Below are 68,950 nucleotides of genomic sequence, written 5' to 3' on the forward strand. Positions count from 1 at the left end.
ATGATACGCTCTGTACTATTTCATAAGTGTTTTCTTGGTATCTTGCAAAAAAAAAAATTAAAAGCCCAATTCTCATCTCCACCAATACTGTACGATCCCTTTAAGCAATTTTTACAATAGGCAGCTGAAAGGATGATGACCTCAAATGAAAAATAAAAATGAACAAAAGTATAGGCTTGAACCAGAAGGTTGCTTCATACGACGAGTGCGGTTGGAAAGAATAGTTGGTTTCGTAGCTCATAGGTTTTCAAGTAACATCTCTTATCCAATTCATCATTCCGTGCAAGATTTAAAGCAACAAATGAATTATCACGAAGTGTGAACGATGCGCGGAGCACAATCTATTGAAATGCAGAGCAAATTTGTCTCTTCATAAATTCAAAAATACAAACTGATGATCGTATACATGATAAGGGATCGCAATGTGGTATTGATAGCGGATTTACGACCCTGGGAGATCCCTAGTACGAATCTTGCAAAGTATTGACTTACGCATTTGGACGATCGCACCCATGCACGTGTTAAAGGGTGTGTTCAGTACTGGTGGAGGTGAGGATTGAGCTTTTATTATTTAACGTTTTGCGAGATATTCAGAAACCACTCTACAGTGGCGGATCCAGAGGGGGGCGCAACCGGCGCACGCCCCCCCCCCCTTTATTTTTCCTTAAAAACAAAAGAAATAAAAAGAAAAAAATTAAATGAAACCCGGAAGTGGCATCAGAAATATTAGCACACCCCCCCCCCCCCCCCCTTTACAGAATTCCTGGATCCGTCCCTGCTCTATGAGATGTCAAAGAGCATGCAATTCTAATGGGTATCAAAAGTTGATTTGGTGAAAATTGGTCTTGAAATGGCTGAGATATCCAAAACAATGTGAAACAAAGAGATCCTAATAAAAGGCGTGGCCTGTCGCCTTTATTATTATCATTTTTTTTTTGGATATCTCAGCCATTTAAAAATCAATTTTGATCAAATAAACGTTGAATTCTTCTTAAAATTCCATGCTCTTTCATATTTCATAAACAGTTTCTCATTATCTCACTTAGGAATGTTCAAAACATGAATCCCCACCTCAACCAGTACTGTACAGTCCCTTTAAAGGGAAGGCAAACCCAAAAGGCAATGTGGATTGAGTGAAAGCAGCAACATTAGTAGAACACATCAGCGAAAGTTTGAAGAAAATCTGACAATCGATGCAAAAGTTACGAATTTTTAAAGTTTTTGTGTTGGAACCGCTGGATGAGGAGACTACTAGAGGTTATGACGTATAAGTGGACAACAATAAGAAAATACAGTAGAGAAAATTCCACAAAAATAATCATTTTACACGAAAATTACAAATTCCATCAACTTATACTGACATATGTTGAGGGTAGCAATTATTCAACCTGCTTTCTGAAAGCGGTTAGTCAAGTGCTCTTTCATAATGCTAGAAAAGTGAATTTTTGTTGAATTTTCTTTATATTTTCTTTGTATTGTTGTCCACTTATACGTCATAACCTCTAGTAGTCTCCTCATCCAGCGGTTCCAACACCAAAACTTTAAAAATTCATAACTTTTGCATCGATTGTCCGATTTTCCTCAAACTTCCACTGATGTGTTCTACTAAAGTTGCTGCTTTCGCTCAATCCACATAGCTCTTTGGGTTTGTGTTCCCTTTAATGTGAGAGTATGGTGAATCTCGATTAATTACGGGCAAGGTCCTGTTGGCCTGGAAAGCGGTGCTAAACGTGTAAGTCCTCCGCTATACAACATTCGAGCTTCCTTTCACTTTGACCATTAAATCTGATGACGTCTCAGTACCGGTGATTGCCCCTCCCCCCCCCCCCCCCCCATGCAATTTTTCACAGTCCGTTTGTTATCTCTACAGAGTAATCATTCTTCTCTTAACTTACACGACCTTTACATACGAATGTCGTTGGGATAATACGGTCAGTTTTTCTCCACACTGTGTTCCCGTCTAAGGTTTGTTTCCTTCCTTTACGTTCTTCTCTGTTTCCCTGGCATCCTTTGTAGGAAATTTCCGAGGGATCAAGCAGTTATGTTGTTATATTCAAAGGAAAATGAAACCCGAATGAATATAATGTGGAATGTGTGAATGCAGCAATATTGACAGAACTCATCGGACAATTCTTTCAATAATGTTTATTAAAGGACAAGTCCATCTTCATAATTATACATGTGGATTGAGTGAGTGCAGCAATATCAGTAGAACACATCAGTGAAAGTTTGGGGGGAAATCGGACAATCCGTTCAAAAGTTATGCATTTTTAGAGTATCTGAGCAGTCACTCCTGGATGAGAAGCCTACGGTGTATGATGTCACATGCACAGAACGATATAAGGAAAATATAAAGAGAATTTTACAAAATTTTATTTGTTGCAAAAATTGAAAGGCTCATTTCTTCGACTTGTCACTGGCATATGTTAAAGGTAATATCCCCCGCCCTTCTGACAGAAGCAAGTCATGAGTTATCTTATATGCGAGAAAAGGGAAAATATATTGAATTTTCTTCATATTTTCCTTATAACGTTCTACACATGTGACATCACAAGCTGTAGTAGTCTTGTCATCCAGCAGTGACTGAGTAGAAACTTTAAAAATTTATAACTCTTGAAAAGATTGTCTGATTTTCCTCAAAATCTCACTGACGTGTTCTACTAATATTGCTGCATTCACTCAATCCACATGTCTATGAAGGTGAACAGTTACTTGTCCTTTAAGGTTATGAAGTTTTAAAGTTTCGGTGTCGCCATCGCTTGATTTTGTGACGTCATGTATGAAAACAATATAAAGTGATACAGAAAATTCCACATACTTTCACTTTTGTCACGGTTGTAGCATGAGGAAAGAGCACTTGACTGACCTCTTTCAGCATGTTCAGAAAACAGGAACAATAATATCATCTTCACCAGTATGTCAGAAGCAAGTCAAGGGAATGTGGGGTAGGAATGTGTGACTTTCATCTTAAGAAAAATCATAATAATTTTGTGGATTTTTTCTCGTATTTCCATCACCGTTGCTAATGTGTGACGTCACATATTGTAGTTTTCTTCTTATCCAGCGATGGCGGCACCAAAACTTTAAGAACAACTTTTCAACAGATTGTGCGATCTTCCTCAAACTTCGTTGATCATGTGTTTTACCAATATCCCTGCATTCACTCAATCCACATGTCTATATAAATATTTGTTCATTCCCCCTTGTAGCCTCTTGTAATACCTTTCGTTTTCAACCTTACAGTACAGTCGCATCCACTTACCAGTACTCGGGAGTAATTTCTTTGTATGATACCGATTAGAAGAGTCAGAACAATCATGTATATATAGTGTCATTCATCTACTTAGCAAAGTTCAATGTATGGACATTCGCAGCACGTCAAAAGTTGTTGGCACACACTGGCTTACACTTAAAGGGGATGTCTAGTAACTGATCAGCGGGAATCAGTGGGAATGCTGGGGGATGATTGTTCCAATCATTGTAGGATCCATAAGAGTACAATTTATATTATATCTATTGTTGTGTGAAAATTATTTGCTTCAGAAAGGTCTCATATTCAATTAATGTGCAGTTTAATGCCCCGTCACTGTACAGGCATGCTCACCTGGAAACAATAAACTGCACATTACTTGAATATGAGACCATTCTGAAGCAAATAATTTTCACGCAACAATAGGTATATAATGTACTCTTAAATGAATCCCACGAGAATTGGAGCAATCATCCCCCAGCATTCCCACAGATCCCCACTGATCAGTTACTAGCCATCCCCTGTAAATCATTATGATTCTCTATTTGAAGTAGAATAATTGTTATCATGTCCTCTGTCTACATTACGTGTTATAATGATCCCCGGGTTTTTTTTCTTCCCCAAATCGTAGTATTAGCAAGATTTGTAAAATTCATTTCTATCTGATCTCTCCTTCGCGTATATTCTGAATATTGACACGTTTGTAACACACCTTGCGTGTTTGTAAAAATGTTGTGCAAAATCATACTATGGTCGACGTGGAAATTTGTCAAATTAATGACTTGGGTTTAAATCGAAAGTCTCCCATTCTTTATAAGAACTGTGACGCCTTGTATCGTCTTATGATTACACTGCAAAACCTTCAGCACGACGTGATAGGTACACAGTTTTTGTTGGTCAATTTTTGTGTTTTTCATGAAATCTGCTAGTAGTGAAAAAGTGGTCTGTACATTATCTATTGACGTCAGTATTTTGTTTGATTGCCGGGTATGTGCCTTTCACCTCAACATGAAATTCTTCCACACATATAACCACTTCGTACTCTTCTAGGGTGCTGTTCGTTATTCCGAAGGTTCGTTATTCCGAAGGTTCGTTATTCCGAAGGTTCGTTAATCCGAAAAGGAAAAAGGGTTCGTTAATCCGAATATTTGTGGCGTTATTCCGAATATTCGTTATTCCGAAGATTCATTAATCCGAAAATGAAATTCGGAATAACGAACCTTTGGAATAACGAATCTTCGGTCTAAAGAGCCTTCGGAACAACGAACCTTCGGAATAACGAGCTGTAACCCTATTCTATATACTATACGTGTAATACTGTATGAATTTGGAGCTGCTTTTCTGGTACAACGGGAGACCTTTTGCTTCATTCAACCTTATTCTAAATTTGGCAAAAATCAGAAAGAAAGCACAGAATCAGATATTCCTCGATCATTAATTCGTGTCGTAAATTTAGTACCATTAGACTGAGTTAAGAAATATACCGTATGTCCAAAAAAAAAATACAACGGGGCCCTATGCAATGATATCTTTAAAGATATTTCATCAATCTAAATACAAATTCAGGGTATGAAACTATAACTCATTGCCCACATCTTCCAGAAAACCCCATTCGATTTGCTTCAGTGGTCAAAGAGAAATGAGGAATTTTGTAGAGGATGTCAGGAATCTCTTTTGTCCAAGTTCTGTCTCTTGTTCACACACAAAATCATCGAAGTGCTAAACTTGGAAGAATCAGACTCACGACATGCTTTACTACAATCCATATTTCTCTGTGACCGCTTAACCAAATCGAATGGGGATTTCTGCAAAATAGAGCTAAGATGTTATATTTTAAGAAACTGAAGTAGCATTGAAAAAAATAATCATATTGGATGTTACTAATGCGAAAATCTGATTGTAATTTGTGTGTGACATATATACTGCAGTATGTCCCCCCAAAATTCAACAATCAATTATCTTTCGAATTGATAACATTCAAAATGATCCACCTGTCTAAGTGCTACTTCAGGGTCTTAAAGTTTAACATCTTAGCTCTATTTTGCAGAAAATCCCATTCAATTTGGTTAAGCGGTCACAGAGAAATGTAGATTGTTGTAAAGCATGTCATGAGTCTGATTTTTCCAAGTTTAACACTTCGATGATTTTGTGTGTGAACAATAGACAGAACTTGGACAAAAGAGATTCCCGACATCCTCTACAAAATTCCTCATTTCTCTTTGACCACTGAAGCAAATCGAATGGGGTTTTCTGTAAGATGTGGGCAATGAGTTATAGTTTCATACGCTGAATTTGTATTTAGATTGATGCAACATTTTTAAAAGATATCATTGCATAGGGCCCCGTTGTAATTTTTTTTTTTTGGGGGGGGGGGACATACTGTATTTGGCACCTTAGACGCGAGGAGACACTATAATTCTCATATACCTAGAAAACAGTAAAAAATGTACTCAATTTTGCATATAATGTATACAATACTATGCTATAAAACACATACTTAAAATGAATACCAGCATCTTTACAAGACGTTGACAGAATGTGACATTTCATCTCTTCACTAATGATAATGAGACATTATTTTCTTAGTGATTCTTAATACGCAGGTGAGGTGCATGGGGGTATGTGGTATTGTAGTTCTGATAAAGCGTGTTTATGTATTTACACGTTAAACTTTAACTTGTCCTTCGTTTCTTTTGTGCAAGTGTACAAACATTGAAATTGCATAAACAATCAAAAACATGCATGGCTTAGTATACGTTGACATGCGCACAGGGCATGAAGAAAGACACTGTCTTGTCGAACCGTGCATGCCTGCTTTTCACCCAAAAATAACTAGACCTCTTACTTGCCTTTTCACTGCGATACATGTTGATGTGATGATATGTGCTGCCGTTTTTTCTTTTTAAAAAAAAAATTCTTTATATCAGTCCAACTTCGGAGCTTCATATTCGCTCCAGCTCTTTCACGTATAGACTTACGATGGATAAATTCTAAAAGCGCTAAATTGAATGTTTATCATTATTGAAATATCTATAGTAATGGCGTAGGCCATCGTGATGGAGATGAAATAGCAAACGATTGCTAAAACAATGATGTCGGTTGCATTGCTGAAGAGGACTTGAAATCTAACGATTTTGTTGTTCTTATGATGTTAGAATTTATCTACGTGGCCAATTTGACAACTGTTTCTTCCCACGCACTGTCGAGGCTATCATTTTGTGGTGATGTCACCAAACTCTGTGATTTTTGACATAATAGTGAAAGGGGGTGCTTTGCTACTCTTATCGGGTTATGGAAATGTATGGTGGCCAGTGAGTATTTCGTGATTTGGAAACAGCAACGTGGCTACTAGATGGCATCCCACCCAAGCAATGCCTAATATCTTGAGGATGCGGTAGCATGTTTATCGTTACATAACTGTGTTGCGATTTACATGTACTGCGACGTGGCCAATTTGCAGATTTTGTTTATTTATCCCTCGCATTCAGGTCTGAATCACTGGCGTACACTCATAATCCATCTTGTCTTTTTCGTCACGGTAAACGAGACTCTGCTGCGAATATAACCGACCAGCATCAAAAGTGTATAGAAAAAAAAAATCCTGTGAAAACTCATTTAAATATCTTGCGGTTTTTGTCAACAATGTATTCATTGCACAGAGCGATCTAGCCAGGAGCGCTTTTCTCGCGTTTATACTCTTTTGTTGATATTCCACATTTAGAAGGAACTAACATTCTGGAATGTATCTATGACTATTGTGAAACATTATTACTGCAGTAGATCTTAATAATAATGTTCTTTTATTGTTGCAGTAAATCATCACCTCAATTCACACCCCGTCGCCAAAGGCAGTATCCAAGAAAAGTTGTACAAAATGTCGACAAAGTGGAATAGAATTATTTTCTTTCCCACATGTTTTCATCAATAACACTTATTGTTACTTACCCCAAACTGTTATGCTCCATTATTTGTATCTGTAAACTATTTTGTATTTGCTTGAGAATTATTTTGTTAATATTTTTGTTTCGGAGTTTGTTTTGCGCTGCTCTGTCTTCGCAATATCCTGCGGGTTAAATATTTTCTTATAAAAGTAGTTAATTTGTTGCGTTCTTTTAAAGGCCATGAATGACAGCACATTCTATAATTGCTCATTAGACTGTACTCGCTAATTACAAGTTTGCTATTAGAATGCCATTTATTTTCCACCCCTACCACACCGTGTGATGGTCTAGTCTCTTAGTTCCTCTTATATTGTTTTTGTTTGTTTGTTTTTGTTTTAAGATTAATCGTGCCAAGGAAATTAAGAGGATTAGACAAGAGTCCGGTCGCGTACTGATTCACAGTACGCGACCTCGTCATCATTTCGTCTCCATTCCTCCATACTATCAACTGAACTTGTGTCACGTGTTTGTTGAAAAAAAAAAACACCTTCAAAAGGAAGTAACTTCCCTTTAATGTGCGTATAATAGCTTCCTGAAGGGGAGTCTCCCACAGAATAATTGCATCGTCAGTTATTAATTTAACCCGTTCAGAACCACCGTTTTTAGTCAATGTTGTGGAGGACAAGCTATTGCAGCTGAACATTATCATGGGCTATCCAGCCATCTTCTCAGATGGGAATGAAACAAACAAACAAACTGTATTGTACAGTGATATACATATGGAGCCTTGATAGTGATAAGTAAACAACACAGGGTCACGCGCACATGAACTCGTTCGATCCATAATGGGATTGTGATGTGAGCACATGACTATATATACATACACACGATCATTAGTTTTACGTATACTGCATACGATGTACTTAGCGTATATCACGTGGAGGAAATGGCTTGAAATATGTCTAAAAACAGCATGGTATCAGGCCTACGTATTACAGAGTTCCATCTCTAAAGGAGGGTGGAGAAATAACGTACCTTCGGAACAGGGGAGCATTTAGCGATTTTTTTTAATCGCTTCATTTTTTTAAAACAAAACATAAATGGTTGCATTGAGCTGAACTAGCTGATATTACCAGATTTGATTTTTTTTTTAATATAATGAAATAATCACGAAAGATGGTCAAGAACACAGCAAACAATGGTGACGTCATCAAAAGAAATAGTGTATGGATTTTTAAATGCAGAACAGGACAGAGCTGAAATAGATTCGTTACCCTAACACAAAAATTGGGTTTTAATAAACTTATACCTGTGTGTTGTGTTTAACTCTCTAACTTCACCTCTATATTGCAATATCACAATATTTTCAGATTGACATTTCTTTAATTCAGTAAATTTTTTTTAATGGTATAGATGCATGCTTCGTCGGAAATGGACTGTTGTAATATAAATATGGAACTTTAGTATTAACATGTTGTAATACGCATACGTTTGAAACATATAGATATATATTTTACTCACTTAACAAAGATGATCATTGTATACCAATAGAGTTTACTCTCAGTTGTGTGTGTGTGTGTGTGATAGAGTGTGTGTGTGTCGTTGTTGTGGTTTTTTTTTCTCTCACAGCATCACGCACGGCCTACTCCACGAGTTTCCTCACCGGATGTATGTGAAGATACTAGTATCCGCAAGGGTCTAAGTGAAGTCAGATTTAGGTCAATAGCTGATTGGGCAGAAAACTATCTATTGATAGAGCCTGCTATTGAGATCGTTAGCATTACCACTACTTTTATCTCATTCGGCAAAAATGTGTAGGGCCTAAGCATGATTCATAATATATAGCAACAACAACAAAATCGTCAAAAACAACTTCAGAATCCTTATACGTTCCAACGCATCTTGCCTGCTGGAAAAGGAAAAAGTTTTACAGAAACCCTCTTGGTCAAAGGTCTTCAGGTTCCTTATATCGTATAATACCATGAAACATCCAGTTGGAGCATATTTTAGGGTATATTTCTTAAGCAAGCAACTTGAAGAGAAAGGAAAGCAAGAAAGCTGTTAAAGGGTATGTAAAGAAATATATATGTGGGGCTGGGAATAATGCACTTTGAACCTATTTACATCAGTATACTATAGAATTATACCATGGACCAGATCATTATGGCATTAACCCACCGGATGTTCTATTCGTCCTTAATCGTGTCAAGAAATCAATACAGGTGGATTCATGATACAGTGTGTATGGTATATGTTTACCATGATAATGGCTACCGTAGGTCTACCAGTTGAATAAAGAATGGTCGATATGTAAATATCTTGCGGAGGGGGGGGGTGGGGGGGGGGGACAAAAATAAAAAATTAACGCAAAAAACCCCCAACCAACCCAATACTTTCTATGGTCCCACCAGTGATTCTTCGGGGAAGGGGGGGAAGGGAGGGGGAGGGGAAGGGGGCATTGACCTTTGACCTGTCAACTACGAGTACTACATCCCCCCCCCCACACACACACACACACTAAAAAGCAAACAAAAACAAAAGCAAAAAACGTTCCACCTCCCCATATAGCATGTCTTGGAACGACTTAGTAAATTGATAAAAGTGTATAAATTATATAATAAAGTAAGTTGTCATTTTCTTTTTTCTCTTTATTTCAATTAAACAAAAATATACATTTCAATTCCACAAGACAATCTGATAAAATTTTTATGTTTATGTAAATGTATGACACGAACAATAAATGTACAATGATAATACAGGAACCAATGAATTAACTCAAAATCAAATCAAAATCAAATTATCCCAAGATAGTGGCAAGCAAACGAGAAAATGCGGCTTATATCTTCTTTGGGGAAAAAAAAGAATTTTACCGTGACAAACCGGAAGGTCATTGTGCAAACGTAATAAAAGGAAGTTCAAGTTCAAGCGCTGTTTATATGAAGTTTTATAAAAAATCTTTGTATGGGAACACGCATCCTCCGTCATTCCTCTTGTTCAACTACTTGTACGCCGGTTTCCCGGGGTTCAACGCTGTGTGAGAACATTGTATACTCTGTCGATGATGGTATAACCATGCCCCTTTTGTTTAAGCCCCATTTACACTTTCACGGATTGCTTCGCATGACCACGGATCGTCATCCGTGGCGTTCCGGCATGCAAAATATCGATTTGCCTCTCAATGCCAATGTGAATACGATCCCAACTGGGTTCTGGGGTGTCTACTCGGACAAGTACGGAGGCTACAAGGACAAGTACGGTGCCCACACGGACTTGTGCAGACAAGGAATAACGCGGGCCACAGCGGAAATGATGCGCATTACGGGGCTACGTGACGGATATCAAGGAAGAGCACGGATGCAACTGGGTCTACACGGATATCCCAAAAATGTTGACAGATGATATTTGCGTAAAATACTTTTGATACTTTATCAGCATTCCTGCAGGCTGCAGAGCTATATAACAAGCACACCAGAAAATCTGCAGCAGCCTAGATATACGCCTCGTGCTTGTCGACATCATGAAGGCAAATCTTTGTTGCAAACTCTTATTTTTGCGGGAACATCATGACATAAACAAACCAAACCAAAACAAAACAAAACAAATCAAGACACACACACAAAAAAAAAAACAGTGAGGAGAAGGCAGTGAAGTCAGCTAGTGGACCACTTGAAACTTCTCAGGCAACCACTAGAATCTATACGGACAGTATGATCAAGGAGGTTTAAGAGAATGGAGTCATAACTGTCTTATTTCCTTTGCTAGATAGATGTTCGATGCCGCCGCTCAAAAATATTTGAAGCATGTGCCAAACAGGATCTGCCACGCAGATAGGAAGACAATATGACTCGTGTCTCATTGCATAATCACCAGCCACTTTCTAAGGAAGATTATGTCTTTGTGATGGTAATCACTTTCCGCTATCCCTTCTTATAAAAGGTAGGTGGTATAGACACGAGGATGTGCGAATAGAAATTGCGCAAAAAATGCTGAAATAAAGATGAAAGTTACTCGACTGGGCATACCCGGGCACTAATCTGATATATCTATTAATAAAGAATTGTATTTGAAGATTATTCCATGTTAGTTTTATTTGTCTGAATAAAGCGGAAAAGTGATAAAACCGGCCTACCAGGATGGTACAGTTTTAAACATTTTCACATGATACAGCTCTGATTTACACTTTTGCACAAATTTCTGCACGGGATTGACTTTTGTTTTACATGCTTTATCATTTAGTGAAATTTCATTTCATTTCATAAATAAATAAGCAAAATATGGCCAATATTATGTTAACGTTCAAAATGAATTTTCAGATTGCTCAGCAAGACGGCGGCTTCGAACATCGATCATCAAAGGCACAAACGCATCAATTGAAATCTGACAACTGTTTATATAATTACAGCCAGTTGGAACTTTAACTCTTAAACCTCCTTGGTATGAGGGATTGATGGCTGCCGTGTATGAAGACTGGGAATGTGTGAGCGCATTTCATTGACATTATGACCTCATCTATTGGCAAAATACAAGAATTTTTCATCTCGGTTGGAGCCGATCCAATGCTCATATAACGGACGTCCGGATGTCTTCACGATTGCCAGGGTAGACGGTGCCAACACTATCAGGAAGAGTTCGTATTGATTTTCATCCGTGATGGCCGAGATGAAAAATGAAGCAAGCTTATATTTTTTTTTCCGCGGACATGACGGGTGATCAAGGATAATGCCGAATGACTCCACGGAGTCAATACGGTCGTGCCGGAAACAGTGGTTTAACAGTTAAGCCTACTGATGATCCCGGATCGACGATCCGAGGTCATCCGTGATGAAATCATTGAAAGCAGGGAGGTGGCCTGCTGAAAGTGCGTAAAAAGGGCTTTACTGTAGGTTTATAGGCCTACGCCGTATATTCGGATTCTTAACTTCTAGGTTCCTACACTTTGAATCAATTTCTGATCGACAACTCTTCACAGTGGATTCAGCCATATGATTATTCTTTCAAGTACATACTCTCTAAAAAAATCGAGTGAAAATATTCACTCTTAAAAAAGTGAATACAAAAAAGAGTGAATTCAGAGTGAAATTGGAGTGAATTTTGAGTGAAAATGTTCATTTTCACTCATTTTGGAGTGACCTCAGGGATCACTCGAAGATTTTGGAGTGATCCTAGGCCTAAGTACAACATTGGCTGGATCTAGTTTCATACTGAATGTAGTTCTACAATAGATCCAGAGTCAGAGCAGAAAAATCAGTTTTATGCACCTTTTTCCTTTTGCTGATAATGATTGATATATCACAATTTACACATGTATATCTTTTTTTTTTATTCATAAGCGCCCATTGCTTACACATATTGAGCTCGATGCCTAACGTTACTGCATTAAATTAGAAACCTGCACACTTTTGACGATAAAACTCTCTGATAGTATTCAATCTTACATAGGAGGGGAATAATACAGCCTACACAAAAGTGAAGAAAATGTATTTTCCGTGGATCCTTTTTAGCCCCCTATAGCATATTTCTAGGCCTAGACCTGGTCTATATGAGACTCATGAACGCTTGTCAATATACCTCAAGAGTGAACGCAAAAGAAAAGAAAAGAAAAAAGAGAGAGAAAACATGGGCGGATCCAGGAATTCTGTAAAGGGAGGGGGTGCGTAACTATTATTTTTTGTGTCACTTCCGGGTTTCATTTCTTTTTATTTCTTTTGTTTTTAGCGATAAATAAAAGGGGGCGTGCGCCTCTTGCGCCCCCCTCTGGATCCGCCACTGGAAAAGAATGAGGGGTGATTGGATAGCTCCCTCCCTCATACCAGATATCCAGGGAGGTTGGAAAAGAGGTCTCTTCCACCTCCCTGATAAAACGAATTAACTTCCAAGGCCAAGGCGTTAAATACGTGCAGAACTACAGTAGCTGCTGAAACGTCTAACCGTTAGGTGCGCTCATAATTCTGATAATTCTTAGCAAATTATGGAACAAGAAAGCATTTCATACCTTTTCCCAGTGCCTCCTCAGTCCAGCTGTTCTCCAATCAAGGAGCTTCTTGCTCCAAGCATCGGCAATCCCCAGGCAAGATCTTAAAAGTCCGTTTTAAATGTCCGTTTAAATGGCCAAGTTCGCTTGCGGAAATAATATGCAGGCACATCGAAGTGTTTATTTGTGATCGAAGAGCGCACATATCAAAATAATGTGGAAATATATCACGAACTTCCCCGGGCAGCGGGGTACATGTCGTAACTTGTCGGGTGATGCTCAACACAGCGGATCATACCGAACATTGCCTAGGGTTCATATATGCGTCTACTGATAGCGCTCCTGCGATGACGCATTCATTTAAAGACCTCGTTACTGTATACTGAGTATTGTTGTTGTTGATGTGTTTGAGAGCGAGACGCAAGGTTAGGCCATTGACGAGTGGGCGGGTTCGGTTCTTTGTTACTGTGTCGTGACTAAACTGAAGATACTTCCACGTTTCTAAAAACAGGTAGGAAAGCATCACAGAATGACAGCTTTCAAGTTGGACCTCTCTTTTAAGCACAAATTGCTATTTGAGGCATTTTAGTATAAGCGCAGCTTAAATACACGCTCTTGATTACTGGTACTGTTTTCTAATTATTTCTCCTTACGGCGAAATTTCGCAATATCGCGACGCTTGACTGCGCGCTGCGAAACAAGTCAGGACGGAGTCAGCTGAGTGGGCTGCCTTCCGAGCCCACAGCGCATGCTCACAATTACGACATCAACAACAATGGCGGCGAACAGAGATGAAATCCTGGCAAATTTTCAGGTAACATGCTCACGTCTAGACAAGCCCAGGCGATGATATTCACTTTGTTTCACATGTACTCGTGTCCATGGTGGCTTTCGTAATGTTTGTATCGACGCTGATTATCGTAAAGTGTATTTTGTTCCATTTTTGCGTAGGTTGTGATGCGCTCTGCCTATGTCGCTGGCAAAAGCGTGTTTCCCTATAGGTTCACACGGTAAACGTACTGTACTACGCATAGGGCCATAGGGCCTACACTAATGCCGGTCGGTTTACATTCCATGATCAGTTATGCTTGATGACTGGCGATTCCGACAGCGAATTACTGGGGCCCTAGGGGTCTACTATGCTATGCCAGAGTTCCTTTTGAGACAGCCACCCAAAAGTGAGTGCGTGCATCCGTGCGTATCGCAAGCAAAGGTTGTTGAAGGCTAGGTAGAGTTGTATCACATAGATCTGCACTGATTAATTATAACTAAAGTTTAAGATTACTTAGTAACAGTTAGGCCTATTAGTATTATAGATACGTGTGATTGGGGTGGCTGTCCCAAAAGGAAGTCTTTCTGTCTAACGTTACTATTATTACTGATAACTTTGCAACACAAACAAAAAGGCTGCTGTTGATATTAAAGCCATAAAGGGTGTGTAAATTTAACTACAGTTCTGGTTGAGGTGACGGATTTAGACCTAACATTAGCTTTTAACATTTTGCGAGATAAGTTTATTCAGAACCACTCTGAGAATACAGTGAGATGTCAGAGAGCATGCAATTCTAAGGCTAAGGGGTATCAAAAGTTTATTTGATGAAAATCGGTTTTGAAATGGCTGAGAATCCATCCAAACTCCCAAATTTCACCGTCAAAAGTGCAGAATCGGCGCAACTTTCCCGAAACGAGCGCAGAGTAAGCCCAGTTTTAAAGGACAAGTTCACCTTCATAAACATAAGGATTGAGAGAATGTAGCAATATTAGTAGAACACATCATTGAAAGTTTGAGGAAAATCAGACAATCCGTTCAAAAGTTATGAATTTTTGAATTTTTTTTTGCAGTACCCGCTGGATGAGAAGACTACTGCAGTGTATGAATATTACTTAGATGTCACATGCGTACAACAATATAAGGAAAATATAAAGAGAATTTCACAAAATTCCATCTTTTGAAAAAAGTACACATTCCCCTGACTCGTTACCGATAAATGTTATGGGTAATATTATTCCCCCTGCCTTTAGAAAGAGGCAAGTCAATTGCTCTTTTATTATGCGAAAAAAGTGAAAATATGTTGAATTTTCTTTTATATTTTCTTTATACTGTTGTACGCATATGACTCACAAGCTGCTGTAGTCTCCTCATCCAGCGGTTCCAACACAAAAATTTAAAAAATTCATAACTTCTGCACCAACTGTCCAATTTTCCTCAAACTTTCACTGATGTGTTCTACTAATATTGTTGCATTTTCTCAATCCTTATGTTTATGAAGGTGAACTTGTCCTTTAAGTGTATGGGTCGCCAAAAGAGCACTAAAAATGTAGAAATATGCCATTCTCTTGCGGGATTTTTTGCTTATGGCAAGCTCGGAGTGTGATGGTATCCTCAAAAATGCAAAAGAAAAACAAAATTTCCGTATGTGCCGATGCAGTGACTCGATGTACATGGGTTGAATGCAAGTGCTGATTCCCCAGTATTCAGTCAGCAACGGGCGCTGCACTGTCACCAACAAAGTAGTGCGCAGCATATTTTTCAGCTGCTTGAACACGCATTGACTTTGAACGTGCTTATCGCGTGACCGAATACTGGTCGCGGTGACCGTCTTCTGGGGGATTTTCAAGGTGATATATTTTGGGATTTATTCTGTGAGATATTGAACAAAATGAGAATTGAGATTAAAGAAATTTGATATATTTCTCATACATTCCTGTATGTATGTATTATTTTAGTTTCTTTAAAAATATAGCAGTGAAGCTTGAATGACCGAATACTGGGGGTTTTACCCTATTAACTATTATCGCATAACTTGCGGAGTTTGATTTATCTGTTGCATGCTGAGCTGTGCCAGACAACCAAGGAGGTTCAAGATATGGAGTAACAACAGTGTTAATCCCTTTGATCCCATGTTTGATGCCGCCGCTAAGAAATTTTTGAAGTAAGTGCTGAACCGGAGCAGCCTCACAGATAGGAAGACAATTGATTCATGTGGCATTGCGTCATAGATTCGTCACTCTTAATGGAAGATATGTCTTAATGATGGTAATTACTTATCGCTGTCCCATCTTACAAAACACGAGTGGTACATAAAGGTACAGACACAGGGATGTGCGAATAAAAATTCCACAAAAATTGATGAAATAAGAATTCATTCAAATTACCCGACTTTACATGTTTTTACATTAATCTAACGTAGGGTAAGGGTACCGGTATTCGGTCAGCTACTGGTATTCGGTCACTTATACTTGTCACCAGCCAGTAAGTTCAACTGTCACAACACATGCAAATCACATCAATTGACATACTTGCACACTCATTCACAACAGGAAACTCCCTTAGCCCCCTTCAAAAATCCATCCAAAATCCCAAATTTTACCGTCAAAAGTGCAGAATCGGCGCTACTTTCCAAAAGCGTGCGGGATTGAGCCCAGTTTTAAGAGTACGGGTCGCTGAAAAAGCACTAAAAATCGAGAAATATGCCATTCTCTCGCGGGAATTTTTTGCTTATTGCAAGCTTGGAGTGTGATGGTAACCTCAAAAACGCAAAAGAAAAACAAAATTTCCGTACATGCCGATACAGTGTCTCAATGTACAAGGGTTGAATGCAAGTGCTGATTCCCCAGTATTCGGTCACCTGCGGGCGCCGCAACGTCGCCGATGAAATTTTGCACCAACAAGGTAGCGCACGGCGCATTTTTCAGCTGCCTTGAACACGCATTGACTTTGAATGCGCATATCGCGTGACCGAATACTGGTCGCCTGTGACCGTATTCTGGGGAATTTTCAAGGTGATATACAAATTTGGGATTTTTTGAAATTCTGTGTGATATTTGACAAATTGAAAATTGAGATTAAAGAAATTTGATATATTCCACATAGACTGCTGTAGGTATGATGTATGTATATATTATTTTAGTTTGAAAAATATTGCAAAAAAGCTTAAGTGACTAAATTCTGGGGGTGTTACCCTACAACTTAATAAAGAACTACACTTGAAGATTGTACCATATCAGTTTCATTTGTTGGAAGTGATCGGAAAGATGATAAAATTGACTATCCAGTAAGGGTATAGTTCAAAATGTTTTCACAACGTACGGCTCAGATTTACACTTTTTGACATAATCCTGGACAGGAGTTACTTTCTTTTTCATAGTATGCCCTATCATTAGCTGAAATTTAATTTCCCTTAATACAAAAACAAGCAAAGTATAGCCGACATTATGTTAGCGTTTCAAATGAATCATCTCTTTGCTCGGAAAGACGGTGGCATTGAACCCCGATCATCAAAGTCACAAATGCACCGGTCTGTGGAATTCCTTTGTTAAAACTGACAGCTGTTTGAATGTTTACAGCCCATTGGAACTTCATTTCTCAAACCTCCTTGAGACAACCAAGCATACCGGTACGGTGTAGCCTTAATGGTCCATGGCCATGGAGTATGGATAGCCTGTGGAGCTATTCTTCTCCACTACCCAGTCCAAAGAGAATATTAAATCGAACTTAAAATGCATGATTTACTAAAAATTATGGTATGATGTGTGTGTTTTCAATGTTGCTCAACTTTATAATGAAAATGAAGACTTTGGGACTTTTTTTTTCATAATGTAGCACTCATCATATAGCCATTGATAATTGCGAGAAGCTAAAATGAATAACAAAGGAATTATTCTGTGGACATTAATGATAAATTGAAGTGGGTGGTGATTAGGGTGATAAAATTGAACAGGGAAACCGGTGGCATCCGAGCTGATGCATGGGAGTGGGCGTATCCATCAAGTCAGTGATTCATTGAGATTCTCAAACCTTCACTTCCTTAATATTCCTGGTTTGTTTTTGGTTGAGGTGTTGACTAGCATATTACTTGAGAGAATTAGTTTCTCTGTGCCGCTGCTGTTGATTTGTCTGGACATGTTATGCATCATCTGTGGTCAAAAGTCTTATCTCTGGGGAGAGGGCCCCACCTCCGTGGTATCTCCATGTAAAATTCAAGAAAGGAAAGTGAAAGCATACGGGTGAAAGCGTGCAGTGGTATAAGAGTAGTGTTTAATGAATGTCTCAACGAGTTGTCAGGGCACTAGGGTAAAAAGACTGCATGTTAGGTGCAATGTAATAGACGAATGATCCAAATAAGTCGTAATGTACTTGATACCGTTTAGCCCTTTCAGTGTAATGGGCAACTTTTGCTACATGCATTGTCAATGGCTGATTGACAAATTGCCCTTCATCGTTGTAAATGAACCTTGGCTATTTTGTGTATTCAGTACCCTGTTCAATGGTAAATCAAATCATGTACTTACATTACTGAGATGGGACTCAAACCCACACCCACCTGATTACTCGACAGGTGTCATATCGACTAGACTATCCAGCTACCATGTGATTCCCAGTGATGGTTTTGATCTTGTATAGCAGCCGGTAATGTGTAAATTTATTCAAATTAATGACCCTTGCATCGTACAATTGGATGCAAGAGTCGTTGATTTAAATGGCATTGGCTTTTTTTTTTGAGGTTGAGGGCTGAAAGGTTTCGTGCAGGCACCAGTATATTTAAAGGAGCGGATCATCAAAATGTAATCCACTTTGTGTTCACATTGATGATAGAAGGTATTAGGCACTTGCTCTAAAGGAATACCAAGGAATCTGGGATGATACAGCACCTTATAATTTCCATGGGGCTTTTGGTTTTTTGTGCTATTTTGGGGGGTCCTTTTACTGAATTGTGAAAGATATAAAAGGAGGAGTTTTGAGGGTTTTTATGGAGTTCATTTGTTAAGAATTATGGCTCTGAAAATTAATGCCAGAGAACAGGTTAAAGAGATGACTGTGGTAATTGGCAGTGGATTAGACCTGGTTTGATGTGCTTGACAGTGCAGGGGTTCGTAGCACTCCGCCCTTTGGTTGTGCATCTGTAAGCACTTTTGCATACATGTATTACTACATTTAGGCTATGTATGTTGCTCTTAAAGGGGCTGTACAGTACTGGTTGAGGTGGGGATTCATGTTTTTTACATTCCTTAGTGAGATCTTATGAAGTATGAAAGAGCATGTAATTTTAAGAAGGATTCAACGTTAATTGGATGAAAATAGGTTTTCAAATGGCCGGGATATCCAAAAAAAGTGATAATAATAAAAGACTACAGGCTAGACCACAACTTTATTAGGATCTCTTTGTTTCACCTTGTTTTTGGATATCTTTTTGGATATCTCGGCCACTTCAAAACCGGTTTTCATCAAATTAACTTTTGATACCCCTTAGAATTGCTTGCTCTTTGACATCTCATAGAGTGATTTCTGAATATCTCACAGAACGTTAAAAGCTAAATCCTCACCTTGACCAGAACTGTACACACCCTTTAATGTAAAGGCAGCAGAAGCCAGTTTTTTTTTTGTTGTTTTTTTTTTGTCCTTTTACTGAACTGTGAAAGAGGATTTTGATGGAGTTCATTTGTGAAAATTGTGGCTCTTAAACTGCATGCCTCAGCCTGAGAGCAAGTTAACAAGATAGCTGTGGTAATTGACAGTGGATTAAACTTGGTTTGAGGTGCTTGACAGTGCAGGGTTTCATAGCACTCCGCCCTTCGGTTTTGCATCTGTAAGCACTTTTGCATCTTACTACATTTAGGCTATGTAGCACTTAATGTGAAGGCAGCAGAAAAAATCACAACTTGACTTGCACGTGCACTAGTAATGAGAGAAGAAAAAAAAAAGAGACAAAACAGGCAACCAGCCAACATTCAGTTTCTATGTAATTGGTTGCCTTAGAGTAGCAAGTTTCTTGTGACATACATACATGTAGTGATTTGTAATTTATTTTTACTTTACCACATTTCTAAGCCTACATATATGATGTATGCTGTATGTACATTGTTTAGATGAATGAGGAGTGCTTAGCCAACCCCCAAGCACATGTCTCTTGTAACGTGATAGTTTTGTGACTTGTTGCATTATGGTTACAACTCTTTTCCTCCCCCCCCCCCCCCCAACGTGCCTTGTTTCCAGGCCTGCACTGGTATCGAGAACTTTGAGGAGTGCCTAGCCCACCTTGAGCAGAGCAACTGGAACTTAACAGAAGCCATCAACTCAGTGTTTGGGGCCCGGGAAAATGCGCAGGACCAAAGCCACGCCCAGAGTCATGTGACTTTCGAAGGACCCACCGCAGTGCCCCCAGAACACCTATCTGGGTGAGAGTGCAAGAGAACTTCTGTAGCATTTATTGTTTGCCAAACCTGTGAAAACAAGGACCTCTCTGCCCCCTTTAACATTCTTTATATTCTTTTCCCATCCAGTGAAATGAATTTTATCTGTGTTCAGCAGATGACCAATACTTGTAAAAATTGACACCCACAAATGCAAAAGCGACAAAATATTTGCAAGCTTCTATTTTCACCTTCATATAAACATGATGTTCCCAAAACTGTGCAGATTTTCTTCGATGTATTCTATGTTGATGGTGTTATCCAATGAGGAAGGAAAACAGGCATTCTCAATAAAACAGGAGGAGTGTTCTCATGTCATTCTACGGGCTTGGAAACGATGACATTGCACCTGCTCTGGTGCTGGTAGTCAAGCGAATCAATTGACCCTGAACTGCCAAGCAAGTCCCTCTTGAATCTGCAGGATCCTTCCTGAAAAACCAATAGGGTGCTGTCACATTCTGAGGTTTTCTTTTTGTTTGTTTTTTGTTTTTTTCAACATAAATTTAAAAGAAACAATCAAATTCATGAAGTGAGGTTACTTCATCAAACATTGGTTGATTTATAAGTATTGTTCCAAATATTGGGTAAAATGATGCCCTTGTGGTTTTCATTTTTAAAACTTTACTGGAAAAAAAAACTGACACCATAATATAGAGGACATCAACCTTTACAAAGTGACACCAGTAACTTAGAACCCCCCCCCCCCCAAATAAAGGGGGAAAAAAGAAAAATAGAATAAAGAAGTAATAATGCCTTCTGGTTCTCAGCTGACAATAAGTTTTCATGTTGTTACAACAGAATACCAAATTCTCTCTGACTGGATATTACTTTGGCCTCCTCAGATGTACTGTATGTGATGTCAAAATATCTCCGTGCTTGTTATTTCGGAAATCCCCAATTATGTATGACTGTTGGCAGCATTGAATGATCCACATGGTTTTGTGAGCACATTTGTTATTTGTGGGTTTTTTGCTTTGTTTGTTATTTGGTATCTTTCAGACCCAAAAAGGATGAAGACGACTCATCTGCACCCTCTGTCCCCATGGACCAGGCAGGTCCTTCTGTATCCCTCCCCCAGCCCACGATCCTGCGTCTTCTCCAGTTTAGCATCCATCACCGCGGCAGTGTCATACCACTGTCACTGACGGATGACCAGAAAGTTGGTGAGTTACCTCCTTCTAGGGGGCATTTCATGAAGCATTTTGGTCGGATATTTTTCTGACAAACTGTTACAAGCTACTGAAATCCTTGCATCTGATTGGCTGAGAGCAAATTTGTCTGACAACTTTGTCGGACAAAATGCTTCATGAAATGCCCCCCTGGCTTGAGTCCTATAATGGATTTGGGGCTCTCCCTTTCTTTCTACTATATATATATATTTCTCTGTTCCTGCCAGACAGCTTTGGTTAATTTTTCGTATAGTACTGTAAAAGTGGATATTTTCGCGCTCTGCGGGGTAAGAAGAGTTTCGCGTGTTTTTAATTCAGCGGAATCAAGTCATCAACTGCTGGAACATATGGCAAACAAAAATATTCGCGTGCTTTTATTTTCGCGCTAGTTCAGGTTGCATGAAATACGCGACAATTTCAACACCGCGAAAAATTTCCACTTTTACCGTATTCTGTTTACCTGTCCATCAGTGTACTGTAAAACCAGAAATCTTTGCAAGCCATTTTCATTTCACGAAATTTCGCAAGAAGCCAAGATTTGCAAAAGTTCTTTTCTACACTATGTGCATGGAATACGAGTTGCAATTTGCAAAAATTTCATGCATCAAATATGTCTTGCCTTTTACCGTATGTTAATTCCTTGTTGCCAGGATAACTGAGAGCAACTTCAAGTATCTGTATATCTTCTGCTGTATGCATGTCGATCAAGTAGGTAGATATGAATATCATATCATGCCATGATGAAGTTGAATAGAGTATTTGCCGTGTGGTAATACTTGATACTTCACAAGGACAAGATTAGATTTTGGTATTGTTACGACCAAAATCACTCTGAGAATGATCGCACAAAAGAAACAATCAACTGATGTTCAGGCGGTTTATTAACAGTGATATTGTGGGTACAGACTGGTAATCGGCGTCACATCAATACAACAATGATCAATAGAAACAGTTATAAATCGGTAGTGGAATCACTTACACGTATTAAATAATCCTTTGAAAGTGTCCAAATACGATGTTCGATGCACAGACGAATGATCCTTGACGCAACGATGAATGATTCCTCCGACGTAACTCCAGAGGCGCAGGTTACGATAGTCCACGGTATAGATCCGGGGTAAAATCCACAATATATGTCCACGGCGAAACGTGCAGAGTCCAAACGTGACGACCACGTCCAGTTGATGCGTTGAATGATGATTCACTTAATATTGTCCAGCTAGGAATCCAGCCCGTCACAGCTTTTCCGTAGCAATGTCCATTGACACAAAAATGGTGTCTATCCCCAATGAAGACAAATTAATTATCTGCAGGCAAAATGTCTCCCAGGCCAAGTATCTCCACAAACATAACAGGTCAGCAGGTAACACAGGACTGACTATAACAAGTCGCTTCAGAGCCAGAAGTGACGTAACTCTCAGAGCAGAGGTGTTGGGTACTCTGCCTACTGCAGAATTTCTCTGGCTTATATACTATCCATTCACCCCCTTCTAGCACATTCTATAACTCTCTCCAACCTACTAGCCAGTCCAAGTTCCAGGAAACCTGGATGACTCACTGCCTAACTATGTACAAAACATCATTACCAAAATTAACTACCAATCACATTGGGCTACAGGGACAGTGCCTCACTCAGCCAAATATGTTAGCACTTCCCAGAACATTCTGGAAATGGGTGAAATCATTCTAGATTGAGTGAGCTATAATGTTTTTCCTATTCCATGCATGTATTGTATAGCTACATTGTATACCACCTAGAAAATTCTCCACTGATCTGGTCAGCCTGTATGTACTATATCTATACCACATAGAATGTTCTCCATTAATCTGGTCAACCTGTGTACATACACATTAAAACAGCCAGGCATACAGTACATCATACATGTATGTGTACATAACTACTAGTGTGTACATTTGTGACACCATCCCCCATGGGAAAAAGAAAGCCTTGCTGTAGCAAGGGTTTCTTTTACCTTCACAATTTCTCATTGTTATTTACAACGAATGTGAGGTAAAGTCCAAGTCAAGCAACAATAATCACATACTATCACATGCCTTTTGGATAGCTGTATTAATTCCATGTTCTCTTTCCATGGATACCATTTATAATGATATTGCTTGGATTCACGGAGCTTATACAATCACGTCAAACTCAAATTGCATACATCAGTAATGGATAAACTGAACATTATGTGTGATTTGAGGTGAAAACTTTTCACCCTTAACTTCTACTGTGCTATCCACTACCTATGTCACACCAACTGACTTTCTGTCATAGCACATACAAGGTGAACCACTGAAAGCCAAGTTCAGTGGCCCGTACTATGTCAAAAAGAAACTCAATGATGTGAACTATGTGATCAGTACACCAGACAGAGGCGAAGAACAGAAAATGTGTCATGTCAACATGCTGAAAGAGTACCCAACACCTCTGCTCTGAGAGTTACGTCACTTCTGGCTCTGAAGCGACTTGTTATAGTCAGTCCTGTGTTACCTGCTGACCTGTTATGTTTGTGGAGATAAGGCCTGGGAGACATTTTGCCTGCAGATAATTAATTTGCCTTCATTGGAGATAGACTCCATGTTTTTTATGTCAACGGACATTGCTACGGCAAAGCTGTGACGGGCTGGATTCCTAGCTGGACAATATAAAGTGAATCATCATTCGACGCATCAACTGGACGTGGTCGTCACATCGTTTGGAATCTGCACGACCAAAATCACTCCGAGAATGATCGCACAAAAGAAACAATCAACTGATGTTCAGGCGGTTTATTAACAGTGATATTGTAGGTACAGACTGGTAATCGGTTTCACATCAGTACAATAATGATCAATAGAAACAAATATAAGTCAGTAATGGAATCACTTACGTACGCATTACACGCAATATCCCTGGAAAAGCAATGATATTGCTTGGATTCTCGGAACTTATACAATCATATCAAACTGTTTTGCACACATTTATGAATATGCTAAACACATAGACTGGAAACTATATGCGGTGAAAACTTTTCACCTTTGATACTCTCTTCATGTTACACTCTTGACAGAGCGTCGGCAATTACATTGTTTTTGCCTGCCACATGTTTGATTTTGAGTGCATATGGCTGCGTCATCATGCTCCATCTGAACAACCTGTTGTTCTTCATTTTGAACCGGTCTAAAAAAACCAAGGGGTTGTGGTCAGTATAGACCGTGATCTCCCCTTTGCTATTTGTCAAGTACACTTCGTATTGCTGGAGGGCAAGGATGAGACTCAGAGCCTCCTTCTCAATTGTGGAGTACTTCTTCTGGTATGTATTCAGTTTTTTGGAGAAGTAGCTAACTGGTCGTTCAGTGCCTTCTTCATCTTCTTGGAGCAAAACCGCTCCCACTCCTACATCGCTAGCATCTATTGCCACCTTGAATGGCTTTGCGAAGTCAGGAGCTGCCAAAACAGGCTCATTAGCAAGGACTGCCTTTAGTTTCTCGAAGGCTCTTTGACACTCATCAGTCCAGGTGTACTTTGCCTTGCCCTTCAGCAGGTTTGTTAGGGGGGTGACTACAGTGCTGAAATTCGGTACAAATTTCCTGTAGAAACCAGCCATGCCCAGAAATCTGAGCAACTCCTTCTTGGATTGGGGGATGGGAAAGCCTAGTATAGCCTCTACCTTGGCTTCTCTTGGCAATACTTGTCCCTGACCGACTACATGCCCGAGATACACCACTTTGGCCTTCGCAAATTCACTCTTTGCCAGATTAATCACCAATCCGGCCTCCTTGAGTCGATCGAAAAGTTGCCGCAAGTGTGTAATGTGCTCCTCCCACGTGTCACTGTACACTAGGATGTCATCAATGTATACTACACAGTGGTCAAGTCCGGCAATGATTTGGTTTGTCAGCCGTTGGAAGGTGGCCGGAGCATTTTTCATGCCAAATGGCATTACTTTGCATTGGAACAAGCCATCTGGTGTAGCAAAGGCAGAAATCTCTCTGGCTTTGTCGGTCAAGGGCACTTGCCAGTATCCCTTTAGAAGGTCTATTTTACTGACATATGCAGAATTTCCGACCCTGTCAATGCAGTCTTCTAGTCTGGGAATGGGGAAAGAGTCTGTTTTCGTCACGGCATTCACCTTTCTGTAATCAATACAGAATCTTTGAGACCCATCCGGTTTGGGCACCATGACGATTGGGGAGCTCCAACTGCTTTTACTCGGTTCTATTATGTCATTGTCTAGCATGTATTGAACCTCTTCCCTTACTTTTTGCAATTTGCTCGGGTTTAGTCTGTAAGGGTTCTGCTTGATAGGGTCAACATCTCCTACATCAACATCATGTACAGCCAGAGGGGTGCAGCCTGGTTTGTCTTTACACAGTTCTTTGTTCTCATGTAACAGACTAGTCACATCTTTCCTCTGATTTTCAGGTAGGTAGTTCAGTGCCTCATCTACTTTCCCTAACATCTCTGAGTTAGACAACCTGGCACTAGAGGGCTCACTTCCATGCTCGTCTTGAGCTTCTCCCTCTTCCTCTACTTCCTCTTCTACCACCTGAGCTACGCCTACCGGCTGACTAGCCTTTCTCTCATAGTACTCTTTCAGCATGTTTACATGACACACCCTCTGATCTTTGCGTCTGTCTGGCGTACTGATCACATAGTTCACATCATTGAGTTTCTTTTTGACATAGTACGGGCCACTGAACTTGGCTTTCAGTGGTTCACCTTGTATGGGCAGCAGTACAAGAACTTTGTCACCTGGGTTGAAAGTTCGGGCTTTGGCATTTTTGTCTGCCTTTCTCTTCATAGAGTCTTGTGACACTTTCAAGTGTTCCCTAGCTACCTCACAAGCCTTTGAAAGCCTTTCACGAAACTTTGACACGTAGTCAAGTAGGTGGACCTCATCATCCTCCGTCATGAATTTCTCTTTGATGAGCTTCAGTGGGCCCCTGACTTCATGACCGTACACCAACTCAAATGGGCTGAAACCCGTCGACTCATTTGGGGAGTCCCTTGTTGCGAAGAGCAGGAAAGGGATGCCCTTATCCCAATCCTCTGGATACTCCTCACAAAACGCCCTAATCATTGTCTTTAGGGTCTGGTGGTAGCGCTCCAACGCACCTTGGGACTGGGGATGATAAGCTGACGACTTCAGCTGCTTCACACCCAAACGATACATCACCTCTTGAAATATGCCTGACATGAAATTTGACCCTTGGTCAGACTGCACTTCCTTGGGCAACCCATACCTAGTGAAAAACTGCACTAGAGCATCTACCACAGTCTTAGCAGTGATATTTCGCAATGGGATAGCCTCTGGAAACCGTGTAGACATATCCATGATTGTCAAGAGGTACTTATGACCCGACCTAGTCCTATGCAAAGGTCCAACACAGTCAACTAGAACCCGACTGAATGGTTCTTCAAACGCAGGTATCGGAATCAATGGCGCCGGCTTCACTGAATGCTGTGGTTTACCAGCCACCTGACATGTGTGACAAGTCTTACAAAACTCAGCCACATCCACATTCAACCCCGGCCAATAGAAATGCCTCATGATCCGATCCTTTGTCTTTCTGACGCCTAAATGGCCGCCAACAGGTAACTCGTGAGCAATCCTCAAGATCTCACCGCGGTAACTAGGAGGGACAACAACTTGACGGACCACCGTCCAATCCTCATCAGCTGGCCTATGGGGAGGTCTCCACTTCCTCATCAAAATGCCATCTTTGACATAATAGCACTCAGGGACCTTTTCAGCCTCAGCCTCAGAACACGCCGTCTGAGACAAGCCTTTCAACTCAGAGTCTGCCTGCTGTGCTTCAACCAAGGAAGACTTGCTAAACAGCCCATCACTGTTAGCCTCGGAGCCTAATACAGCAACCCCATCATTCAAATCCTTGAAAAAGGTTTCTGCCAACCAAACACCGGAATTCTCCTCCACATCAACAGAATCCGCATCATCTTGAACAGCTCTACGAGCCTGAGACCTAGTCACAACACAATCTGGGAAAATCCCAGGAAACTCCTCCTGCAACTGCTCAGTTTCAGCAACCACCACTGGTTTATCCGAAACAACTGGAGACACAACCACCTTGTCCCCAGCCAAGTCATTCCCCAACAAAAAGTCAATGCCTGCCATGGGCAACTCAGGAACAACTCCAACAGTGACAGGACCAGAAACTAGGTCACACTTCAAATCCACTCTATACAGTGGCACTGACATATAACTGCCATCAACAGTCTGAATCAAGACTTTTGCATTCACTGCACTATCTGGTGGAAAAGTCATACCACCATCCACCATCAACGACTGAGAGGCCCCCGTATCCCGCAGGATGACTACTGGCTTACCTGCCTCACCAGAAGTACATGGGGTCACCTCACCATCAAACAAAAAGCTACGATAGCTCTCATCCACCTGCTTCAGCCTATCTTTGAATTTGGGAGATTGACTTTCAATGGCCTGTGTTTCACTGAACGGGACACTGTTTTCGGGTAGGACACTTTTTGACATAACAAATCCCAAGTCCTTCTTTGTTTTGTTTTGCAACTTCCAACACTGTGACTTTACATGCCCTGTCTTGTTACAGTGAAAACATTTGATGACATTTGCACTTGTACTGGACCCTTTGTCAGATTGAGGCTTTGGTGCCGATGAAGTTTCAGAACTCGTGCCTTTTTCAGAACCAGCATTCTTTGGATTGCTCGACTGATTTTTGTCTCTCTTATTTCCAGAGAAATTCCTGAAAGGTGGTCTGTTGTCATTTCTGTGGGTCAGCTCATACTCATCAGCCATCAAGGCTGCTTTATGCAAACTTGTCACTTTGTGATCATCCAAATGTGACCTCACACTGAAAGCAACACTCTTTTTGAATTCTTCCAAGAGAACAACCTCACGTAGGTTATCAAAGTCCTGATCCACTTTCAGGGACCTGTACCACCTATCAAACATCATTTCTTTTTCACGAGCAAACTCAACATGTGTCTGGCCTGGTTTGCGGTACGAATTTCTGAATTTGTGTCTGTACGCCTCTGGCACCAACTCATAAGCATTCAACACTGCTTTCTTGACTGTAGCATAGTCACGTGATTGCTCTTCAGAGAGAGATGAGTACACATCAGCTGCTTTGCCGACAAACACACTTTGAAGGAGCAAGGGCCAAAATTCCTGTGGCCAGTTCAAGCTGTTAGCCACCTTCTGAAATGACACAAAATATGCATCAACTCTGTTTTCCTCAAACTTTGGCACCAATCGAATGTTCTTGGCCAAATCAAATTCAGGGGGAGCCCTTTCACGATTTCCAACAGTCTGTGCATGAGTCAATTCCATCTCACGCAACTTCATTTGCTGCTCCATTTCGAATTTCCTCATTTCCATTTCTCTTTGTTCTCTTTCCCTCTCTCTTTCCATTTCTCTTTGTTTTTCCTTTTCCTTCATTTCCATTTCTAGTCTCATCTTCTCTTTCTCCAGTTCCAATCTAGCAAGCTCAAGCCGTGTTTGATCTGAAATTTGAGCTTGATCTGGAATGTTGATTTCTTCTTTGAGCTCCATGTGACCAGCTACTAAGTCAAGAATCTCTGCCTTTCTTACACCTTGTGGAACATCAACATTTAAATGCTGTGCAACAGCGGTCAAATCACATTTGCGTAACCTTTGCAAATCTTTGAGGGACAAATCTGTCCTCTGAACAAATGCCTGAACATCCATTGTACTGATTGACATTGTCACAATGTATTACACACAATATACAATTGAACAATCAACTCAACCGGTATTTTGTCTGTACTAATATTCTGGATTCCGGAACGTTCCAAATTCTAAGTTTTGGCTTAAATTCACTTCTCGGACACAAGCCCCCAATTTTGTTACGACCAAAATCACTCCGAGAATGATCGCACAAAAGAAACAATCAACTGATGTTCAGGCGGTTTATTAACAGTGATATTGTAGGTACAGACTGGTAATCGGTTTCACATCAGTACAATAATGATCAATAGAAACAAATATAAGTCAGTAATGGAATCACTTACGTACGCATTACACGCAATATCCCTGGAAATGTCCAAATACGATGCTCGATGCACAAACGAATGATCCGCGATGCACCGATGAATGATTCCTCTGACGTAACTCCAGAGGCACAGGTTACGATAGTCCACGGTATAGATCTGGGGTAAAATCCACGATATACGTCCACGGCGAAACGTGCAGAGTCCAAATGTTGTGACGACCACGTCCAGTTGATGCGTTGAATGATGATTCACTTAATATTGTCCAGCTAGGAATCCAGCCCGTCACCGCTTTTCCGTAGCAATGTCCTTTGACATAAAAATGGTGTCTATCCCCAATGAAGGCAAATTAATTATCTGCAGGCAAAATGTCACCCAGGCCTTATCTCCACAAACATAACAGGTCAGCAGGTAACACAGGACTGACTATAACAAGTCGCTTCAGAGCCAGAAGTGACGTAACTCTCAGAGCAGAGGTGTTGGGTACTCTGCCTACTGCAGAATTTCTCTGGCTTATATACTATCCATTCACCCCCTTCTAGCACATTCTATAACTCTCTCCAACCTACTAGCCAGTCCAAGTTCCAGGAAACCTGGATGACTCACTGCCTAACTATGTACAAAACATCATTACCAAGAATAACTACCAATCACATTGGGCTACAGGGACAGTGCCTCACTCAGCCAAATATGTTAGCACTTCCCAGAACCTTCTGGAATGGGTGAAATCATTCTAAATTGAGTGAGCTATAATGTATTTCCTGTTACATGCATGTACTGTATAGCTACATTGTATAGCACCTAGAAAATTCTCCACTGATCTGGTCAGCCTGTATGTACTATATCTATACCACATAGAATGTTCTCCATTAATCTAGTCAACCTGTGTACATACACATTAAAACAGCCAGGCATACAGTACATCATACATGTACGTGTACATAACTACTAGTGTGTACATTTGTGACATTGTCACAATGTATTACACACAATATACAATTGAACAATCAACTCAACCGGTATTTTGTCTGTACTAATATTCTGGATTCCGGAACGTTCCAAATTCTAAGTTTTGGCTTAAATTCACTTCTCGGACACAAGCCCCCAATTTTGTTACGACCAAAATCACTCCGAGAATGATCGCACAAAAGAAACAATCAACTGATGTTCAGGCGGTTTATTAACAGTAATATTGTGGGTACAGACTGGTAATCGGCGTCATATCAGTACAACAATGATCAATAGAAACAATTACAAATCGGTAATGGGATCACTTACATGCATCCAAACTATCACAAAGTCGCTACAGTTCCCTGGTAGTGTCCAGATATGATGTTCGATGTACAAATGAATGATCCGCGATGCACCGATGAATGATTCCTGCGACGTAAATCCAGAGGCACAGGTTACAATAGTCCACGGTGTAGATCCGGGGTAAAATCCATGATATACGTCCACGGCGAAACGTGCAGAGTCCAAATGTTGTGACGACCACGTCCAGTTGATGCGTTGAATGATGATTCACTTTATATTGTCCAGCTAGGAATCCAGCCCGTCACAGCTTTTCCGTAGCAATGTCCATTGACATTAAAATATGGAGTCCAATGAAGGCACATTAATTCTCTGCAGGCAAAATGTCTCCCAGGCCAAGTATCTCCACAAACATTACAGGTCAGCAGGTAACACAGGACTGACTATAACAAGTCGCTTCAGAGCCAGAAGTGACGTAACTCTCAGAGCAGAGGTGTTGGGTACTCTTTCAGCATGTTTATGTGACACACCCTCTGATCTTTTCGTCTGTCTGGCGTACTGATCACATAGTTCACATCATTAAGTTTCTTTTTGACACAGTACGGGCCACTGAACTTGGCTTTCAGTGGTTCACCTTGTATGGGCAGCAGTACAAGAACTTTGTCACCTGGGTTGAAAGTTCGGGCTTTGGCATTTTTGTCTGCCTTTCTCTTCATAGAGTCTTGTGACACTTTCAAGTGTTCCCTAGCTACCTCACAAGCCTTTGAAAGCCTTTCACGAAACTTTGACACATAGTCAAGTAGGTGGACCTCATCATCCTCAGTCATGAATTTCTCTTTGATGAGCTTCAGTGGGCCCCTGACTTCATGACCGTACACCAACTCAAATGGGCTGAAACCCGTCGACTCATTTGGGGAGTCCCTCGTTGCGAACAGCAGGAAAGGGATGCCCTTATCCCAATCCTCGGGATACTCCTCACAAAATGCCCTAATCATTGTCTTTAGGGTCTGGTGGTAGCGCTCCAACGCACCTTGGGATTGGGGATGATAAGCTGACGACTTCAGCTGCTTCACACCCAAACGATACATCACCTCTTGAAATATGCCTGACATGAAATTTGACCCTTGGTCAGACTGCACTTCCTTGGGCAACCCATACCTAGTGAAAAACTGCACTAGAGCATCTACCACAGTCTTAGCAGTGATATTTCGCAATGGGATAGCCTCTGGAAACCGTGTGGACATATCCATGATTGTCAAGAGGTACTTGTGACCCGACCTAGTCCTAGGCAAAGGTCCAACACAGTCGACTAGAACCCGACTGAATGGTTCTTCAAACGCAGGTATCGGAATCAATGGCGCCGGCTTCACTGAATGCTGTGGTTTACCAGCCACCTGACATGTGTGACAAGTCTTGCAAAACTCAGCCACATCCACATTCAACCCTGGCCAATAGAAATGCCTCATGATCCGATCCTTTGTCTTTCTGACGCCTAAATGGCCGCCAACTGGTAACTCGTGAGCAATCCTCAAGATCTCACCGCGGTAACTAGGAGGGACAACAACTTGATGGACCACCGTCCAATCCTCATCAGCTGGCCTATGGGGAGGTCTCCACTTCCTCATCAAAATGCCATCTTTGACATAATAGCACTCAGGGACCTTTTCAGCCTCAGCCTCAGAACATGCCGTCTGAGACAAGCCTTTCAACTCAGAGTCTGCCTGCTGTGCTTCAACCAAGGAAGACTTGCTAAACAGCCCATCACTGTTAGCCTTGGAGCCTAATACAGCAACCCCATCATTCAAATCCTTGAAAAAGGTTTCTGCCAACCAAACACCGGAATTCTCCTCCACATCAACAAAATCCGCATCATCTTGAACAGCTCTACGAGCCTGAGACCTAGTCACAACACAATCTGGGAAAATCCCAGGAAACTCCTCCTGCAACTGCTCAGTTTCAGCAACCACCACTGGTTTATCCGAAACAACTGGAGACGCAACCACCTTGTCCCCAGCCAAGTCATTCCCCAACAGGAAGTCAATGCCTGCCATGGGCAACTCAGGAACAACTCCAACAGTAACAGGACCGGAAACTAGGTCACACTTCAAATCCACTCTATACAGTGGCACTGACATATAACTGCCATCAACAGTCTGAATCAAGACTTTTGCATTTACTGCACTATCTGGTGGAAAAGTCATACCACCATCCACCATCAATGACTGAGAGGCCCCCGTATCCCGCAGGATGACCACTGGCTTACCTGCCTCACCAGAGGTACATGGGGTCACCTCACCATCAAACAAAAAGCTACGATAGCTCTCATCCACCTGCTTCAGCCTATCTTTGAATTTGGGAGATTGACTTTCAATGGCCTGTGTTTCACTGAACGGGACACTGTTTTCGGGTAGGACACTTTTTGACATAACAAATCCCAAGTCCTTCTTTGTTTTGTTTTGCAACTTCCAACACTGTGACTTTACATGCCCTGTCTTGTTACAGTGAAAACATTTGATGACATTTGCACTTGTACTGGACCCTTTGTCAGATTGAGGCTTTGGTGCCGATGAAGTTTCAGAACTCGTGCCTTTTTCAGAACCAGCATTCTTTGGACTGCTCGACTGATTTTTGTCTCTCTTATTTCCAGAGAAATTCCTGAAAGGTGGTCTGTTGTCATTTCTGTGGGTCAGCTCATACTCATCAGCCATCAAGGCTGCTTTATGCAAATTTGTCACTTTGTGATCATCCAAATGTGACCTCACACTGAAAGCAACACTCTTTTTGAATTCTTCCAAGAGAACAACCTCACGTAGGTTATCAAAGTCCTGATCCACTTTCAGGGACCTGTACCACCTATCGAACATCATTTCTTTTTCACGAGCAAACTCAACATGTGTCTGGCCTGGTTTGCGGTACGAATTTCTGAACTTGTGTCTGTACGCCTCTGGCACCAACTCATAAGCATTCAACACTGCTTTCTTGACTGTAGCATAGTCACGTGATTGCTCTTCAGAGAGAGAGGAGTACACATCGGCTGCTTTGCCGACAAACACACTTTGAAGGAGCAAGGGCCAAAATTCCTGTGGCCAGTTCAAACTGTTAGCCACCTTCTCAAATGACACAAAATATGCATCAACTCTGTTTTCTTCAAACTTTGGCACCAATCGAATGTTCTTGGCCAAATCAAATTCAAAGGGAGCCCTTTCACGATTTCCGACAGTCTGTGCATGAGTCAATTCCATCTCACGCAACTTCATTTGCTGCTCCATTTCGAATTTCCTCATTTCCATTTCTCTTTGTTTTTCCCTTTCCTTCATTTCCAGTTCTAGTCTCATCTTCTCTTTCTCCAGTTCTAATTCCCTTGCTCTTTCTCTCTCCTTTATTTCCAATTTAGCAAGCTCAAGCCGTGTCTGATCAGAAATTTGAGCTTGATCTGGAGTGTCAATTTCTTCTTTGAGCTCCATGTGACCAGCTACTAAGTCAAGAATCTCTGCCTTTCTTGCACCTTGTGGAACATCTACATTTAAATGCTGTGCAATAGCAGTCAAATCACATTTGCGTAACCTTTGCAAATCTTTGAGGGACAAATCTGTCCTCTGAACAAATGCCTGAACATCCATTGTACTGATTGACATTGTCACACTGTAATACACACAATATACAATTGAACAATCAATTCAACTGGTATTATGTCTGTACCAATATTCTAAGTTCCGGAACGTTCCAAATTCTAAATTTTGGCTTTAAATTCACTTCCCGGACAAGCCCCCAATCTGTTACGACCAAAATCACTCTGAGAATGATCGCACAAAAGAAACAATCAACTGATGTTCAGGCGGTTTATTAACAGTGATATTGTGGGTACAGACTGGTAATCGGCGTCACATCAATACAACAATGATCAATAGAAACAGTTATAAATCGGTAGTGGAATCACTTACACGTATTAAATAATCCTTTGAAAGTGTCCAAATACGATGTTCGATGCACAGACGAATGATCCTTGACGCAACGATGAATGATTCCTCCGACGTAACTCCAGAGGCGCAGGTTACGATAGTCCACGGTATAGATCCGGGGTAAAATCCACAATATATGTCCACGGCGAAACGTGCAGAGTCCAAACGTGACGACCACGTCCAGTTGATGCGTTGAATGATGATTCACTTAATATTGTCCAGCTAGGAATCCAGCCCGTCACAGCTTTTCCGTAGCAATGTCCATTGACACAAAAATGGTGTCTATCCCCAATGAAGACAAATTAATTATCTGCAGGCAAAATGTCTCCCAGGCCAAGTATCTCCACAAACATAACAGGTCAGCAGGTAACACAGGACTGACTATAACAAGTCGCTTCAGAGCCAGAAGTGACGTAACTCTCAGAGCAGAGGTGTTGGGTACTCTGCCTACTGCAGAATTTCTCTGGCTTATATACTATCCATTCACCCCCTTCTAGCACATTCTATAACTCTCTCCAACCTACTAGCCAGTCCAAGTTCCAGGAAACCTGGATGACTCACTGCCTAACTATGTACAAAACATCATTACCAAAATTAACTACCAATCACATTGGGCTACAGGGACAGTGCCTCACTCAGCCAAATATGTTAGCACTTCCCAGAACATTCTGGAAATGGGTGAAATCATTCTAGATTGAGTGAGCTATAATGTTTTTCCTATTCCATGCATGTATTGTATAGCTACATTGTATACCACCTAGAAAATTCTCCACTGATCTGGTCAGCCTGTATGTACTATATCTATACCACATAGAATGTTCTCCATTAATCTGGTCAACCTGTGTACATACACATTAAAACAGCCAGGCATACAGTACATCATACATGTATGTGTACATAACTACTAGTGTGTACATTTGTGACAGTATGTTATTTCACATTTCAAGCAAAAATTGGAGAAGCACGTGATGAAATCAACACAAACTTGATACAGTGGTATTAAGTATGATCAAAAGGTCCACTCATGTGGAGATGGCAAGAATCTTTTCAACTTCATATTTAATGTAAAATATGTTTTAGGGAGCTTTCACATAAACTTAAACTACAACTTATCAGTACAATTCAGCGATTGTGATTTTTAGGAAGTGGGAGGGGGCTGCGGAGACTAAAGCTGGAGGGTACTATTCAGATATGTAACTTTTACCTGTCTGTGAAGTCCTCTCCAAGGTCTTAATTTTGGATTTTTGCTTCTGTGGTTTTTTTTTTCTTGTTATTAATGATATTATTTTCATTTATTGTATTTTTGACAGATGACATAAAAGAGCTCCTCGCCAAGCAGCTGGACATGCCAAAGATAAACTTGTTTCTCTCCGGCTGGGATCCGCGTATAATGATGCCTAGCGACGAGGTGAGTGCTCCTTTGGTCCACGAGGGCGCTCCATAACTTGTTGGGCCAAATTCATTCTTAGTGAGAGTTTAGCCAATAGATATATTCATGATTGTTTTGAACAATGATGGTGATGATTATCATCATTAGAGTCGGCAATCATGACCATTTTGTCAGCATAAACATTATTGCTGGAATTATTTAGCATGTAGATAGAGATGCCAATGGTTACTCTTTTGGCAGTATTTTGTACCGTTGGTTGCCAAAAATATGTACTGCAGGTTTCATGGAAAGTACTAGTATTGTATTACAGTACTATACATGTCTATTGCAGGAAAGGTAAAAATATTGTATTCCCCTTTAAAGATGTGCCCTTCAGCCCTCGGAATACTACAATGCTGTTCACAAAGTTTGCATTTCTGTGTGAAGATTTACAATGATGATGACTTTACATGATCAAAATATATATGTGACTTTAAAGATCCATATTTAAGTTTAAATGTGTTATATTTATACGTATTGAGAAACAATTGGGTCTGTTGTATCATCATCAAATGTAACAATATCTCTTTCTCCCTCTTCCAGACAACTCTGTCAACACTACACCTACCTTCTGAAATCTCTCTAACCCTGAGCACGCCCAGGGTGGAGCCAGAGGAATCACTCCAGTTCTGCTCACAGTCATCAAACGGAGACGAGTACGTGTTCTGCCTCGTACCGACTCAAGTCTGTTTTTCCCTTTCCTCTGCTTTATGTATTCTCCCATGTACTGACTCGAGCTGGTTTTTCCCTTTGTGCACTGTATGCGTTCCTCCATGTACCAACTTCAGTCTATTTTTCCCCTGTCCTGTGCTGTCATATGGGAAGGAGTCAAAATAGATGAAGTGGAAAAAAACAGGCCAATCATAGCAAACGGAATTGAAATATATTCTAGATTTAGGTTGGCAAACCTGTAATCAGCGCTGCACACTAAACCATTTTTTTTCCCTATTGGTCAGACCTGTCTGTTGGACCAGTAGATACCCAGTTTTTCCGTATTGGTCTATTCCTGACAAATTTACTGGTGCGACAGGGATTTTAACTGGTTAGGGACCGTCGGACCAGTGCCATTGTGCAGCATTGCTGTGAGATAAACCATAGCTTTTCAAATGTCAGTTTTGATTGCAGAGTCATGCATCAAGAAAATGATTTCTAGTAATTTTTAGGAAGGCAGAGTGCTGGAGTGAGTGACACAGTGCATTTCGTTTCACATTTTGACACAGTGCTCAGATGATGTGCATTTTATAACATGTAGGAATTAACTGTATTCTATACTCTGTTGGGACCTCTGCTGTCGTGCATGGAATGATCAAGCATCCAAATGTTTTGTTCCCTGAAACATTCTGAAGGTTTTTTACATTATATTTACATGTTACATTGTTTACAAATTAGCATTATGCCTGAGAATGACACAGTGGTAGCCTATGAGTGCTGTAAAAGTTCAGCACAAAATCCATGTGTGTCGTGGTACCTTATGCTCTGTAAGTGAGAAGTGTCGAATCGCAAAATGTGCAAAGAGCTAATATCTTGCCACCTACTGTTATACAAATGGTAGTCATTGTAGAAAAATAAGTCTCCAGCATCAATCTATGTTGACATGATAATCGCTGTATAGATTTCACTGCTCCAATGTTAGAGTCTTTGTTACGGATGCGTGTCTTTGTGTTGTTTGTCGTGAAGGCTGTCCTTTGCAGAGCGACTCACGAGGCACTTCGAGCTAATTATCACTGACAGCGACGATGGCGACACGGTTTACAACCTCCGCTATGAGGGCTGCAAGACCATTGTTGATGTGAAGCAGGGAATCTTTGCACTGACCAATGTCCAGCCCAGGCATCAAGTGTGGACAGGGTGGCCCAAGGACACAGACACGGTATGGTCAATTAAAAAATTGTGAAATTGTAAAAACGTAAAATGATAGTGGATTGATGGGGACTGTAAAAGTGGATATTTTCGTGTGAGTTGTTTTTTCGTGCTGTTGGGTAAGAGGAGTTTTGGCACATTTTTAATTCCGCAGAATCAAAACACTCACGGAAGATATGACGTGCAAAAAATATTTGCGTTTATATTTTTGCGCTGTTTTCTGGTAGCGCAAAATGCGCAAAAATTTGCACGTTGCAAAAAATTTCCACTTTTATAGTAGATCAGTGTAGTATTGGTAGATGTGTTGATTGATTGGGTTTGATGATCAGTGAAGAGATTGACCGATAGACTTTGTAAAATTTGATTCAGAGATTGCTTGATAGAAAGGTGTGTAAAATTATTAAGACAAGTCATTCTTGACAGGGCACATACTGAACTTGTGAAAGATTTTCGTGACCATGATGTTTGGTTGGGTTTGTGCAGTTCTTTGTTTGTTACTGCGGAGTGGTTTACAAATCCTGTTTATTGCTTGAGCAGCCAGTGCAAAAGAAGAAGAAGAAGAAAACCTTTGCAGATCAAATGACAGGACACGGGGCAGGACAAATGGATAGTGGAGTTATTAGACACCATATCTCACTTTGCATAGTGGTTTCAAGTACTCTGTGTGTCTCCTTGTTTCACTCCTGTACGGCCTTGAGATGGCAAAACGATGTATGTCAAAAATTCCTGAAAATTTACCAAGTCATGTATTTCAGATTATTTTAGTATAATCCGACTCTTGATCAAATCTTCAATTCAGAACCCATTCTGTTACTGAGATATGACGCTCCCTCCCAGTCGGAATTGTTCACATTTTGTTGGCGAAACAATGTAAGCAGCTATACGCTTGCCCCTGCTCAACATAGGTCGTGCATGGGCTTGGCAAAACAACATACAATTGTATCTACATGCGATACATTGCTTTGTAGTAATAGGCTGCGTGCTGCACGCGGCTGCAGAAGCGCGCACATATTGGCATTGTTATACATTATATGCGCGCCAGTGATCGAGACTTACATTGTTTTGCCGGCAATACTAGTGTGGTTATGTTGAGATGGCAAAACAACATATATTTTGAATAAATGCACATACATCTAAAAATAAAGGGTCTAGTGAAATCAATTTGCATGCACTGTATTACTGATACTGTTTGTCCTTCTAGGGTAAGATATGAAGTTTTGTGCGAAAAATGAAAAACTGCTGTAGGTTTGCAAAACTTCAAACTCGATTTACTAGAAATGAGGTTGGATGTAGATACATTGTTTTGCCGTATCAATGGCAATAATAGTGTGGTTATGTTGAGATGGCAAAACAACATATGTTTTGAATAAATGCACATATTCTAAAAATAAAGGGTCTCGTGAAATCAATTTGCATGCACTGTATTACTGATACTGTTTGTCCTACTTGGGTAAGATATGAAGTTTTGTGCGAAAAATGAAAAACAGCTGTAAGTTTGCAAAACTTCAAACTCGATTTACTAGAAATGAGGTTGGATGTAGATACTTTGTTTTGCCATGTCAAGGCCGTGGAAAGGGAGCTTGTTTGAGTTTTGCTACTCTAGTATTGCACATTTTCTCATGTAGTACAAGGGATGGAAATCTGGTTGGTTTGATTCTTCCTGACTGGGCAAAGCCTCTTTGGTTTTACTCCTGTCTCAAAGTGTTTTTGATAAAGTTCATATGTGGAGTTCTATAAAAACCAGAAATTAACTTGTGCGTAAAACTTTCTTGAATTTCACGAGTTGCCAAGATTGGCGAAAGTAATATGCTTTTTAACGGTTTTGTCCACACAGTGCATTGAATGCCAGTGGCAATTCAATAAAGATTCATGCTGCGAAAATGGCCTTCAGGTCCAATTGGTGGAAGTTTCTTGCCGTGAAAGTTTCTGGTTTTACACACTTTCTCAAATATTTTACCAAGTGTGTTGAGAATGAGCAGCTGTGATGGTGAATATTGTCCATTAATGTAGGCCGAGATTTTAATCCAATGACAGGTAAGCATCCATTCTGCTGTCATTTCTTATTAAAAGAATTAGCAATGATCTCCTTAAATAATGTCCAAGTGATGAGATGTTTCCATGTTTTTGATCTCCTGTCGACAGATGACGTTAGCAGCCTCGGGTATAGACTTCCCAAAGCACAGACTGTCTTTCCAGAGGCTGGGTATAGATCAGCCTCATAATAGCTCATCGCAGGTGAGTTAATCTCTTTTCATCCAATTTATTTGCTTTATTTACCTCATTTGACAAATCCTTGATTTTGTTTGGTTGAAATTGGGAGCAGTAACAATTGCCCTCAGCCCTGTACAGTGCACTCCCGTTATAACAAACACAGCTATAATGAAGCTCCGGTTACAGTGAAGTATCATAGGCTCCATCATTATCAGCTCTGTGTTCTTTATTGGTTATTTGTTCGGTTATAACGAAACTTCGATATAATGAAAGAAAACTGCCGGTCCCGAGCACTTCGTTATAACGGGAGTCCACTGTAGTACCGAACCATCCTCGTTCAGTGCATTGCAATATGTATGTACGTACACTATAAATGCTTGGCTTCCATAGCGTGGGGCAATAACATTAACAGTGCTCCCAAAAACAGTCCATATCTGTATATGCTGTATACTGGTACTGCCATAGAGTGTTCCTTGTTTCTATTCGCTCAACTTTTGCTAATTGAATTAATATTTGCAAAGTTACAGTTCAGGTCCACGTCAATGGTCAAACTGATTTTGGTATTATGATTAGTGTGTAGAGTAATATCAGACACACACACATACACGCACTTCTGAAGGTGATCTAAGATTAAAAAGCTATGGAATTCTGAAGTTTGACTTGTTTTTACCGTAGGTGAAATTGATCAGACAAATTATATGTAAGAAAACATATGATTTATGCACCTACCTGAGCATTTGCTTTTTTACAGCAGAATTAGTATTTATATATGCTAATTAGCATCAGCAAGCACCCTGGATGCCATGTAAATCAACCTACAAACTGTAGTTCAAAAACATCAAAGCTGCTATGTCATGATATATCACTGCAAAATGATTTGAAAAGCTAATGAGAAAAACTGGATGACATTACCATTCACCAGACAATGGGCCGAATGCATAAAAGCTAGCAATTGCTTGTGCTGGCATTTTACTTGGATCTGTATGCATAAAAACAAGCAATTGCTTGCGAGTAAAAGTTTTTGCAAGCAAGCACAAGCAATCACTTGCAAGCAATTGCTAGTTGTATGCATTCGGCCCAAAGACTTGGACAGAGTTAGATGGACTCACACCCAGTTAAATTGTTCAGACTGACTCTTCCCCATGCAGGTGTTTGAGCTCAAGGTACAGGTTGTGATTGGACCTATGCAATGCTTGTTGACTTGTGTTAATTTATAGTGCCCTGACCATCACTTCTGTGCCTAAAAGAATATCTGAATATGTGCCATATATTTTATGAGAATTGTTTTGCTATTTTTCTGCAGAATACGTAGATCCAACCACAAAAAAGCTTACCAAGATTACCAATAACTTCATTTGTCAATCACTGCTGAATTACTAATATGTGTAATAATACAGACAAAGGAGTGTACCTTCCCTTAAACTGAGTGTATAGCACGTTTCCATACAATGTCTTTTGATAATCATATTAATAGTGTGGCATATATGCAAATGTATTGTGCATTTCATGCAAGTGATGATCAAGGTATTTTCACTTATCACAATTAAAAATGCATTTACATTGCATAAGTCCTTCTTAACCCATATCGGGCCAACGCACCTGTGTAAACAAACACCACAGTGGCCCAGCATCGCTTGCACACACATGCTGACAAGCAGACAACCCTCCAAACAATCGCTTTTCATTAGCAAGCACTGAACAAAACATAGACAAGTTATATATCATTTGAAAGAGGAAAATATTCCCTTTAATATGATATATGATATGCTGCCATTCTGTGCACAGAGCAGTCACATTACTCAGCAGAAGTGAAGTACAGTAATCCAAAAGTTACGAAATCATTTTGTTTGTTTGCTTTCATTCATGGATTAAGAATAGCAAATGGTGTTATTTTACACATCCAGTACCGCAAATAAAGTGATGAGAGTGTCAGCTTTCTGGACATATAAATGTCATGACCATTGATACAATAATTGCAGGTTTATGTTTATGTTTATGACGATGAAGCCATTGCGAGTGCACGGGAAATTGATCGTATAATGTGTGAATAATGTTTGTTAATAATTGTGTAAATTTGTGAATAATTGTTGAAGCATGGACCATAGGGTCCATGGTTGAAGCGAAACTCATCACGATAGATAGATCTACAGCATTTCAGTTTCGATTGTATTATATTTTAGTCGTACATACGTGTGGATGTATATATCAGACTGTTATCACAGTCACATCATCACCCGGCAAGTGTTGAAACCTCTGCAAAAACTGCGGCAGAAAATCCAAAATCGAGCACTCTGTACAGCTGTTGATAGCACCCAGTGACGCTTCGTGGTTACGTCGCGTTATTCCATGTAGACACACATTTTTTTGATGATTTTTACAATTTTTTAGGCGTTCGACTGACAAAGCTTTCTTGATCTATCGCACACAGTGTTGCAAAGCATTCTGGGATATGTTGTCAAAGGTTAGAAGGTGAAAAAACTTTGGAATGACATCGTTCATATGTCATTTCATTCACTACAGGATATTCCGTATGTGGCCTCTGCGGCATTTGGACGAACTACGGAATATCCCGTAGGTGGCCGGATATGGGTTAATTTTTCGAAAAGAAGGGGACGAGAGAGATAGATATCAAATGTATTACCCGTGATTCATTTTATTACTCATGCTGCTGAACTATCTTTCATGTTTGCATGCAGGCGGCGACCAGTGCCGGCAACGAGAGTAGCGATAGCGATGAATTTGAGGACGCTCACGAGATCATGGACCTCGACGACAGTGCAATGTTTGGCAGCGACAGTGCCTCACATAGATTTGAACCCCTATGTAAGTACAGTGAAACCTCCCCCAGCAGTAATCTGTCTATGACGGCCACCACAAAATCCCACCCCCTCCCCCCCCCCCCAAAAAAAAGAAGCCATGTTAGAGACCCAGTGCATAGCAACCACTTGACCGAAAGATCAGTCTGTATCTGTCCGTCGGGGAATGTTCCGCGGAGACTGCGTCTGGCTTCACGGATCCCCTCCGTATACAGACCGAAGTCAATGATTGCGGCTACTGTGTGGAGCAGTCGCGCACAGATCAAACGTTACGATAAACCAAATTTCAGACAGCTTTTTTACATTCAAACAAGTATGACATGACATGACACATTATGCAGCAATATTTGGGATAAATTTCTCACATTTTGCAATCGAAATACTCACATAACCTCGGTTATAATGCAGAAATTTTATCGATATCGCAACATCGCCGTTCGCGAGCAGTAAGTCGCCATTTTGAATCTGTAACAATTGCTAAGCCAATCACATGCGAGGTACGTGTTTTAATAAAACAAACACGTAGAAACTACCTCGCATGTGATTGGCTAATAGATTCATAGTGTATGTTTCTGCAGTTTGAATGTGACGACGCGACAGGCTGTGTTTTACGTTGAAAATTCTCCTAAAATATTGGATTATTCATTAATCTGGTGAGTGTAACGTATTCTTCAAAAAATAATTTCACCATACAAGCTTAAATTTGCCGACCTAGGGCCGTGAATTAGACGCAATCGAGAAGGGTGAGGTACCTCACCCAATTTTCCATAGAGACAGTGGTTAAGAACATCCACACAGCAATGGGTACTGCAACCTTCCGTCTGTCTACGGAGGACAACGTTAATGGCAAAATATAAAAGAGTCCTCCGGACAGACGGATCTTTCTGTCTAAGCAATCACCTGTCTAATATGAACAGTGGCCACCGATTTTGTGTCATTTTCGACTATATATGGCAGCCACAAACCCGTACAGAGCCACAATCAATCTCACACTCAACATTCAAAGTGATATTGTCCCTCAATGATGGTCCCTGGCTAATCTTGAAGCCTCTGTTTACCAAAGGGAGCAGTGATTAAAAAAAAAAGAAGAAAAAAGATGTTCGAGTTATCGCATTTGATGCATACGTATATAGTTCAGTTGTATCACAAAACATCCTACAATAAAAAATTCCACGATAAGGCCACAAATATAAGGAGATATCACTAATTCTCAACACAATACTTAACATTGACTGTACTGTTTTAATTTTTTTTCATTGATAGTTTCCATCTGTAACTGGATTGTTTCCATCCATAACTGACATTTTTGAAGCACCAAAGTTTGTTTGTTTGTTTGTTTGTTTTTTCACCTGCAAATGGTAAATAGTGGCTTTAAAGGGACTGTACAGTACTGGTTGAGGTGAGGATTCAGGTTTATAACATTCCTATGTGAGATAATGAGAATCCTCTTGTAAATGAAATATGAAAGAGCCTGTAATTTTAAAAAGGATTCAACATTTATTTGATGAAAATTGGTTTTCAAATGGCTGAGATATCAAAAAAAGTGATAATAATAAAAGGCAACAGGCCACGCCTTTTATTAGGATCTCTTTGTTTCACCTTGTTTTTGGATATCTCAGCCATTTCAAAACCGATTTGCTTCCCCTTAGAATTGCATGTTCTTTGACATCTCATAGAGTGGTTTCTGAATATCTCGCAAAATGTTAAAAGCTAAATCCTCACCTCAACCAGAACTGTACAGTCTCTTTAAAGTAATGAATGGATATGTGTATTTTGCATGCAGTAAGACTCATGTAAGTATGATATATTAAAGGTGCAAACATTTCTTTGTCACATTTTGTCCTCTGGAACTTATGCTAGTACTGGAAGGTAACACACCAGGCAGAAGAAAATCAAAATATTGCGAAAATCATCCCTTTCAACTAATTTCGACTTACATAAAGTTTCTTGTTTTACGGCATTTTATATGCAGCACATCATTAGATCTTCACTCTTTTTTCTCTCGCTTTTCACTCTTCTAGTATCGGATGACCTCGAAGACGTCACAGAGTCGTTAATACACTTTTCGCAAGAGTTCTCGGCGCGGTACGGCGACTTTCATCCAAGTTTCTACTTGGGTCCCCTAGAGGAGGCTATGAAGGAGGCATTCAGTGTGTCGGCGAAAGATGTGAGTTAACAGCGCTTTGCATTGACACCTCATCTGAATGCTATTCAGCCTTGAGATGGCAAAACAGTGTATGTCGAAAATTCATGAAAATTGACGTAGTCACATATTTCAGCTTGTTTTAATGTAATCTAACTCTTGACCAAATCTTTAAATCAGAACCCATTCCGTTACTGAGATATGACGCTCCCTCCCTTTAGAAATTGTTCAAATTTTGCTGGCAAAACAATGTAAGCTGTGAAACGCTTGCCCCTTCTCAAAACACAACAGGCATGGACTTGGCAAAACAATGTTCCTACATGCGATACATTGTTTCGCCATCTCCATGTTTAAACAGTAATAGACTGCTTGCCGCGTGCGACTGCAGAAGGGCACGCATATTGACATTGTAATACACTTTACGCGCCAGTGATCGAGACTTACATTGCTTTGCCGTATCAATGGCAATACTGTGGTTATGTTGAGTTGGCAAAACAATGTATGTTTTGATTAAAGGCAAATTATTCCGAAAATAAACGGTCAAATGAGATCAATTTGCATGCACTGTATTACTGGTAATGTTGGTCCTTCTAGGGTAAGATATGAAGTATTCTGCGAAAACAGAAAAGCAGCTCTAGGTTTGCAAAAACTTCAAACTCGATGTACTGGAAATGAGGTTGGACGTAGATACATTGTTTTGCAATCTCAAGGCCGTATTAGCCAGTTCATAGGTCATGGACACATTGGTACAAATGACCTTTCTTTTTCCCCAGTTGTTTAGACACTTCGCTCATTTCCAAAGCAGCATAATTCAGAAGCTTGCCCAAAGTAAAAATTTATAGAATTCATCAATATGGTCAAGCAATAAATGAAATTGCGTAGACCAGATGACCAGAATGGTCTGTCAATTAACACTTGGAGAAACATTATTTTGCATCAAATGTATTAGCAAACTTTTTCTGTTAATATTGCCTGATACCAGGCTTGCTGTCAGGTGATGTGCTGGCAAGCATCATTTGTAATAATTGCATGAGGAATCATGATATCACAGATGCTTATCTCGTGGAATTAAAACCCCAACATATCTGTTATTACACATGACATTTTTCTACTCATACGCATAGTGCAACTTGCTTATTTTACTGACACTCCAAGTCAGTTTGTCGTAGAATGAAACAAATCAATAACACTTGTAATGAGGGCATGCGTGGAAGCATCCAGTACTAATTGAAAACATGTGCAACTTTGAAATAATGCATGACTGGCCTTTAAAGGGATGGTATAGTATTGGTGGAGATAAGGATTGGGCTTTTAACTTTTTGCAAGATATCAAGAAACCACTTGTGTAATAGTACAGAGCATACCATTCTATGAGGAATTCAAAGTTTATTTGATGAAAGTCGGTTTTAGAATGGCTGAGACATCCAAAAACAAAGTGAAACAAAGTGATCAGAATAAAAGGTGGGTCCCACCTTTTATTCTGATTGTTCTGTTTTGGGTATCTTGGCCATTTCAAAACCAATTTTCTTCAAATAAATGGTGAATTCCTCTTAGAATTATATGCTTTTTCATTTTTCATGAGAGATTTCTCATTATCTCACCCCAAAATGGTAGAATCCTGAAGTTAGGTCTCAACCGAAACTATACGATCCCTTGAAGTGATTGCTCTAACTATGATCTTTTCTGCTGCTTCCTTGACAGAGAAGACTACTAGCTGTGTACGTCCACCACGACAAGAGTGTGCAGAGTAATGTGTTCTGTAGCCAGCTGCTATGCTCTGACAGTATAGTCTCGTTCCTCAGTCAGAACTTTGTCACGTGGGCGTGGGATGTCACCAGTCCAAAGAACAGAGAGAGGTGAACGCCCTGTCTGCATGTGTGTGCGTATGTGTGTTCATAGAACTGGTGACTGGATAATCCGTGATTGTGTCGTTGGAAAGTGCGACTGCTATCTCTTTGTCTGTCGATATGTGTTTTCTCAAATTTGGGGCCAGGCAGGGTTTGATGTCTTATGACATTTTGCTGGACAAGTCATGCATTGTTTGTAATTTCAATTTGACACATCGGGCCGGATGCATAAACGCTAGCAATTGCTTGTGCTAGCCTTTTACTCGAATCCGTATGCATAAAAACAAGCAATTGCTTGCGAGTGGAAGCTTTTGCTAGCAAGCACAAGCAATTGCTTGCTGCCCGCAAGCAGTTGCTTAGAGACCAAGCATTTGCTTAAAAACGTATGCATAAAACATACCTTTTGCTTGTTCTTGCTAGCAATTGCTTACGATTTTCCAAGCTCTGTAATATGAACTTGAGCTTTTTACTTAACTTGGATGTTCCCTTTTAAGTATCATTTTCACATTTATACATGAAAGACCACATTTGTGCAGGAGTCGTATAAATCTACAAGAAATTACTCTTTAGCAGTGTAAGAAACTTTTTCATTTCATCAACGGGAATGTCCAGTGGTCAGCACGCAAAATGTGATGAAAAACCGGTCGGATGTCTGACTTCGGTGGAGAGCAAGGAGACCTCTCTCCACGTGAGATCTGGCAGACCCGGGCTATCTCTTTAAGCAGTGATGGGAATCAGCCAGTACGTGTGTGTGCGTCTGTGTGGGCATTTATGAGTGCCATTTCATAGCTCTATTGCTATGTCAGGAAATGTTTCGCACACACACGCCCTTTCAAATACATGCTGTCACACTCGCCTTTGTTCTTGTGTTCCCACATGCGTGACGTCCCTTTTGTTGAAAACGCAAGCAATTGCTTGTGCGGGACAAGCAAAAGGTATGGGCACAAACAAAAGGTTATGTATATGGATTGAAGTAATTGCTTGAGCTAGACCTTTTGCTAGACGAGCTTGTGCTTGTGCTTGAAGCAGTTGCTTACAAGCAATTGCTTGTTTTATGCATTCGGCCCATTGGATATGACTATAGTAAAATGTTGAGCTCTAATAAGTTCTCTTTTGTTGTCATGTAAATGGCATGCCTCTTATACATATGCTGTTTAATTTGTTTGTTTATGTAAATTGAACCATATTTGCTAGTTGTTAGTGCGATATGAGGTATTTATATGATTGTTGATTCTGAATATATCCTGTGCACTTTGAAGGGGTGAAATTGTCTTATCTTTTTAAAAAGATTTTTGACATCCAAAATAAAAAAAAAAGAAAGAGGAAAAAAACAACATAAAGTCAACACTTTCATTCCGACCTACACAGTTCAAGTACTGTGTGAAACATAAAAGGAATATGCCAGATCATCCTCTGTTGTCCTTATAATGATGATGTCATATACTCCAGTGCTGAGGTCTAATACTGAAGTACTACCAATGGCTCCTTGTCGCAAATGTACTCCTGCAGATTACTACAGATGTGCACGAAGATATTCGGCAGTGTAACCGCGGCGACGCTGAAGAATTTGCAACAGGATAAATTTCCGCTACTCCTGCTAGTCATGAGGATACGCTTTAACACAGAAGTCTTTTCAGTATTACAAGGTGAGAGTTCTCAGCACGTCTGACTCCCTTCAGTCCCACGTGTATGAGATTAAGTGGGGGACACCAAAATTTGTATCGGGCAAGTTTTGACAGTGCTGGCTGACAGTGTTTGAAAGGTGAGATTTCTCAATGTAGCTATGCTACACAAGTGTGCCAAAAGCCAACTGATGCATATTAAAGTACAAACCTGCTGTAAAAGTGACAACCTTTTTGTGCGCAGTTTACGCCTTTAGCAGGAAAAAAGATTTATATATGATATACTAATCATAAGCCAGATATATTTGCTCTCCAATTTGCACTGATATCCTGCTGGGGAAAAATTTCACACCATGAAGTAATTCTTATTTGCTATTTCTCTCTCGAGGTATCAAGGCTTTTGGAAGCCTTAACAGAAAGTTGGAAATAATTTCTGCATTACAGGAGCAAATAAACTTACATGTACATGAATTTACCCTCTCTTGGTCGATTCTCAGTTTGTCTTTGCTTGTTATATCCCCCAAATGATGTGTAATCTACTATCGTCTATCTGTTTGTGTGTTTCTCCTAGGTAACCTGTCACTAGATGAGCTGATGACCAGTATGATCAGTGCCGTGGAAGTCTTCAGCCAGCAGCAACAGGTGGAAGTGGTCCAAGAGGTAAGGCAGGCTGACCGCAAGCATTCAGAGTACAGGGAAAGCCCCATTATAATGAGGTAGCTGGACCACGGTCCCAATTTGACCTTCGTATAACCAATACCTCATAAACGTACTGACAGAGACCAGCTGCCAATACATTAATGAAAAATCAAGTCTGCTAAGTCATCTCGTTGCAAGTGATACCTCCTCGTAAGCAAGCTCGTTATAAAGAAGTTTCCCTGTGAACGTAAAAATAAAGGTCACTATGAATGCGATGTTTGTAGTGATTCTTACTTGCGTGCCATAACCTTTGACCCATGCCAGCATCATCGCATGCTGGAGACTGTCTCTTTATGTCACATTCCCTCCCACAGTAAATTACAGTAAACAGTATTTGTTATTTTGTGTTTAAAAAAAAGAAAAGGACTTGCTGTCTTTCACCCATGGTGACTCTCATGTGCATGTCATGACCTTTGACCCATAGTGACTCTCATGTGCATGTCATGACCTTTGACCCATGCTGAACTTGGTTGGTATGGCATACTAAAATCAGTCTCTGGTTCAACAATTTGTACTCATTCCCAGTGATCTTATAGTAGCCAGTATATTGAATATCTCAACTTCAGCCTTTCATCATGGGCCTTTTCCAACCAGTGATTGATAGAGCAAAGCAATCGGCAGAGCTATGTTTGAAGAAGCTTTGTATGCATGGTGCATTTTGCACCAAGAGCTGATGGGCAAGTCGTGCATTTCCATTGGTCGAAATGACTACTTGAATAATTAGGTGCTGAATTATTTCAAGGGCATGGTGCACCTGTCAAGCTGTCTACTTGCTCGTGAATAATCATTACACATGCATAGGAATTATTTCGAAGGCTCTCATGCTTACCAGCTCATGTTGGGCTGTTAAGCTGACTTCACTTGCAACTGGAGGTGCTGACAACAGCATGGAAGGGCTTTGCAAAAGGCTAGGGTAACTACAAAGGTATTGCTGAAAGATTGAGAATTATCAAAATGCAAGATGGACAATTACCCCCTTTTAGAGAGGTACAATGTATATACAAGTAGGTTTTCGTTTTGTAGTCCTATGGTCTTGCACAGAATCTGAGAGTCGAGTTTAGAGACTGTCCATTGACCAATCAGATGCAGACATTCTGATATGAGGTATGTAGTGCAAGATCGTTGCTTCCAAGCATTTTTTTTTTTTCTCTCTCTCTGGCACTGGCTCTGTCCTCTATCTAGCTCATTACCTAGATCTCATCATGTGGGTGTTATACTTTTTGAGAAAAACAATCAAACAGACAAACACGCAAACAAACAAACAAAATATCCGAGTTTAATTAGCCTGATGAAAATCATTTTTGAGGATGGGTGTCCAGCTGAATGGCGCCCTCATAGATCATCAATGACACCACTGTTGTAGTGTGAATTCATGTTGGTCTTGTGATTATGTAGGGGTGAAAAACATACTCAACCCTCACTGTTGATGTGTATACTAAATGTGACAGTTTGTTTTTATTCTTTGTTCTTCAGGAGGAGAGGAGAAAAGCTGAAATGTTGAAAATGGAGCAAGACTTTGCCTACCAAGAATCATTAATAGCAGACAGGGCTAAGGTAAATACCAGGGAAATTCCCACTTCATTGAAATGCTTGCTTCATCTACAGTGCTGGGCTAAGATTGATCGCTGATAAATGGAGCTCTCAAAGTGCCTGGTTGTTATTAACACTTTTGGTGTTATCTAATGTTGCATGTTGGCTTTCTGTATTCATTTGGTTATTAACATCAACCATCAGAGCATATGTAGTCTGTCTAAGATTAGAAAGATGTGCACCATTGAATGCTGTGAATGATGAAAATGATCAATTAGATGTGCTCACACATTGATGCAGTCACACATCGTTCGATGCAATTTATCATGGTATGGTAAAATATGAGGGGTGCTGTTGTCCTACACATTTTTTGATGGTTTTCAAAACTGTACTGGTGCTCTGAGATGTGATAGTAAAATATTTGGTTATAAACCTATTATATATTATACATGCACTCTGTTAATGCTCTGCTTTACGCTCGGAGATATTCCTGTGGATTGGTTTCTGGCTTTTTAACTTCAAATGCGGAGTCTTGAGATGGGACTCTCTCTTTTCCCCCTCGCCATAAGCAATGTCTGCAATGGCTGAATTTTACTACCTTTTGCATTTCTTTACAAATTTTGTAGTAGTTTTGCAGTACTGCTGCTGCAAGTGTCCCTGGCAATGTCATTGTGCATGGGCAATATCTTTTTGCACCAGGCAATAGTTTTGTTCTTCAGGCAATGTTATTACTCCAAGCAGTGTATTTGTGAGTCGGGCAATATCTTCTGTGTGTCAGGCAATATTGTTGACTCCAAACAACAATCTTTGTGTGCTAGGCAATAATTTTTCTGTGTCAGGCAATGTCACCAATACCATGCAATATCTTTACTAGTTTTGGCAATATCTGTGCCAGACAATATTGTTGACCCCATGCAATATCTTTAATGTGTCAGGCAATATCTGTGCAGGGCAATACAGTTAACTCCATGCAATATTTCTGTGCACCATACAGTATCTTTGTGCGGTAAATGACAAAAAGTTCTGAAGTTAACTGTGATTTATTTGGTCTACTTTTGTCTCATTCCAGCAAGAGGAGAAGGAGAGACAAGAGAGAGAAGAAGGAGAGAGGATCATGAGGGAACAGAAGGAAGAAGAGATGAAGAAGGCAGAAGAGGAGGTACAGAGTTCATACCTTCTATTTTTTTTTTAATCCCACCTATTTACTGGTGGCAAGATGGATCACCAGTTCTGGGCCCCATTTTATAAAACTCGTTAACAGTGACAAGTTGCCATTGTTGTTTTAAGCTACTGAAATCCTTGCATCTGATTGGCTAAGAGCAAACTTGTCATAGAAATGTGGCAGTTGTCACTGATAACAAGTTTTATGAAACGGGACCCTGGTCTGAGTGTGATTCTTGCAGTCATTTGCTGCTTTATCACATTCATCAGAGAGATTTTTTTTTTTTTACACCAATCGTTACAGAAACTTTTCTGAAAGAAAGTTTTGTTGTTGTTGTTGTTTTTTTTTTTTTTGGGGGGGGTCTTCGTTTCACATACTGTAAAACATGATATATTCGCGGCATGAAATTTTCGCGAATTGGAGCCGACAGCCCTTTTCGTGGCATGAAATTCTCGTGAATTGCCACTGGTGTTCAATGCATGTAGTGTAGACAAAAACTTTCGCGTGCATATTAATTTCGCGAATTTTGGCGCTCGCGAAATTCGCGAAATTAAAATGCACACGAAAATTCCTTGTTTTACAGTATAGAATTTGATATAGGAACAGATTATTGAAACTTTCAGCAGAATCAGAGCAAAGCTCGAGAAGGTAGTAATTGTTTGAATGTCAAGCTATGATGATATTTTCTGGAAATCTTTTAACATCTCTCCAGGTCATGTGACCATAATGTCATTTATTTTGCTCCTGTTTTTTTTTTTTCCGTACATTTAGGTCTGTATGGATGGTAGGTGCATACGATAATATGAAGAAATTAATTTCGTATGTGAGAAGACTTCCTGGATAATTAATCTAACAGTCTTCAGTGGAAACTTGAAAAAAACTTCTTTTTTGTTGTTGTTTTTTCAGAAATTGTGTAATTAGTGATGGTCTGTGTGATGTGATATGTTCTTTTTACATTAGGACCATTGAACTTGTGCACAGGAAGTTGGTATAAACTGTGTGGGAAATATTTCTGTCCCAAGAGGTAACAGGTTTATAGAAGTGTTCAATGCTGGAACTGACTGGTAAATTAGTCATGATGGAATGTTTGTCTACTGTTGCTAACTTCCTTACCTACCTGGAGCTAATTGCATGATGATGAAATATGCAGATAAGCCTTGATGATCATCTAAATGATTGTAACGTCTTATAAAACCAGAATTATTCATGCATGAGACTTTTGCACATTGGCGCTGAAGGCCTTGCGGTGTGAAACTTTTGCAAATTGCTACTGGCATACAATGTATTTTGTAGACAAACACTTTCGCATGCATTTTACTTTTGCGAATTGTGGCTCCGTGCAATATTCACAAAAGTTTCATGTACCTGAAAATTTCTGGTTTTAGAGTACAATGCACTCCTGTTATAACGAACATGGTTAAAATGACATTCCGGTTACGACAAAATAAAAGTTCAGGTTGCAACATTATCCTACCTATCTCTTTTAATGTTTATTTGTTCGGTTATAGTGAAATTTTGATATAACGAAAGAAAACTGCCAGTCCCGAAGACTTCGTTATACCGGGATTCCACTGTACTACGTTAAAGGACAAGTTCACCTTCATAGACATGTGGGTTGAGTGAATGCAGCAATATTAGTAGAACACATCAGTGAGAGTTTGAGCAAAATCGGACAATCCGTTAAAAAGTTATGAATTTTTGAAGTTTCTGCTCAGTAACGGCTGGATGAAAAGACTACTATAGCTTATGATGTCACATGAGTACAACGATATAAAGAAAGAATAAAGAAAATTCAACATATTTCCATTTTTCTCGCATAACAAAAGAACACTCGACATCTCTCTTTCAGAAGGCAGGGGGAATGATATTACCCTTAACATACGTCAGTAGCAAGTCGAAGAAATGTGCACTTTATTCAAAAAGAAAAGTTTTGTGAAATTCTCTTTTTATTTTCCTTTATATAGTTGTACGCATGTGACATCATACACTGCAGTAGTCTTCTCTTCCTGCAGTGACTGCGCAGATACTTAAAATATTCGTAACTTTTGAACGGATTGTCCAATTTTGCTCAAACTTTCACTGATGTGTTGTACTAATATTGCTGCATTCTCTCAATCCTTATGTATATGAAGGTGGACTTGTCCTTTAATGATAACTGTCAAGGCTTGCTCTGCATACCTCGCCAATGTCACACTCTGAAGTGTAACTAATCGTCGCCTATTAACGATCATGCATCACCACCCACTCTCTCCTTGTTTGTGTGGTTGTCATGGCAACCTCCCAGGCCATCCGGTTATCTCTGGAGCGGCAGCTGGTGGAGGAGCCGGAGGAGGGGACGAGCCAGGCGGTGAGCACCCTGCGCATGCGGCTGCCCTCGGGCGAGACGGTGACGCGGCGGTTCCTGGCCGCGGAGAAGCTGCAGATGCTGCTGGTCTTCCTGGGCTCAAAGGGTTTCCACTCCGACGCCCACAAGGTGCTCACCACGTGGCCCAAGAGAGACGTGAGTTCCTCTCCAAGTTGCTCATGTATGATGATGATGATGATGATGCGGATTTCACTGATCCTAGGAGAATGCTTATAACCACACACTTTTTGGCTGTACCAAAAAGAATGATGAATTTAAAATGGTTCAAAAATATCAGTTTTCTCCTAAGTTTGTACACCAGGGGGGGTGTTTCATAAAGCTGTTCGTAAAGTTACGAACAACTTACGAGCGACTGGTGATCAGTTGTGATGTGCTATACTTACTAGAATTTCAATAATTCACCACATGAACTGATCACCAGTCTCTTGTAAGTCATTCGTAACTTTTTGAACAGCTTTATGAAACAGGGCCCAAAACCTTCAATCTGGTGGTGTGATATAAATGGCTAACAAAGTCACAAATTTGATCAAATTGCATCCATTTGCCTGGTTGAGACCATCTTAAAGGCCCAGTTTTAACATTTTCATCATCTTCTCGAAAGGAAATGGTCAAATTTTCACCAAATATTGGCCATTAATATTGCTAGGTATGCTGGAATATAAATTTGCACCTAGGGGCATGATGCCCCACCTGAGGGCCCCATCCTAGGGGGCCAAGAACCCCCAAATTAGAGAATCTTGGTTAAATCTTCTGTCTCTCAGTAAATGCAATGTTCATTAGTGAGAGTGTACTTTCAAGTTTGTTTATGGCAGATTCAGGGGTGGCCCCCATGGGGCTGAGACCAAATTGGGGGCAAATTTTCACAATCTTATTTTTGAAAACACATTGTCAAAGTTTGTGCAAATTTGACAAGTATTATTAATACAAATGTGATAGAACATGTATATTGACACCATGCCCTCCTCGAGATCCCTCAAAACTCCCCAAGTTTGCTATGTTGTTCTTATGTATAAATAGTCTTCAAGAATGTGTGGAAGGTGAACTTGAAATATTCAGGTGAGAGTGAGACCCCCCCCCCCCCCCCCCCACGGTCTTTGGTTGTACACTAGATCCCCTCCTCATCACTACAATTTTTCTTTTTGCTCTAAGACTAAATAAGATTACACCCCTTTCATGACTGGCTTTGCAATGTTTCATATCTTCCACAGCTCACCACCCTGGACGGACAGCAGACACTACAGCAGCTAGGACTTTGCCCACAGGAGACCCTGTTTGTTGAAGAACGCTAGACCGGGTATAGACTGGGGAATGACCACCCCCTCCCCTACCAATACTCGTGACCCGTGGAAGGAAAACAACATGAACAACACAAGGGTCACTGTCCAAGGGTCATCATGGTTTAGAGTCTGCAAAAGAGTCGAGGTCAAAGTTCGTAGACTGTTATCTCTGACCATGTCAGACTTGGATTCGGAAGCTTTGTGTAATAAAGTGTGTGGAGGCGCCAGCAAAGGACAGGATTGTCTCAGCATGAGCCGTCTGCGCCCAGTGATAGATGGTACAGCATCTCCATGTGGCTCGCAACATATTTCAATACATTGTACCACAACAATGATGACAGTTTACTGTTCTTGTTGCTGGACTGTGGATAGTATCAGGGGTACTTGCAAAACTTAATTTTTTTTTTTAAAGTGGCAAATTCATACGAGTATCACACCATACCATACCGTCCACACCAACTTCTAAATGAAAGAAATTTTTTTAGGGCACTTTGCCTCTTTTTGTTTTCTTTTCTTTTTTGTTTTTTTTAGTAGGCTAAAATGGGTGTTGTGAATGTTTTGATTTATGCTGCATGTAGGCCAGTGCCGCTTCAGAGGATATTTTAATTCTGAGTTTTCGTTGGTGCAACTGAGATGTCAAAAGTTTAACCCAGCAAATTATATGCTTGAAATATTTTCACTGTGATTCTTGGCATTTCTCTTTCTCATAGCCGCACATTACCCTGCATTGCATTGAGGAGACACAGAATGTCTGGAGAGAGTACTAATGTGCATTCCTGTAAGATTAAAAACAAAGAAACAATAAATGTTTGGTATGAGTTTTGAATTTAAAAACAGCTCTGGTTTATACCAATTAGGGATTCACTGGTTGCTTGACTAGTCTCTGCATCATTAACCCGTTCAGGATGGACTGATTTTGCTACAACATGCATTTCCCATAGACACCTGCCCGAGTATACTCGGGACTCATTCTCAACGGGTTAAAGGACATGTTGACCTTCATAGACATGTGGGTTGAGTGAATGCAGCAATATTAGTAGAACACATCAGTGAGAGTTTGAGTAAAATCGGACAATCCATTAAAAAGTTATGAATTTTTGAAGTTTCTGCTCAGTCATGGCTGGATGAAAAGACTACTATAGCTTGTGATGTCACATGTGTACAACGATATAAAGAAAGAATAAAGAAAATTCAACATATTTCCATTTTTCTCGCGTAACAAAAGAACACTTGACTTCTCTCTTTCAGAAGCCAGGGCGGAATAATATTACTCTTAACATTTGTCAGCAACAAGTCGAAGAAATGTGCACTTTATTCAAAAAGTAAAGTTTGGTGAAATTCTCTTTTTATTTTCCTTATAACGTTGTACGCATATGACATCATACACTATAGTAGTCTTCTCATCCAGGAGTGACTGCGCAGATACTCAAAAAATTCATAACTTTTGAACGGATTGTCCGATTTTCGTCAAACTTTCACTGATGTATTCTACTAATATTGCTGCATTCTATCAATCCTTATGTATATGAAGGTGAACTTGTCCTTTAAAGGATGGTATAGTTTTCATTGAGATGGGGTTTCAGCTTTAACTTTTTATGAGATAATTAGACACCACTTATATGAAATATTACAAAAAGCATACAATTCTAAAAGGAATGAAAAATTTATTTGATGAAGAGTTTTTAGAATGGAAATAAAATAAATTAAATCAAATGTGTGTCCCACCTTTCATTAGGACCTCTTTGTTTCTGGATATCTCAGCCATTTCTCATCCAATTTTCATCAAATAAACTTCCTCTTAGAATTGTATGCTCTTTAATATTTCTTCTAAGTGGTTTCTAGTTATCTCGCAAAACGTTAAAATCTGAATCCCCATCTCAGCCAAAACTATACCATCCCTTTAAACAGCTTTGCCGTGTTGGCCTCCATCAGGGTCGAAGAAGGTTCTTACGAGCAGACGAAGTTGAATCATTTTCCTCCAAAAGCACATATCTGACATCACTTTTGGCCAGGCGTACCGGCAGGCACGGAGTTTGTTTTCCAGTGGAGTTGAGTTTGATGCTGGATGCGTTTTTGTCAATCTGGACAGTGTGAGTGACCTCTCCAGGACGATATATAGAAGGTGTTGCTTTGGTGGCCTTTGCATTCGCTGCAGTCATGGTGTGTCCATACACAGATGAAGCATTTGTGCATGTAAGTGTACCAAGAGCTACATGTACGTGTCCCATTGACAGGCCATGTTTTTTTTGTGAAGCTGTTGTATGCAGCGTTCTTTGAAATCGACAGTCGATGAGGAGATTCGTCTTTTTGTGTGTGTGAACACCCAGCAACTGTTGACACACAGGGGAAAGGCACTTCAGAAACGTGATTGCAAACGACTTCTTCGCAAAATGTCATTTCCTCGCTGTCGTCGATGTTTCCCGTACATTTGGATCACAAATGATGTATGATGGACCATTCCTTGGGAGTTGTGAGGAAGCCTTAACCGGGATCTAGTTACCCAATTTGCTGAACATGACTTATCCATGTTGAGTATCTTTCCTTATTCATGTATTTGCTGAAATCAATGTGCACACACACACAGATAGGTATGTATGGGACTACATGATGAGCATGATTCAGTCAGATAGGATTTGGCATGTTCCCCGCTAGGCAAGAAAGAAGCAAACCCTTTCTCTTTGTTTCTACCGCACCGTGTCTGATGATGATCAGGAACATGCAATTTACGTCAAAGCAGCTGCTGCGTACTAGATACCATTTGCAATGCATCATCCCATTTCCCGTGTCTGGATAAATCTCATAGGTCAAGCACTTTGAAGCCACCGCACCGTTTTCTCACCACGCACATCGCCTATATATTCAATTGTAGTGGAACCTCGTTATAAAGAGGTCTGATATCACAAAACCCTTTCATAGCAAGGTGATTTTGTAAGTCCAAACTGCATATTTCTTTGGTTTGTACCTCGATATGTTGAGAAACCTTTTGTCAAGGTAATTATGATTTTACTAAGGGATTTTTATTTGATTAACAATGGACCCAAAACATAATTTGTATAATTTTTAACATAGGAACCTTTAATATTTACCCATGCATCTTTATATCACCATATATTTTTGACACTTTCTATTCATTAAGATTATAGTTTCACTGCCATTGTACACCTCCTTTATATTGATAATCAGTAATGATTGTGTGACAATTCCCATGGTCTTGTCTCTTTACAGCAACCATTGTATGATCCAGTGTTATTAGCTGATTAAAGTGCACCTGTTATGTGGGTCAAGCCAGAGGATGTGAACTCTGCTCACTTCTGCCTCTCTTACTGTGTTAGGATGCTGACTGCACCCTTTGGCCCGAATTCATGTAGGTGGTACAAATGAAATCATGATTTAAATCATGGACAAAAACCATGGAGCGCCGAGTGTCGCATGGAACATTTCGTTACGAAATCAGTTATTTTATCGATGAAATGATTATTTTGTCACGAAATGACAACATTTTGTAGCTAAATGAACATTTCGTCCACGAAATGATATTTTCGTTAACGAAACGGTCATTTTGTCGACGAAACGACCAATTTCGTAACGAAATATTCCGTGCGACACTTGGCGCTCCATGGTCTTTGTCCATGGTTTAAACCATGGTTTCATTTGTACCACCTTCGTGAATTTGGGTCTTTGTGTTTCATATCCAGGACACATCAGATTTATTTCAGAACACAAGACAGCAGTGCTTAGTCAATTTTTCTTTGGGGTAGAGGCCTCCTCTTCCTCTCCTGTGATCTTCAAAAGGCTGTGAAGTCTGCCACAAAGAGGAACTTGATTTGTCTGCTCAGTCTAGGGAGGAGTGTGTAAGTTATTCAGAGTTGGATATCAGTGGCTGAACATTTCTTTCGACACCTTTATAGTCCAGTGAGCTTGAGAATGCAACAGATTCTGGGAATTTCTTCCAGCTGGAATAAAAGGTTGTTGTCCAAAGATGATGGCGAATCTGATGAGAAGAAGAGTTAACGTAACCTTGATATGTCCTAAAGTGGATGCTGGCTTCAACCAGTCATAATATAGGTCTCTGTTAGTCTCCATCATATCACTAGGTGTCTGTTACCAAATTGCTGAAGCACGGTGCCTTGTGAGACATGTGAAAAGCAGTACTAGGATGAAATAACTCCTGGTGCAAAGCCTAATTAGTTGTATGGTGCCTGATTTTACAAGCTGAATGCATTTCAGTACCCTTTACTTTATTGATACGAATCCAAGTATCCATCTTGACAGCAAGTATGATCAAGCTTGTCGTCATTTATCTAGACATTGATTAGTGTGTGAGTTGAGTATATCTGTCTCATTCATGAAGAAAGGATTAAATCGGGTCAAAAGAGGATGTCCACATTAAAACACAAACGTGAGTGTTAACTACAGAGCATAGTGTATGATTTGCAGTCTCAGTATACCTTGACTTGGCCTTCTGCACAGGAATCTGTAGGAGCAATCATAAGATGCTTCGTCAAGAAACAAACTGAATACGAAACCAAAGACACTTAGGCATTTATCTTCGTAGCTATGTGAAATACTGCCAGTTTGCATTTTACATGATATCAGTAGTTAGTCGTAAAAGCTTCAAGGAAAACGTTCCAGTAAAAGAGAAAGAGTTCTTACAAAGGACAACAACAATAATGATATTGTACTGTTCTACAATGTTTCCTCACTATTTACAAGTTTGTGACACGTAGTGATATTGTAGTATAAACAAGCCACAACTGATCTTGTTCTTTCCTACTGAAGAAGTCATTTATGAATAACATTACAAGTGTGTTATGTCGTTCTATGGCACTGTGCAGTCCTGTGAGAAGTGACTGTCCTATGCAAGCTTTTTTAAAGATCTGTGGGGAAGATGTTAAGCTCATGCAATATATATATATCCAAGTCCTATACATTATAGACAGGAGAATAATACTGTCAAATGCATAACTTCACTATTGTAGAAAGACAGTAATTGTATGTGAAGACCATTTGTGACCCTGAATCACAACACCCATAAAAGGTCGCCAGACATGGATTTTTAGTCAAGGTCAGGTTTTGAAAGAGCAGACTAAGCTTTAAAATGATGTCAGACTCAATTGAAATCGACTCTCTTAACCTTTATAGATATTGGAAAGAAAGCACACACTCTGGAAAAGTGGTACTGAGAAATGAGACTCCGAGGTAATGGGTCTATTCAAGCACTTGAATCTTACCAAGCCATGCTAGCTGTGCAATGAATGGGACAAAAAACAGGATGTAAAGCACCATAGCAACAACAATAATGAAGAGCTTTTTAGATTTAGCTGAAATTAAGCATGCTTAATCAACACATTTTATCCATTACTAATACCAACTTTAAAAGCAGTAACGTCATCCTTTCAAAAGTTAATAAGAGTTGAAAGTGAAGAGTGTGTAAAGTATTTTATAGAAATGAAAAGGAGTCCTATATTAAAGACATACCTAGTCAATCATTATTCTACACAATAAGTGTTCTAGAAAAACTGCTAAAAATGCATTTTCCCATCCGTTTTGTGGTTTCAAGCCTCAGAACAACGTAAAAGAATTGCTCTTTGAGAAAATATGAAAAACTCAAGCTTGACTAGGTTGACCTGTTTCACCTATTTTGAGTCCTCGCGTAAAATCAGGGCATGTGGCTTTTTATTGGTTTTGTGCTGCACAGTCCTATTTGGATAGATTGCAGCTGTGTTCTTAATAAGACAGAGACCAGTGCAGTGCTCAATTATAATTATTAATAACCACTCGAGTCAGTGGGGAATTTTCTCGCAGAAATCATCACTCATGCCATCAGTAAATTGGCAACGCTGCATTTCCTTGCATATCTGACTTTAAAGAAAGTCCAATACGTTGTAAGTGGTAAGATTCATGAGGAATATCCGAACGTAACCCAAGACAGAGACAAAATACAATGTGGCGGATAAATGGAATCATAACTCTTATCACTTTTTTATCATCGTACCATATTGGGAACGAAAGTTCGCTTACCCCTTTTCAGATGTGTTTTGATGCAGATGAGATGAATACTAAGTTATTTGTTTTGGGAGGATTGTTTTTGGTTAACAAGGGATTTTATGAATGCGTCAAGACTAAAGTGATATGCATTTTTCTCTTGTTTCTGCTATCCGAATAATGCTGACTTTTTGTGAGCACACACAAATCCGACCAAAAAGATCACCAGTAAGTCTTATCCCGCACTTATGTTATTGTGTACCATGTGTTTCCTTACATGTATGTGTGTGTATGTGTGCATCTCCCACACAACTACAATTATAGTTGCACAGGTTGTAGGGAGAGTCTGGGTTAAAACACTATACTGTATACTCCATATATTTCGCGGGGTTTCTATTTTCGCGAATTTAGCGAGTCGGTGCTATTTAAGAACATACGACAACATTAACTCTGATCCCGACATGAGTGTGATGCGCACGCATACAGGTAGTGGGACGCAGTTCTCAGTACATGAACAACTAAGGTGTTTTATAGTGCTGTACTCCACGATTGCAAATTTAACCACTTGCGAAATTGTCAGGAAGTCCCAATTCGTGAAAATAGGACTCCATGAATGTATAGCGTATACAGTATTGGAATGGGAGCTTGTGCAATCAGCACAGACTTCGTGAGGATTTTTTTGAGCACATTGTATTTGGTCTGGAGTGGCATTATTTGGATGCAGATGATTTTTAACCACTCATGCCCACGAGGGGCATTAGTGACCACAGGGCTCAGGGGTGAACTTGTCGAATTCTATCGTAATGGTGCTGATTGGTAATATGTTGAAGATGTAGAGGATAATAATTATTGATTGTCATCACCCAACCATCCATGTCTTATTAGAAATGTCTAACTTGGTTTGTCCTTGAAGAAGTTTGTGTTAGTAGACCATTTTTTTTTTTTTGGGGGGGGGGGATTTCAGTTGATATATTTTGTCAAAAGAGAGGCCTAAATGAAATTTATTTGGGAGATACTAAAGAGAGAAAATTGCAGCTCTCATGTCAGACGTTTTCATCAGGGCTATTACATTACTGATCAACTCTCCTAGAGTGAAGGCTTGTGTTGGTTGTACATTGATGAAGTAGCTAAGTATGAAACTGTAAAATTATTAATGTGGGAGGGTGGGAACAAAACAGTTCTTGTTGATGAAAAACCAATGAAAGTATGTTTACGTGTCCATTAATGTGTGGATGTGAAGAAGAGATGTTTGAATTACTGTTTGAGAATCAGATGTGTGACGTTATGTGGTTTGGGTTTTTCTTTTCTCCTTAGCAACTTTACTCTTTCACGTTCTCGTATTACTAAAAATCGCATCTCTTTGTGTGTATGTCTTGATGAACATACCCACATAGTGTATGTCTTGATGAACATACCCACATAGTGTATTAAATTCTTAGGTAAGAGGAAATATCAACTGAGTTATTTTTTAGATCCTTGATGGTTTAATCATTTATTTATATTGTAGTACATAATGTGAAGTCCATGTCTTAATAAAATGCAAAGAAAAAAAAAATGTTTTTAAAGTTGCGTTGAATAGTGTTGTCTTTTATATCCACTGTGCTTAATACAATGTACAGTGCACTCCCATTATAACGAATGCAGTTATAACAAAATTCTCGTTATAGCTGAGTAAAAAATCAGTTCCCAAAATTACCATCTATGTATCTTTATATACTTTACAGTTCGGCTGTAACGAAATCTGATGTAATAAAAGGAAATTGCTGGTCCTGAGGACTTTGTTATAATGGGAGTTGCCTGTACATCGTTTGTTTTAACTCTTTGTTTTAAGTTTTAACGTTTTCATCTGCTTTAAAAGGCATCGCCAGATATTCATCCAAACATGGCAGAAGTCATCTTTTTTTTTTTTCTTCTTCTTCTTCTTCTTCTTCTTCTTCTTCTTCTTCTTCTTCTTCTTTTTTTTTTTTTTTTGGGGGGGGGGGGGGGGAAGATTATTGAAACAATGGTACAGGTGGCCTTTAGGGGGAGGGAGCAGAGGCCGGCCCAGCATGGGATGTACAAATGTATGTGCATACACACATGCAATTTGAAACATCTTCCTTTTCCGCGTTCAGAGGTAGTACAATGGTACAGAATATGAGTGGTTGGTGACAATAGTGGCTGATTTGGCTCCGAGAGGGTTTGGGAAGAGTATTGTAGCCCTGTGTGTGAGTCCTTTTCTTGGTATTACTGGTAGAGAATCGGTATTTCTCCTTTAGCCCCGGGAAAAAGGTACCCAAGTTACGAGTTTACCACCAAAGGGAAGTTTTATCAGGCTCAATTCTATTTGGAAACTCGGGTGAGTGCTGAAGTAATGGAGATCTTGTATGAGAGGGGATGGTAACAGTAGGATGTTAGAAGAGGATGGAACAAAAGGAGGGGGAGAATGTATGCGTAATTAGGAAAAAAAGATAGACGTAGACATTTAGTTTACTCACTTTCATATATTCGTGCCCAATGTCAAGTTAGGGATGTATACAGTATATATACATAATATACATATTCATAAACATATATAAATACATATACATATACACATGCATATACATAACATAATACATTGTACATAATACATAAACATATTAATTGTTTGGTAATTTAAAAATATATATTAATATGTACTGGGACCATCAATCGTACATTTTTATTTTTTCTCAGTTGTTCCAAATTTGTTCTTGCATCTGATAGAGCAGTGTCTTAAAAGTCATCTTAAGATTGAGATATGAGCTCATGGCTCATATTGAAGTTGATTTTATGTGTTAAGTGTATAGTAATAAATGAATATATTGTATATGTATACGCGCACATTTGTACACATGTGAATATATAATTATATTGTGTATGTGTGAATATAGTGTGTCTGTAGATTATATTTTTTAAAGGGTGTGTACAGTTCTGGTCGAGGTGAAGATTTAGCTTTTAACGTTTTGTGAGATATTCAGAAACCACTCTATGAGATGTCAAAGAGCATGCAGTTCTAAGGGGTATCAAAAGTTTATTCGATGAAAATCGGTTTTGAAATGGCTGAGATATCCAAAAACAAGGTGAAACAAAGAGATACTAATAAAGTTGGGGCATGTCGCCTTTTATTATTAGCACTTTTTGGATATCTCAGCCATTTGAAAACCAATTTTCATCAAATAAACGTTGAATCCTTTTTAAAATTACAAGCTCTTTTATATTTCACAAGAGGCTTTTCATTATCTCACTTAGGAATGTTCAAAACATGAATCCCTACCTCAACCAGTACTGTACAGTCCCTTTAAAGGTAGAGAAACAAGTAAAACAGTTAATTTGAACACGCAGTGGTGTGTCACTTTGTACAATGTACGAGAGCTATCATTTTATTGGGTACAGAAAGGAAGAGTAGAGTTCCCTGTACAGTCAACTGTGGCACGGTAGGTGACAGGTGCGTCCGTGAATGGGCAACGCTAGTCAAAGTTTGATAAGCATGAGCTTGAATTCGTGGCTAGTCAGATGTCGCTGTCACTAAGTCTTTCACTAAACAGAAAAAAAAAAGAAAAAAGAAAGGAGGAGAAAGATGTAACGTTGAATGGAGAGAAATGCATAACTTAAGGGCATTGTTGACTAACATAGATGAACAGATGACTGCCCGAGCGGGAAGTGTATGGGATAGTGAGAAAAAGAAAGAAAGAAAGAAAAACTCCAAACGGACGATAGCAGACGGTGGGGTGTGAACTTGCCCGTCCATTTTTATCACTATTGACGATTAGTGCTGATAGTGTACCGATCCGCACCGCGTCCATACATGCCGTGCAAGTCATGTGTGGCTATAAACGTTATAACAATAGTCCACTTCATTTGAAAATTATTAAATCTTTTTTTTTTTTAAACATCATTCGACACGCAGTGTTACATTTTTTTCGTCAGTTAATACAAGCTACCAATGCTCTTTCAGCTATTACAAAGGTATGTATCTATTTCATAATGGGATCGCATACCAGAGGTTTCGGGTTCGAATTCATTTTGGAGACTGCTTCCAGACCAACCACCCCCCCCCCCCCACCACCACCACCACCACCACATGCACACACAACAAAACAGAAAAGGACATCAACTTGCTTAGTATTGTGCAATGTGACAGTGTATCAGGTGTCGTATAATTCCAGTAAATACAGTAAGCTTTCTAAGTTTTCGAATGTAATGTAAAAGCTCAAGACAAGTCAAATTAATAAGTCAAATTGAAGGTACCTAGCCCACCCCATCCCCACCCCAACCGAAAGAACAACAACGAAGGGAAGTACTGGTTTGCCTCTATATACTCTGGTGCCTTGATAGCTGCATCTTGTCACGTTTCATCAGTATTACCCCGTTGTCAGTAACCCCTTGGTATGCCTAACGCCGCATTATGAATCTGAATTGATTGTTATGATAGTTCCGTGCGTAATGCGCGCGTGACAGTATAAGTCTATGCCCGAATTTCAGACAGTACCGTTACAGTCCTCTTCCAGGGTCGCGCTCCGTAGATGCCTTACTCGGCATGCGGTCCGGTCCGCCTTTCGGATCCAGAGCTCCGGAACTCATCTTAGATCGCGCGTCTAGATCTTTCTATCCCAGAAGCTCAAACGATTTAAAAGGCAAGAAAAGAAAACAGCAATTGGTGTTTGGAGCTATGACCAGGTCAAAACCCTGATGATGTTTATAACTATATGCGCTGTCAGTTTCGCGCAAACCAGTTGCTGACCATTCACCCTGGCTCATTTAATTTTCAGCTCTTACCTCAATTATCAATGATCTTGAGTATCGACGAAACAAAATCATCATTTGAATTTTTCTGGCATCTTCAGGTTGCCCTTAAACAGACAATTTATCATAGGCCTAGATATCAGTTAATCTCGTCAAATTTTCACCCATTGCCTATAGAACTTATAGTAACTGATTGATAATGGTAACTCTCAAAGATGCTGAGCCGTAATCGCTCGAAGTCGAGAGTCTTGGGAAGAATAGCAAGCAATGAATTTCAGCTTTGACTTGATAGTTATCATTTGCTGAACATCATCAAAAACAAAAGACAGCTTTTAACCTTTTATGTGCTAGATACTATGAGCACTGCACATAACGCTATGGGATTTTTGTGCCAATCAACACTCAAGGCACACGAAGGGCTCCTTTGAATTCAAAAGTTTCTTTGAATTCTTGAGACATCATTCCCCTTCCTTTGAAGGTTCGTTATGTACCATGTCGACGCTGCATCTCCCAGAGCAAGAGATCCGCCCATGAGCTGTGTCGAACCTTTCTTAACCCCTCTGCAACTTGTAAGTATATTATGTCTAGACGTTTCAAAACCGCAGTCTTGTGGAGGTTAAACTGCAACAGTCCCATGTCTATACAACAACACCTCCTCCATCGCACCCTCATGAGGTTTTGCCACTAAAAAGGGGTTACTGTCTTTGCTGGTAGAATTTGCGGAACACCTTGCAGAAACTAACTTGGAGATACGTTTCCTCTCGGTACACAGGGCCTATCTGTCCAGCTATGATTACTTCTTTTTACGCTGAGATTGACATAGGGTTCATTCTTTTCATTTACTAATACGTCATCTAGTAATGATTTGTCGTATAAAGCCATGACGCATGTATAGGGTATAAGACACCGTTTGAAAATGATGACCTATTTTGTATAAGAACGCCCTCTTGCGGGCCAGTTTCTGTAAGAATGTACAAGAGGTCTAAATTTGATCAGTAGGTCACGTATGGATATTTCCCGTCCGTGTTGTAACTGAACGACTCTCATGTATATTTGATGTAATATAAAATCAATTCCCGCCAGACTATAATTATGTTTGCATGACTTTATCTTAAGTTTATTAACACCACAGCTGGAACACAGACTAGCAATAACATAACCCTTTGTGTGGCGTAAATACTCAATCTTGAGTGATACACGCCATTAAACCCAAAACAAAACAACAACTTTGTGTGCCAATGATTCAAATATGCACAAGTTTTACACAAAGACATGGACATGAAATTGATGTGTTACGCAGAGGGTTAAACAAACTCAAACGTTAACCAAACATAAAGTTTATGGCCGTTCATATTATACACCACCCAATTTTAAAAAAAAAAAAAACATGACATTTCATCTAAGGCTTTTAATGGTAAGACGCCCGCCTTGTTGGTAATAACGGGTATTATTTGATAGGATGAATATTGGCAAATTAATGATAGCCACGTCCATGATGCCTGCAGTAGGCACTGGATGCAGTTATGAGTACATGTACTAGTATTATCAAAGAACAAATTCTGCAAGACTCGCGGATCTGTACCAAAGACGTCATCAAGAGAGTAAAGAAACAACAACAACACTAACAACATTTTATAACTCTGCGCAACGGCTGGCGTGGTGGCAATTTCGCGATAGTTGCAACAGTTGTTCTTATTCCATGCTGGTGAGAGCATTGATGCAAGACTGATTATAGGCAACCTGGCTGTTTTTTCTTTTACTAAATAATAGTTATTTCTCAGAGACCACTTGGAGATACCAGAGACCAACTATTTGAAAGGGAGACGTCTAGTTTTCATTAATGCTTATAGGTATATTACGTCGAAATGAGTCTGTCGATGCACAATGCCGCACATGATAACATTGAAATAACTGAATGTATACCTTTGTAAGTGTGAGAGCGACAGGGGGTTAAAACGACCATATACTTTTCCGTTATTTTTGCTCCTCGTAGAGAGAGATGGTAACTGTTATGACTCTTAGCCTGTCACGCTAGCTCATGGGAAGAGCTGTGTGGGGTGAGGTTTGGGGGGTAGTGGAGGGGGGGGGGGGGGGGGAGTGTCCTAACACGTAATGACTAACCCCTCAGATATGTGTAATGCTTAGCCAAATCATCGCGGCTAGTAATCAGGAAGTTAATAAATGCAGCCAAAACGGGAAGTTTAACCGACTTAGAGTACACGTCGTATTCAATTACAGCCTCAACGATTTATTTTCTGTGATTTTTGTATATCAATTTCAAGGGAGAAAAAATGATGATAAAAAAGCCTTGACCTATTTTCTAGTTCGCTGAATATTCACTAGCTGAAAGGAAAATTCCGTTGGCAGCGGTCCATGAATAACCAGTCATGGCTCAGTGAAGAGATCTAATGCGTTATAATCATGATCATACCCACATAGACACAAACACACGCATTATACATTTTTCACGTTTATTCAATTTATATCTATGTCACGTTACAGTTACAGCAAGTGATGAAGTTTGAATAACATTGCCACGAATTCAAGGATAATTAATGGCACGAATACTCTTTGATTTTATTTTAACGTCGTT

The 68,950-nt window shown here is 39.9% G+C and overlaps 1 protein-coding gene across 1 annotated transcript; it reads left to right on the top strand.

Moving 5' to 3' along the window:
- Positions 1-13,877: 13,877 nt before the first annotated feature.
- Positions 13,878-55,638, top strand: LOC139719238 (FAS-associated factor 1-like). Its single transcript, XM_071630667.1, has 16 exons — positions 13,878-13,916; positions 20,097-20,278; positions 21,293-21,456; positions 35,976-36,073; positions 36,638-36,750; positions 37,772-37,964; positions 40,097-40,189; positions 42,862-42,988; positions 45,003-45,148; positions 46,826-46,980; positions 48,481-48,617; positions 49,165-49,253; positions 50,766-50,846; positions 51,892-51,981; positions 54,269-54,484; positions 55,558-55,638. Exons 1-16 carry the CDS (start codon positions 13,878-13,880, stop codon positions 55,636-55,638), a joined length of 2,004 nt encoding a protein of 667 aa, XP_071486768.1.
- The last annotated feature ends 13,312 nt before the right edge of the window (positions 55,639-68,950 follow it).

The sequence above is a fragment of the Diadema antillarum genome, unplaced genomic scaffold (assembly GCF_040938485.1).
Source record: "Diadema antillarum isolate AM-2024a unplaced genomic scaffold, OU_Dant_1.0 scf00000107, whole genome shotgun sequence".
Lineage (NCBI taxonomy): Eukaryota > Metazoa > Echinodermata > Echinoidea > Diadematoida > Diadematidae > Diadema > Diadema antillarum.

Coding starts and splice junctions, on each gene's coding strand:
- LOC139719238 (XM_071630667.1), top strand. CDS start 13,878: ATGGCGGCGAACAGAGATGAAATCCTGGCAAATTTTCAG. Junction 45,149..46,825: donor TCAGTGTGTCGGCGAAAGAT/GTGAGTTAACAG, acceptor CTTCCTTGACAG/AGAAGACTACTAGCTGTGTA. Junction 54,485..55,557: donor CCACGTGGCCCAAGAGAGAC/GTGAGTTCCTCT, acceptor TATCTTCCACAG/CTCACCACCCTGGACGGACA.